At 41.6% G+C, this 51,463-nt stretch overlaps 1 protein-coding gene across 1 annotated transcript; it reads right to left on the bottom strand.

Moving 5' to 3' along the window:
- Positions 1-5,251: 5,251 nt before the first annotated feature.
- Positions 5,252-49,270, bottom strand: LOC117463344 (NACHT and WD repeat domain-containing protein 2). Its single transcript, XM_034105537.1, has 8 exons — positions 49,125-49,270; positions 47,976-48,144; positions 40,316-40,404; positions 28,905-29,021; positions 18,206-18,409; positions 17,389-17,539; positions 14,793-15,382; positions 5,252-11,636 (listed from the first exon to the last, which is right to left on the bottom strand). The coding sequence occupies exons 1-8, from the start codon at positions 49,128-49,130 to the stop codon at positions 7,752-7,754; spliced, it is 5,211 nt and encodes a 1,736-aa protein (XP_033961428.1). The 5' UTR covers positions 49,131-49,270; the 3' UTR covers positions 5,252-7,751.
- Positions 49,271-51,463: the final 2,193 nt, after the last annotated feature.

Genomic DNA, 51,463 nt, shown 5'->3' with positions numbered 1-51,463 from the left:
TACACCTTATTCCTACGTTGTTGTTTTATTCTAATTCAAATTCTTATTGCATTTTCCATTCAGAACAAAGCAACATTGGCACTACACTGCATTAACACACCCCTCTCCCCCGTGGTCCAGGCATTGACATTAAAAGACATGGCATGGAAAACGTAAACTAATAATAATCACAAAATAGAAAATTAGGTATATCAGCCTTATTCCTAAATGTTAAATAAATGCTTTAAAAAAGGTAAAGTGCACAAAGAACACAATCTCAAACACAAGTAAAATAAACAAGTTTTAAAAGATATTTCCACAATAATAACCATAACCTAAGAGGGGTTGCTTAATTTTAAGAGATGACAATGAAATCGGAACCATATTATAACTTATCAATGGCTTTGTGACAATTGTATCACACTGCATTTATTTAAAGTTATATTGTTGACAGTATGCGCAATACAAATACATACCATCTGACCCCATCATTGCCACTACACCATTATTATACCTTATGAACCTTTAATATGCTTGACTTCCTGTTTTGATGTTGTAAAGTGTCCAGCTTGACTCAGTTTAACCTGACAGCCTCTTCACAGTTTGATCATATGACTTGGATGCGATTAGTGTGGAATAACCCCTTAACACTTGCTACCTACTTAACAAAACCTGGCCTCAACCCAGAAAAGGGAAAAAAGAAAATTAAGTCTTTGAGTGTGAGCCTGAAGCATGTACTGAAAAAAATTACAACATCCTGGTCCTTGAACCATGTGTTTTTTTTGTGTGTATTTTGCTGATTTATGCCTTCAAAAACACATTTCTTTCCTGGGGATGAGACAATGGAAACACCGGTTTGACTGTTTACAGATACACAGACCATAAAGTTGTATTTGGTGCTGCCTCATGAAGATGTTTCAAATGATAACACTAACGCAGGAGTAATTGGGTTAAAGGCCTTGTCTTTCTCCGGTGTTCTGCTTTTTAGTGCAAACTTATCTAAACAACTTGTGACTGTAATGTGCTCAAAAGTAAGCCAGTGTTTTTGTGTCAACTTGTTTTTCTGTATAACACTTTTTGATTACTACCAAATCTGAGATTGAAGGTATACAGTTTCAGGCACAGGCTTATGGGAAATAAAATACTCTGAATATCATTGAAAAACATTGGAGAGGTTTTTCCTGCTCTGGCTGCAGGTGACAGGATGGCGGCTAACATTCTGGCACGTATGCAAAACATGACAACAATGTGACACATCAAATGCAAAATAGAGCCCTTCTAGACATTTTCAAAGATAGGGCCAGTGGTGGCGCATAAATGCTGTTCTCACTTCACTGCTTTCTCACTTTTTTAAATGTTCTCTCCAGTGAAAATATTGAACATCGAAAGAAGAGAGTGGCCAAAAGTTATAATAATAAACCATTTAATATTGTTTTATTTTTGAGGAAATACAACTGTTTTGGTTTGTTGTAAAGAGGGGGATAAGAAGATATCACTCTCACATCTTTCTGTTGAATATGAACAACCGGAAGACTGTTAGCTTAGCATGCTAAACACATAACCTCCAGTGAAATAACGACTGTAAAGCTTTTACACTTTACATATAAAACAAAGTGATATGAGTGAGCTTCCAAAGTAAAACCATAGTTCAGAGCAAGGCTAGTTGTTTCCCCCTACTTCCTGTTTTTATGCTAAGCTAAGCTAATTGTCTCCTACTGTAGCTGCAGCCTTGCTCATACCATGCAACCATGACAGTGGTATAAATTCAAGTTGAACTCTAAGTAAGAGAGTGAAGAACGTATTGACCATGTCCATTGAATTAAATATAGGGAATTTTGCGTATATTTTAAGAACTTTGATAAGATTTGTCGTCTATGTTAGCTTGTGATTATGACTGAATCTCCAAATGACCTCAGACTAAATCTTAATGTTCGTCACCTTTTGTTATTTAAATGATTCTTCATACCAACAACATGTCATTTTGATTCATTGTAAAACATTGTGTTAAACATCCTCATTGTGCTTTGAAAGTGAATTGTCAGTTGGGAAAACAAATTATTGGACTTTGGTATGTAGCCTACTGAGTGAGTCATTCCTGGACAGGTGCCATTGTCTAAAATCAAAAGAGAAAGACAATCACCTCACTGTAATGATTAATTCACGATCATTAACTGCAATTGTTTGTAGCCATTACCATGTTTAATTGCCTTAACTTTCCTGAACTAAAGTTAAGGCGTGTGGCTCAGAGGCCTAGTCCGTTGGTGTTCGGATCAGGGGAGCACAGCTCAGCATGTCGTTGTGTCCCTGGGCAACACACTTCACCCCAAATTGCTCCTGTAGGGATTGGCCACTGTATTGAGTATGTCAGTCGCTTTGGATAAAAGAGTCTAACAAGTGACATGTAATGTAATGAACTAAAGATAGAAAATCTGAAACGCTACAGCGCAAAGTGGAAGCAGGCAAACGACTCTTCCGAGATCTTCTTGTGCACCTGCAATTGAAATAGAGCAAGGACGCCTTTGACATAGGAGTCTCTCCTCCCAGCATACTTCAGAGGAATTAGGTCAGGGCCTGTTGTTCTTATCTTTTCCAAACTGGGGTCTAGCTTTGAGGCAATGGGGGAAATGTGGTGGAAGAAAGCAGAATAAAAGGAATTAAATGAAGGACGATTGTGTTTCATTGATCAGATTTAAAATTCACCTCACAGACAGGGAATGGTACTTTGTCTTTCGAGAGGCTTAAATTGGTGTTCCCCGTGCACACATCCGGTGGCGTTTTTATATGTACAAAAGTGGTAGGGCACGAACAACTTAAATGTGTATAAGCTTCTGGTGCTTTTCACGTAAACAAATAGCTGTAGGCTATCCATGGTTCCGATAGAGAGAGAGGGGCAGAGCAATAGCCTATAGGCAAAACACAGAAGATCAACAAAAGATATGACATAAAATGAACTTACCAAAGCTGAAGTAGATGGTCAACTTCATTCATTTTCTTTCCGTTTTACTGATTTTAATCGCTATACGCTGCTCTCTCTCTCGTCTCCTCTTCTCAAACAACTACTATTTTCGCAGCTACTTACAGCCAATCAGCTCTCTGAATTATGAGATGACGTTTGGTAGGTATGTCAGCACAGTGCCCCTATGGTGATAATTTTTTTTGCCGCACACATTGAATAGAAACATACTCTGAGCATGCGCAGTGTAGTTTTTACAGCACCAATTCACTTAGACAGTGAGAGAGAGGGGCGAGATCGGGGCTTGACCCACGTCACTCAAAACGGCTCAATAGGCACACTGTCGAGTCGACATTAATTAGAAGAACACAAACTAAAACAGCAATGTACAGACGAATCAGATGATTAAACAGGATCTTAAAATATATTTTAAGATGTATTTTATTTGCATTTATTTGGAATTAGTATTTGAATTCCTTTCTGCTGACACTAGGTGGGGCTGTGCCCCTAATGACCAGTCGCCACTGCACACATCCCGTATTAGGTGAAAGGCTTTTAGTTAGACAAACACGCACTACTCAAACAACCACAGTATTTTTTTAGTGCTTATATCATCAAGGGCTTTTCTTCTACTTAAATGTCAATCCTTGAGAAAGGTTTCGTCTTGGCCAGGGGGAGGAAGAGGGGGAGATATAGGTGAGTCATAGTGTTCGACATTGCTGAAAACACACGTTAGAGTTAAAAACATACAAGGATGACAAAAGGAGGGCCTTGGCATATAGAGTAAATGCAGCTGACAATGACCAGGCTATTTTAGGGCTGAGTAAATAAGAGGCAATGACATACTGTAATTGGCTGCACGATTTGGGGAAATAATCTAATTGCGATTTTTTGGACAGATATTGCGATTCGATTTGCGATTTTGTTTTTAAACGACCCAACGGAAGTTTATTGTAAAATGCGGCCATATCTCCGGCTAGGAAGGTCGTATCAACGTGCTCCCGTCTCTAGCACCCCCGCAACCCGAGCTACGAGTGAAAGAACTAAACTTACATGAAACTTCCGTTGGGTTGCTTTAAAGTCAAGCTTCAGTTTAAGATTCACCCTGTAATAGATGTAAAACATGTGAGCATTACTGACCTGACTCAGATGGTTTGTTTAAAACCATCTAGGAAAGCTCCATTGGAAGCCATTTGGAAAAGTATTTCAAAAACACTTGGCAGGTGATTGGATCAATCTGTCTATCACCTTCTATCATGGGCCACTTCTGATTGGTTAGCAATGGCTGGTACATGTGGAGCACAGCACTTCTGATTGGTGTGGATGACTGACACACAAGAGAAAACAAAAAAGTTAAACAAATCGCAGGCTTTGCGATTTTTAACTGCATAATTAAAAATCGCGATTTCGATTTAAAATCGATTAATCGTTCAACCCTAACTGTAATCCATACTGTAGGACGCTCACATTAACACACACCGTGACCTGTGGAGACCTCCTGTTCAACAAACAAGTGGTGTAATGATATGGCTGTGTGGCGCTGCAGGTGGAATGTGCCAGTAATAGTCAAGCCCTTGTTGTCATAAGGACTGTAGGCAGCCCCAATAGCCAACAGACATGAGCTCACCATCATTACAATGAGAGGCGTGACCAAGCCCGTCACCGCTCTGGACCTGATGTTGCCGTGGAGACACCACTGGGAAATTAAAACGGTAGCTCAAAGCAACAGGCTTTTATTGGCCAATCACAGCTTGATTCTGGATGTGTTTGTTTTGGAACTTTGTGTGTGTGTGTGTGTGCATGTGTGTTTGGCGCAGAGGGCTGTACCGGTGCACTACACACACATCGCCTAATTATGATGACAATGTCAGCCAGTGTTGGAGAAATATTCACCACGCTTGTCTGGCATTCGGCATCAAGCGCAGAGGAGCAATTACTGGCCTATCACATCATTTTATAGCTGTTTGTTTGTGTGTGTGTGTGTGTGTGTGTGTGCAGCTGTCAGCACTGTCAGGGTTTTCTGACAATGGGAAACAATATAAAAAACACATGAATGACCTGTTTTGCAGCATGCCCTGCAACTTAATTTAAAGCCTGGACTTGGCTAGCCAATTAGAAGAGAGTTTGCTCTTTGCATCAGTTATTGTCTATGAAATCAGAGGCAGTTATTAAAATGCTTTCATGTCTAAAAGTAGAAACATGATCCCAAGGTTTTTTCCACAACCTCTAATTAAAGTGAAACGCCAGAGGCAGTGCAGTGGAGGCAAAAAGTGAACCATTTTATTACATTAAAATGTTTCATACAAACGATGCATACACACTAGTTTCATATTGCTTCAGACATAAGTTTCTTTTCTGTTTGAACTCCAGTTAAACAACTCTGTAACAAAATGTAAGTACAACATTTATGAAAATATAAATCTCTAAACAGGTAAGTCAGTCCTGACAATACAAAGAATACAATAGAAACATTCATTATACCAGTATGTCAACTATGAGTTGCAAACATGTAAGTTATTAAAAGTCATTCAAGTTACTTAACATACAATAATACCGTTTACTGGCTTCCATATGGACACATTCAAATATACTCTTAAACTGGCATTCCAATATATTTCATAAGAGGACTCTGTTTAAACTTTTTTTTAGCAAAGATAGCACATCGTCTCTATCATAAACATAATCACAGTAGAACACTGAAACGATTTGGTAACAATATAACTACAGTACAAGCCTCAAAAAACAAATGTGGCAGTCAACAAAATAAAAACAAAAACTATAATCGGGACTTTGGCAATTACATAATATATATATATTTTTTTATTTAGAAACTCTTGAGTTGAAGAGAATTATAGTACTTTAAAGCTTGATGCTGCTACCCGGGTTTGAAATTATTCAAGGGCCATTATCTCAAAAGTTCAAAACTAGTAAACATATAATAAGATGGAATAGCCCTTCAAAAGTATATGTCAAGTGTAAGTGTGTTGTTTTCAATCATGCCTGGCAGATTATTCATCTCATCAGAGCTCAGAATTGCGTTTTGGGTTATTACAGACATGCTTTAAAAAGAAAGGTCACGGAACAACCTAATAGATTAACTCTTTGCAGCAGATTGTCAGCGAATCAGGTTTAAACAGCCTTTTTTCATCCTTTCATAATGTTACCCGTCACATGTTTATGGGTAAAAACATTTAGATATTTTGAAACATGTATACATACAGTATACAGTACTGCAATGTGAATTTGTAGGAAAAATATTCAGACAGTCTATATAATATCTGTTTAAAAATAACAGTAAGTTAACTCATAGACTCAGAAAAAAAAGTGTTTTTACTGTTTAACCTCACAGTTGGTTTTATCTTTTAAATTATATTATTATTACTAATATATATTTTGAAAGCCAAACATTTTTTTTGCATCAAGATTTTTCCTACACATTCACCAACATGCATCTCCAATGCAAAGTTATATCCACAGGTAAACAAAGTTTTGGGATTTTTTTTTTATTCAGAAATGCAAAATCTTAATGACCCTTATTTGATCCCATACATTTTTAAATGTCCTGTCTCTGCTGTCAAGTGGTTATTTTGTATTGATACCAAAAATATAAAAAACACTGTCGCATTTCAAGTGAGTAAGCTATATCCTCCAAGTACCTAGATTGCCTGCTGTATAGTTTTAAGGCAAATCCAATACCTATTTTAAGACAACTCTAGATCACAATTTACACATTTCATATGAATAAATCTACATTTTCTCACAAACCACTCATAAAGTGCTTCCACCTACTGTCTAAACCTGTAAATATATTCACAATTTGTTTCAGTGAAACATTGGGCTAATCTCGTCCTTTTCTACCAGAACATTTGAACACACTCCACTAAACCTAAAGCAAGTACACTGGTTAAGGCGTGAATGTGTATGGTGCTATGCTACACTATGCTCAATAGTGGTGCTTCCCGTAAAACTAACAGCACAAAGACTGATGTAACTGCAAGTAAATTCACACCAAATGTACGTAAACTGCTCCAAGAAATCTCTACACCTATCATTACAAAGAGCAATGCCATCGATCTCTCGCTCTGTTGACTGTATTTCAATACACTGATCGTTTAGATTTAACATCAATGCAAGTGTTAAGTAACTGTGTGTATGCTGTGTTTACAAATTCCCTGCATTTTCATAAATCTTGTAATCCGCACATAAAGAACATTTTAAATTCCAGGCACTCACTTTGATTGCATTAAGCACAACATAACATTTTTAAGGAGTTGCACAAATTGCAGCAGCCAGAAAGGGATATGTACATATGTTCATAGTTCTTCCTTTTTTTTGTACAGTACCGACTGATACAAACATAAATGTACTCTTAAACATTATGGCTTAATGTGCACGATGTAAATAAAGAAAGTGTACAATGAAAGTGGCTAAGATCACTGGAATGGCTTTGAAAATGTTTGACGGAGACATTTGAATAGTAACTTTGTTCTTCAAATGCAAAAGGACACATAATGGCAAACTAATACCTCACAGAATAAACTTTTTTCTTCTTTTCAAAAACATAGTATTTTTCTAACAGTCTTCGTGTGTAAAACAAACAGGAACTGTATCATATGTTGGAAGTAAGTAATACATAACTCGAGTGCAGCGTAAAACGGTCGGCCCATTAACTACCCAGAGGGCTGACATCTGCAGCTGAAACACGTGGCTGTAAACAAGAATCAACTGCAACCCCAGAGATTCTAAACTTTCTCACATATCTCCACTTCCTGTCCTAACTCCACCTGCTTCTCTAATCTCCACCTATCACTGCAGCAGTTCACTCTTTTTTTGTTGGCGTGGTCGACTCACCCTCACCGGAGTCGGACACGTTGATAGGGCTGTCCCTGGAGAACACCTCGGTTGACTCCCTCCAAATGCAATCAGCAACAGTCTTAAAGGAATGGTTGCCACATTTTGGCCGCACCTTTTGCGAGGCATTGTTGACAATCTGTCGGCTGTTTGAGGTGGCTATCTTTATCTTGAGGGCAGCATCCACACGATCCACTACTGTGTATGTGCCAATGCTGCCGTCCTCGAAGCCAATGATGATGTTAAGTGCTCGCTGGGAGAGAGACAGGAAGGTAGGTGTCTTGTACAGGGAGCATGTGCCGATGCTCTTACCATCAGCAAGGCGCATCACGATCAGATTAGATACGACACCAGCTTCATCGTCTTCATCGCAGTTCCGGAAACAGATATACACTAGATAACGTCCATCTCTTGATAATTTCTGACGCCAAATTATACCAGCAGCATGGACAAGCCTCAGCTTGCCGCTGTGAAGATCCAGGACATTGATATTCTCATCGCCTTTGGAGACAATCCCTAATTTCCCATTGGGCGAGATCTGGAAGTCCTCTAGATTTTTAAGGAAATTGATTGGCAGCTGAACTCGCCTGCAAACAGACTCATCTGCCACACTCCAGATGATGACGGTCTCTGTCGACGTGATGAACACCACACAGTCAGGGCAGTCAGGAATGAGCTTGAAGTTGACGATGGTAACGCCATCATCACAGACAAACTTCTTGGATACGCTGCCCGACCAAAGACTGACAGCAAGGAGCTTATTTTTGGTGGCTCCCACAAGGAAAGTGTTAGCTGTGGTGACCAGTGCATTCTGGAGGGTGACTAAAATGTTGCACACTTTGTGGCCAGTCCCAAGCCTCCAGACTCTGGATGCATTCTGCTCGCAGAGGGACACCACAAACTGGTCGTTGTGGGTGATTAGCAGCTGTGATATTCTCTGTCCATTGATGCGGAACATGTTTTCTCCAGTACTGGTTTGCCAGATGTACTGACTGGACTTGTCATCTGAAGTCACCATCAGATCGCCAGAAGAGCTGAGGACACAGTTCTCTACTATGCCCTCGTGCTTAAAGACTGTCTCAATAAAGCCGGTGTTGAAGTTCCACTTGTGGACAGCTTCAGAACCGTCCATTGTAAACACATAATCCTCTCTGCCGGACAGCTGTAAGGTCTGGATCTTCTTGCCTGTTTTGTCAATATTTGACATGGCGGTGATGATATCAATGTCCCAAACAGACAACACCCCACTGCTGGCAACAGAAAGGAGCAGGTTGTGATGGGCTGATTTGATTAGTTTGACGATAGCCCCTGAGACCTCAATAAGGCTTGCCATGCACTGTCCACTGTCCCTTCTCCAGACAAAGATAGAGGAGGTGTTCTCCATGGAGGCCACAATGCTTTGTCCATTCTTGGAGAGAACAGCAGCGACAAAGCGTTCAGTGCGTTTGGCTTTGAACTTCTCTACCATTTTCCATACTTTTGTGTCCAGAACCTCAATACTTCTTGCCTTGCAAATGAGAATGGAGCGTTGGTCTTCAGATAACTCAATGCCCACCACTTCACTGTCATCCCCTCTACAATCGTAATCCTCCATCAGACGTGTGTTGGTGATATCTTTGGTGTTCCATACTGACAAACTGCCTTCATTGTCAACCATCACCATTTGGTTAAGGGTGTCCAGAACGAGAATGGACTTAACGAATCCCCCAGAAAACTCAGAGGTGACAGTGGCCAACTTGTCCCCATTTCCCAGATGAAAGATGGATGTAGTGTTGAGGTACTGGCCACAGAAGGCATACATTCCATCTGGAGAGCACTGGACACAAGTCACCTCATACCAGCAATGGAACTGGTAGAGAGGCCAACCGTAAAGTAGGTCAATAACATTGACATCTTTACTAGCTTCAAGCCAAGCCAAAGCATGATGGGTTGACAAGGTAAAACCATTGATGAAGGCCACCCCACCAGCGACACCACTTTGCTTGGACCCCTTGATTTCAACCTCAGATAAAAGGCAGGACTTGTGATTATCATAGATGAGCAGCGTGTTTTTGGTTGTGGCCACGACCAGATACTTTTCATCAGTGGTTAGCCTGATTCCTAGCACAACAGATTTGGCTGTATCTATCTGTCTTTGAAGTTGTCTGCTCTCTACATCCCAGGTGCTGACAGACCCATCTTCGAGGGCTACAAGGACTATGTTTGGTGCTAGGGTTGGCAAGATCTCCACAATCTGCATGTAGCTAGAGCACAGAGGAAGCCTCTCTGGACTGTATGTGACGTCCATAGAGGAGTGTAGAGGCACGATGGAGCAGTACTTGGGGCCATCTTTGTCACACTCCAAGAGGAGGTGTCTGAGCTTTGGGAGGGAGGTGACAACTGGCAGGAGCCTTTGCTGCAGTTCTGCAGACAGTGATGCTGGGTTCTTTAGCACTTTTAATTTGACGCTACGGAGAGTTGTGGCGAGGAACTTCAGTTCTTTTTCTTGGGAATAGCTGTAAGCTAGGTCAATGTCTGTTAAAGCTTTGTCAAACTGGCCAATCTTGATCATTGTGTAGAGCCAGCTAAAGTTCATGATGACACCAAACATGAGGTCATCAGTGCGCCCACTCCTGGTTAGGTGGTACACCAGCTCTGTCATCTTCCTATGGTTGACAAAGAAAATGTCAGGCTCCAATAGATTGCACTGAAACACCCACGGCTGCTCTGGAGTCTGCCTGTCATACGAGTACTTGTCAGATGATGTTTTCTCATGAGACTGCTGATTGTGGGGGTTTTTGTGAACAGATATATTCAGGGAAGTGAAATGGTTGTTGTCGTAGGTGAAGATCTTCTTTCTGCCTCCTGACCATGCCCCCAAGAAGTACTCAGCTAGGAGGCTGTGCATTTGATGGACGTCTTCCTCGTTGCTAAGATACAGCTTCTGGGCAATGAGATGTAGGTGTCGGTTGGCCCAAACCATCAAGGTGACGTTGCGTACCTGCCGTTCCACCAGATAACCATACAGCTCCTCTCTAAGCCTTGCAACCAGGTCATACGAGATCCTCAAGGGGTTTTTGAGGTATGTTGCCACAATGACATCGCCAAGAACTATATTATCAAGGGACAGAATATCCTCCAGCTCCACCTCAGTTAGCCCAGCCTTGGCCATGGTGATGTATCCTAATGCTCGGAAGACAAAACGTTGGCCCAACTTGTTCTCCACTGAGTAGAAGAGCTGTTCTATGCTTTCATGCACTGTGGAGCATAGGGACCTGTCATCCACATCTTTGTGAGACCTCCAATGAACTACTTCTCTGTAGATGAGGTTGACAAACATTGGCAATGTACACTTGGCAAGTGCCTCATTGACATAGATCTGTTGGCCTGAGGTGACCTTTCGTTTCACCCCTAGCAACTGCTGTTTTAATGTTTGACTGCAGACCTTGCGATCCCTCTGGACTAATTCCACATAATTCCTCTCATCATGGACGAGCAGGCGAAGTTTCTGCAGGATACCATGTTTATTGGGCAATGTTGAGACTATAATGCGGACTGTCCGAGGCAGATGTATGGGAAGCCACCATAGCTTGCGGACATCATCGCCATCTGTAAGCTGCTCCAGGGCATCCAGGACAATGACCAAGGGCCTGTGAAATGTGGCTTCCCCTAGAAGGTTGTTCAGGAGCTCCTTCATCTCCTGGATTTGTGTAGGCAGAAAGTGAATCAGGCAGCGGTAGTTTATTGCAATCTGTTCACAAATGCTCTGGAGGAGGCTGCGTAGGTCTGTGGAGAGCTGGCTAGAGCCAACAAAACGGACAATAACCACTGGGTCGGTTTCAGGACCCAACTCGTTCTGCAGCCATGTGTACGCCTGAAAAACAATGAGAGATGATTGTTAGAATATGTAGAGCTCTCTCTTTAATATTCTCTATTTAATGTTCCATATTTGAATGGCACAGTTACATTGAGTCAAAAAAAGTTTGTAAACTATAAATCTTAAGATGGAAAACATATTTTTTTTTCGCATTTGCTTTGAGTTTGTACTTGTAAGGAATGTACTTGTGTTTTGTTTGATCCGTTCAGAAAAACACAGTCAAATTAAATAATAGATTTAATTCAATAACTAAGAATATTTGTCATGATGAGTAACACTCTGTGAATGAGCACTACTCCAATTTGTGAGGCTTCATTTGTATTATCATTTCATTCATGAAGTCATTAAATGGCCCAGCTGAGATTTCTGGAAACATTTAGATGTCATTTGACACATTTAGGGCAATAGTAACGCCAACTCCACATTTAGCTGTGTGCATGTGTGAGAGACGGGCAGAAAGAATAAAGACCCATTATCTGTCAGTGGATTATTTACATTTAAAAGAAAAATATCATGTTACATATGTTACATTTAATACAGCTACAATGTACCCACAGAACAGAAAGGCAAGTTCATAGAGCTATAAAATCGTAAATTCAAACATCTACAGGTAGCATTTGATCTAACAATAGCTTTGTTGAATCTGTATACCTACAACTTAAGCCAAACACCCACTATTACAATCAGACATAAATGAAAGTCTACAAAACTTTAATTAACCTGACTTTACATGCAGTAACTGCCAGACGTTACCATGGGCCCTAATGTCTGGAGTCTCATTGGCAATATTCTCTAACTGAGCCAAAGTATATCAATAAAGTATATCAAAGCAGCCATTGCACCGTTATGAACCAGTTTACTACCTACCGCTGCATATTGTGCTATAATAGTCTATTTAACAACTAGTGTCATACATCATCCTGATTGTGTTTCTCTTATTCTGCTCCTGTGTACAATTTGGCGGATGATATGAAAACAAGGCAACCTAACACACCTGTTATCTGCAATACAAGTCTCTACTGAAGCCTAAGGCTGTGTTACTGCGCTAAACTTAGAAGCTCCAAAAGAAATACCTCCCAATCCCCTTTGAAAATCTGACATTCTTGATATAAATCCCGGTAAATCTGTACTTTAAGGGAATCAGCTTCTGAGGGAAAGTTGAGCAAACGCCTACTTCTTTTCTATAAACGCATGCAGTTTTGTGTTTTGCTTGTGAATTTGCATCAAAGTTTTAGGGGTAATTGCAACTGAAGGAAAGAAATCTCACACATGTTTCATGACATTTTGATTTTCTGTGGACTGGTTTGAATTTGATATCAAACACAAGCTGTTAAATCTCCGGGGTTTATGTGATTCAAACCACAGTTATGCGTGAATGACACCATGTGGTGCTGTCCAAACAATTCAACGGCTTTAGTCAACCCATGGCTCGACATTATAAATGGCCCGCTGGCCCGGAAGCACTTGGTATTGTGGTATTGTTTTTTTTGACTAGCAATTTAGTTAAATGGTTTCGTTTATTAACGCTACAACATCGTGAGTCGCTTGTCGTTGTTGGCTGAAAAGCAAACAGCTGTTTGCTGCGGAGTACAGCGCATTTGACCCTTAATGTGTACCCCTGCAACCTTTAATCTAATAACATCCCTCTTTCCTTTAAACAACATGGCCGCATAGGTTTTAGTTTTAAATGCTAACTCGCTGTAAATGTCTTTCAGTAAGACTTATATACAGTCCAACTACAGAAAACTTAATTCCACACGCTAAAGCTTTGATTCACATCCAACGCTTGGTTCATCTTTATCCCGTGATTCTGGAACCAATTATTTTATGATCTAGTATTTTTCGTTTAATTATGAAAATATAAAAAAGACTGGACTAAATGAGAACTGGGAAGCCCACTCACATGCTGTATCTGTATTAGTGTAAACTGTTTGTGTGATAAGTCAGTAGGCTAATCTGTGTGGGCAGCTATCATTTAAATTAGTTTTATTCTTGTGATGTTAATGTGCTGGTATTTATATATCTAAAATATATGACAGTGACAGTGACAGTCATACTTTATTAATCCCCGTGGGGAAATTGTTTCTCTGCATTTGACCCATCCTAGTGTTAGGAGCAGCGGGCTGCCATTTTGAACAGCGCCCGGGGAAATATGATCATTGCTAGTGTGATAGAGACTACTGCACGTAACGTATAAGTGTCCTTTGATTGTTTTGTGTTTACCTTCCCAAGGACTGCAGATTTAATTGTGAGAATTACAAATGGCTGAAATTAATATTGGATTTTTGTGCATTTAGACGTTCTCTTTTCTGTTAACAAAAATGTGTTTCCACACGAGGACACATCCTGTTGTAGCAGAATAAGCCTGTAAACATATTTGGTTGCAGAATTTGCATGACTAATTGTATGAAGTATCACTATCTTCTCATTTCCTCTTCACCCTGCTCCATGCTCTCACACACACCTCCACTTTTATCACTTTGTCACCTTTATCACTTATCTTGAATCCACTGTATGAGCGTGTACATTGAGATATTTCACTTTCACTATGACGTCCCCGAGGTAATATAACGCTGAAGTTTAGGCTTTGATCATGTAATTGCATAACATTTTATACAACTACGCAATGAACTCGGATGATATGAATGGACTTACTATAAATGAGGGCACTAGCACAACGTTTATGAGGAAAGGTTTGGACAGGAGGGGTAGATCTGTGGGCTGGTGCTGTGTGATCTTGGCTAGGTGTGATCTTAATGTAGCCGGGCAGCCAGATGGCACGCACAAAACCAGAGAACAAGGTTGTGCATAAACATGAAGCATTCACTTTCAGAAACAAATTGTCCACGACCTTTGTGATAACTCTACAGATGTTCATGTCTGAAAAAGCAGACCCGTGCACAGATGTGTCCAGTTTGTAGGAAATTAAGAGACATGACAATGGACTGTCTTTTTGGCAGACACACAGATGGTCAAGCAATCGTTTGATGAAAAGAGATGAACAGTTGCACGCCCCCTCACACTCCGCGGCACAAAGATGGACACATGCTCAGATCAGACAGACAGAAGAGCACAAGCGTGAAAACACAAGGAAAAGAGCGATAGCACAAAAGGAGCTAAATAACACCACAATTTTTTTATATTTTATCTCACCTGTTTGGCAACTTCAGATAGCAGCAAAGTCTTTCCCGTGCAAGGTCCCCCGAACACCACTAGGGGGCTCGTTCTGCTCCCTTTAGACGGCATGAGATACTCTTGTACGTAATCCAACGATTCCGACTTGAAATCGTAGAGTTCTGCGTAGCTTTTACAGAGCGACAGGTGCTGCAGGATCTCGTCGTACAGCGGGTCGGCCTCCGTGCCGAAGTTCTGCTGCACCGTGGCCTGAATGATATCCACCATGTCCTCGTAGAACTGTTTACACAGACCTTCTACGTAGTGGCTCTCCACTTCCTGGGAGTAACCGAGCTTCATGTCGCAGTGAGTGACGGAAGAGTAAACACGGAGGTTGGAGGCGGCGACGACGGTTGGGATAAACTCGTCCCGTATCTTCAGAAGGCGTTCGTAGGCTTCCTGGTTGCGCATGACGCGATCTTCGCTCACCACGGTGTCCATGTAGCGGGTCATCTCCGGGATTTTAGCGAAGCGGTCAAAGTTGGCAATCTTGCGAATGTAGCAGACACATTTCTTGAGAAAGGCAGGGGTTTGCTTCCCAAGGGCGAAGTCTAATTCATCCTCCAAGGCTGAAATAAAAGAAAATACAACGTTATGTTAACCTCTCCAAACTTCCCAGCTTTGTGTTTGGTACATTATATGCCGATAAGGACTATAATGTACTACTTTCAAAGGTAAATGTCCAACAGATGTAGGGTTTGGATTCCTTTCAGGAGCAAAGCCCAACAGATAAGAAGCCTTTAGGCTCCGATTAGATTCTTGAGCCATTTAAGAAGAAACAAAGAAGATAACATCATTTAAGCTAGCGCCACTGAACTGTATCAAAGGCTCGCCAACAAAGAGATGGCCGACTGAAACTTTGCCAGTGTCTTTGTAGTTAAGCTCACATGGGGACTTGCTAATTAGGTGGGAGAGAGAAAAGTGTGAATGGAAAGTCTTTTTCCTATGTAGTACAATGAAGCTAGCTTAAACCCCAATTAAAGTGCACACTATCTGCTGTTTCCTGACACAAAAAGGGACTTATTTTTCACGTTGACTTACAAACTTGCAATTACTTATTTCTCTTTGTGTTATTCTTTATATCCTCCATGAGAAAAGCAACATGCTGTGCCCGCTTTATACGAACAAGAGCAATAAAACAAGGGCTTGTCATCGGATCCTGGTAGAATATTACTTTGATCATCTCGCACGATGACAGCCCGAGAACAGAACACGAGATTTGTTGAAAGATGAATTCTCTCCTGTTCAAACAGTTCAGTAATAACTGGGAGATCCCAAATGGAGTATTTTTCAAACAAGAGCTGATATGAGACATGTTACAACTTCAAAGGGTGAACATAAAGTGTGGAAGAAACTCTTCAAACGTTTTACACCAGCAGAAATGTGGAAGTATTGAGAATAACCGTTCATTCTCTGTTTCCATGTTGTATCTTAAAAGGAGACTTCAGATTTAAGTATTTTTGGAATCGTGATGAATGGCACATTGTGACTAACACAACATACAGTAGAGTGATTCAACAATAAGCCTTTTAATCACACAACATGTTGCATAATAACCTTTAAAAAGTGGACTTCTAAAGTCACAAAATCCTTTCTGTTTTTACCTGTCATTGCAAAACACTGTTTGGATTCATTACTGAGAGGTGAACCTACAGTGCGATCCATCCATCTCTGTCATCGGCTGACACATCCTGATTGCTTCTCATTTCTTGTTGCATTTTTAGTGACAAGATTGCAATCTCCACAACAGCCTCACTTATTATCTTTGTGGCCTTTGCCATGTGAGTTGTTTTCCCTGGAGGTTAATGTTATATTTAAACTGTTCTCATACATGATGATAGCAAAGGCTTTCTTTTTTCACGTTAGAAAGATCCATGTACATTTTCTTTTAACTAGAGACACCCTTGGTAGGATTTTTAAGATGACTTTGTTACTTTATCTACTGTAGCAATTAAAAGCACGACCAATTATTTTCATCAACCGGCTAAAGTAACTGGATGGCCTACCTGCCTGTCAGCCTTCCATCTGTGCACAAACTTATGTCGTGCCCTCATTGGTCGGGTGCGCGTTCGTGTGTGTTGGAGGAGGGGCTCTGTGAGGAAGTCTGAAGGAAGTGGCAGATTTCTTTCGGCTGCGTACTTTCAAATTCTAGCGTACTCGAGCTGGTTTCTCCATTCTTACCTACCCTACCTTTGAGAAAAAATATGTTTTAAGATTGCTCATCTTGTCTGAACATTAGTCTATATCAAAATGCATTAGTCTATATCAAAATGTATGTAGCATAATAAAATGTAGCAAATATTTACATTTGTGAAGCTAAAACCCGTGAATTCTTCAAGATGTATGACTAAAAAATGACTTGATAAATAACAATGATAAGTTGTAAATTTTTTGAATATTTTTGGGTCGTCTTAGAGAAATAATCAACTAATCATTAAGCTAAAAAAGGAGAGCTACATGCTATTTTATTTAACATGCAAGTACAATATTTCTAGCACCAAATGGAAAAACCAGAAAGATGAAAGTGAGCTTCCCATCAGAAAAGATGTGACATTATAAGAAAGAGTTCACTGACCAGAGCAGAGGAATTTTTTGGCCTGAGGGCACTTCATGGTCCCTTTCTCCTGGAGCTGCAGCACCGCCGTTCGGAAGATCTTCTTGATCTCCTCCGACACATTCCTCCAGGCCTTGTCATTCTTGGTCTTGGCTGCGCTGCTCGACTCCATCTGAACAGGAAGAGGACCGACACACATCGCAGTTTACACAGAGCACTCTTCATCATGGACTGAGAGAATGTGGTTAACCATGTCTTGTGCTCAAATATACTGAAACAATTGTTCTCCGTGTCAAGTGAGGAACATTGATTTAGAGTCAGTGCTTTATGTAGAACGTTCCTTCTGGCTTTTTGGGGCATTCTGCTCACAGTAGGTGATTTAAGAGCTTCTACAAGTTTCCCTTTCATATCCTAATGTGTGTAGTATCATAGAGTGTTGAAGTCTTACACTATCCTATCATCTACAGTTTTTATGGCTTTTTATGACTCAAAGCTCAACGTTATCATGCCGTTTTTTTAAACAAATCTCTTTCACATAATTTATTGTCCCTATAAAGATAAGAAGTTGAAAGTCAGAAACTAAACTCTTTGGAAAGAAATCCCTTTTACAGCATAGTTTTTCATGGGCTGTAAAGCGTGTTATCGAGAGCTCAAGGGCTGTCAGAGATTACACGTCTTTCCACACAACCTCCAAACAATCTTGCTTTTTCTTTTTCTAATATAAAATAGGTTCCTCAAGGACAGTTTAATTCATGCACCAACAATCTCTGGGACAAGAATCCTCTATTTATTAACCTCTACAGTACGTGGGTAACACAACATTTGAGGAAGCACTCACAGAGTTCTGGTAGTTCTTAAGCATTTGGGCTTTGGGTTTGAGGTAGTATGCGGGTGGCACTGAGTTTTCATCCCTGCAGTACCACTCCTCCAAGATGTGTGTGTCCATCCCCGCCTCCACAGCTGCATCCAAGATCATCTCAAACTCCGCCGACTCCACCTCCCCCGGCACTCGGATGCTGCCGTACTTTTCCCCCACAAGACCCTGAAGAGAGGAAGGATGGAAAGAAAGAAAGATGGAGGGCAGGGAAGGTGATGAAGAGAGAGAAAGGAAATGCGTATAATTACAAGCCTTCAAACTGTTTAAGGGCTCAGTGGTCAGTGGATCAGTGGTGCGGGGTGAATACTGGAGTCGCTGCACACAGTGCGATTTATTCGAGGCAATTTTAGAGCCACAGGGTGGGGTTGGGAACTCCACCAACTAATTTGGATTATAGCTGCCACCACAATCCCCACGGTGTGTGCACTCACTGCGGTGCATACTGACAGCTCTATCTTGGATGGAGAAATGCTACACCACACCACATGTACATTTTAAACATTCTTAAAGGGGACCTGTTAAGCTTTGAGGTTCATATTAGTATGTATTGCCTCTATGTGACATGTCTCCATGCTTTAATGTTCAAAAAGCTCTAGAAACCGGAGCCCAATCTGCTCTGATTGGTTAGCAGTTGAGTTTTGTCAACCACTTAGATATGTCCCGCCCCTTAGCCTATCATGCACAATGTGTTGGAGCGCTAGCCAATCAAAGTGCGAGTGTTACACTGTGATGTCGTCAAAAGTGTTTGGACAACGTACAGTGGTTGTTGGATACAAATGCAATCTTCCGCCATACGTCACACACTATCACGTACATATCGCAACATACACATATCTAAACAACAGAAAATGGCAAAAGGGGCCGTAAGGGGTTAAGAATGAATAGTTTGAATCTGTGCTACAAAACTGATTCCAAAATGATACTTTTAAAACTAAATGATTTTTTTTATGATATAAATGAGGATATATCTGATCAATTACCAAGGAAGCATATTTACAATTTAGATCAGCTATTAACGGAGTCTCTTTGCCGATCCCTGCTCATAATTCATTGTTATCATTAAGAAAGAGCTGATTTGTTTGAACGTTTTAATGACACACTGTTATGTAAAAGACACAGCCTTGGCCACATTTCCAAATGTTCATTCATTAGTAGTATTAAGGGAACGACCAGATTTGCTTTATATATAGAACAGATGGGACTGTTTTACATACAAGGACATGAACGCATTAATTAAAGGGAAGAATGTAGGCTTGTTAGAAGTCTGTGAAATTTGATTGAATTGCGCTTCATTGCTGTAAGTTAATGTTTTTATCGTCACTCCCACTGACATCATCATCTTCATTGTTATACACCAAAGCCAATACCCACAATCTCTTTTTTAGTCAGAAACTAGAACACTCAACAGTAGATGCATAATTAGGCACCATCACATTAAATCGTGGACTTTTCATCCCACTATTATCTCCCACTCCACATGGCACACTGTAAGCTCCAACGAGTCTCCATTCTTTCCCCTTCGGCATCTACGCACATGCTTTTTGAGTGACAGCCCCTTCAATGCCGTCAGAGATGATCTGGGCCATTTCCTGGCTCCATCCCTGACGTGCTCTATCAGTCACATTCGAGGACAAAGGGTGCAGGAAAAAAAAAGAAGAGAATCAGTGGAAGCCCTCCGCTCCATGACCAGCTGATCTTTACTGCATGTGTCGTTATTCAGCTGAAGCCTGGGGGTGAAGACGTGGAGCGAGTGAGGGACGTTGTTTTGCTCCCGGCAATGACGCCACAAAGCCATTTCATGTTGGACTCCTCGTTCCCTTGGCATCCGCAGTGGGAACAGATGCAGAGAACAAGGGGAATCGGACGATGGCATGTGGCACGGTTTGTAGTACTGCCTACTCTCAGAACCTAGAAACGCCCAGGGCGGATTCACTTCACATTCGTGCAGTTTCATGGCACACATTGCAGGTTCATTTTGTGGCTTCTTTTGGATTGAGAAGATAGTTTTCATGCACAGTATCAGTTGGCTTGGAGGAGGTGTGATTTTCATTGGGGATTGCATTTTGGATCCATTCATTTTCATTATATAAACAACCACTTATCAAGTGAAATAAGACATTACATGTATATTCACTGCGCCAAAGGAAGAACAGCTATGATTAAAAAAAGATAAATAACCCCATGCATATGAAAGCATCTGCAGTGTAAATTCAGGGTTGAAAGAAAAATGATGCGAGATAATAAACAAACCCCTTGTGACAAGATTACTCATGTACATCCGATTAAACAAGAAGCCTCATAAGGAAAGAGGGCTAATTTAAGACAGATACTACACGAGGAAGAAAGGAAAGGGATTCCCTTCGGTGTGTAACTCTCTGTTCTCTCTTCTTGTCAAAACAAATAGTTGAATAGATAACTAGGGCAGACCGCTCACTATCTGCAGTTGTGATTGACAGGAAAGGTCATGAGCTACATTCAAGCCAACATGTTTAAAGGAGCAGGTGCACGCTTTGACTCAGGAAGGGATGAGACACTGCATATATGTGATGCTAACGTATTATTCAGTATTGCTTATGTTCCCTAATATGAATCGAACACAAGCTGTGCTTATGAATCGGATAAATGTGCTCCAAAGCATTTGTTATTTTGAATGGAAAGTGTTCAAATGAGTAAGCTCTGCTCCCCTTAGTTACTGATGCTACATGTCAACGTTTCCATTCTGGCACGAAAGCATTTTACAATGATAAAGTGAACAAGTGTACTTTCCATGTTTGAAACAATGGGCCTTGATTTCAGCAAATGAACCCAGAACACTTCAATGACACCCAGATGTTATTAGCTCTAACTAGCTTACTTGCTGAAGTCAAATAAATCATGTATCGAGGTTACCTATTCTTTTTTTTTTTTTAATGTGCTTTGTTAAGAATGATACGGATTATTGTTTGCATCAAATAGTTTGATTCTCTTCAAGTGTTATAAGAAATAAGAAATGTGATAGGATAAGGGCTAACCAACGTCTGTGAAAGAACAATTTCTCTGGGTAATATCGGCTTGTGTTAAACTTCCCGAAGGCGAATCAAGAGCATACACATTTTAGACTACACTTGTAAATAACTTAAGTAACCTGTAACCCCACATATTAATGCAGCTAAAACGCTTCTTTTGGCTTTTGTAGTGATGCTGGGTGGATATAGCTACTATTTTTTGGTATTAAGCTAGTTAGCCAGACATGCTAATGTCCCCACTTACGTATTAATTGCTGTTTCAGGGAGCCGTCATGCAAACAGTAAGTTACCGAGTGTGTTGTATAGTGCCATCAGTTCATCAGTTTTCTTCATGGGCCAACGAGTGATGTCCTACAATTTTAAGGTCATATTTAATTTATATATGTTGTGAAATAACAAAATATAAGACATGCTTTTGTACATGCTCATAGCTCGCCAGCCATCTGTGGAGAACCACGGCAGGGTGCCTCGCGCGGGTCCAAACAAATCTTTATCTTCTTGATCTTCTAAGGACCTGTGACTTGACAGATTTTCAAACCACCTGCTGCCTCGCAGGTGACCTCCCCCCACCCACTTTTAGATGGCTTTCTATGACTCATGGTGCTGCAGTGAGGTGTCAGTAGAGGACAGAGGCACTGGGCTAAACTACAGTAATGCTGAGAGAGAGACAAACCACTGTTTGGGCTGTTTGTGTGTGTGTGTGTGTGTGTGTGTGTGTGTGTGTGTGTGTGTGTGTGTGTGTGTGTGTGTGTGTGTGTGTGTGTGTGTGTGTGTGTGTGTGTGTGTGAGAGTGAGAGAGAGAGAGAAGTTGCTGACAAAGTCCCTGTCAGGGGAATTAAGTGGCTGAGTGTGGAGATGTAGATTATAATAAAAACAAATGGTGTTCCCTAGAAAAATGACAAAATGAGGTGTTCAAATGCTAACACACACATCAGCAGCCTGCAGAGTAATCCAGTCAGCTTACCAAAGCTGAACTGTAAAATATGTCCAAATATTTGTCGGGTGTTTTTAACATCTTGAAATTAGGACATCTTAAGTGGATATCAGTGTTACAAGTGACAAGCTGCATGTTTACACATGCATTTCCTAACATTCGGTCTATATGCTGTAAAATGTATTATCTCTTCGATTTACACACGGCATCTATTGCACGTCTGTCCGTCCTGGGAGAGGGATCCCTCCTCTGTTGCTCTCCCTGAGGTTTCTCCCATGTTCCCTTTAAACTGTGGGTTTTCTCTGGAAGTTTTTCCTTGTACGATGTGAGGGTCTAAGGACAGAGGGTGTCGTTTTTCTAATACTGATATTCTGAACAATCTGTGCTGTTGTATTTGCTGTAAAGTGTCTCTACTGTAGGCTATTTTTATTATATGTACAGCACTTTGGCTCGACCAAAAATCATTTATAAATGTGCTATATAAATAAAACTTGATTTGATTGATTTGATTTGATTTATATGTCTTTTTTAAGAGGAGTCCTTATTACATTTTAGGTGCAAAAACTGCAATTCCAGTTCCCTCCCCCTTCTGGTTTTTCATTCTTGGAAGGGGTTTTATACTCCCGCTAAGTGCACTTTATCTGATGAGCCAGTTGGGTGAGGCGACTAAGATATTGTACACAGCTACAGTACGAATCCACAAATCAATCACTCACGCAGTCAATCAATCAATGAAACACACAGTCAACTGTTCGGATATTTGCTGCATAAGCTTTGGCACCGCAGAGGGAGAAATGGCTCTACAAAGAAACAGATGATCTGATCAGAGAAATGTTTAATTTCCAGTGACACCCAGTCACAGAGCAGTAGGCCCACCCCATACTACATAATGATATACGGTATGCCATCAATGCAGTAACAGTCTGCACTTGCATAACATGATGCCATATTCCAATAAAAGGAAAAGGCTAGCAATAATGTTTTTCTTCTTACTGTCATCAAATTGCAGAAAGAAAAAATCAAAAATCTATCGTGGTTACCAAAGCCCCATATAGCTTGTTTATTTGTACTTTTGACCTATAATCTATTACAAACGCATCACTGAGCCTCGTCAGTGTTGCACTGGGTGACATGTTATGATTACATGTCACTTGTTAAACGCTTATATCCAAAGCGACTTACGGTACATACTGTACTCAATACTGTGGGCAATCCCCACAGGAGCAATTTGGGGTGAAGTGTCTCAGGGAAACAACGACATGCTGACTGCAGTGGGGTTTGAACCTGTGACCCCCTGATCCGAACGCCAACGCACAACCCACTGCGCCACACGTTTCCCATCATAGAATCAATTGTTTTAGTGAATCCCACATAAACCATTGTGTTGCTTTAAATACTCACAAGATTCCCATCTGTGTATTAATCCACTGCAGAAACTACTCCTTGTTTGAGTAATGTTTTCCTTAAATCGTCAGTGCCTGGCTGATTTAGCAAATGAATGGACCTTTTATATAAATGAAACCCCAAGTCTCGAAGATTTACATCTTCAGTCGGAGCAAAGTGGATTGGGGCTGAAAGAGCTGTAGGGAAGTCGAAAGATGGGCTGAACACCATGCAGATTTCAGTCGTTTTTACGGAATGTAGTGACGTACAATAACTTCGTTTAAATATCAAAAAGATCAAGAACAATTGGTGTTCGAGAAGCTGTCTTTAAATTTGTTTTTAAAAAGGATATGTTTTCATTTCATTGTGTCTATCAACAGCACACAACAAAGCTTCAATCTGGCGAACATACCAGGCTTGAATTCTAACAATCTTTGCCCAAGGCGAGGAACATTTTCAACATCTCCCTTTCGTTCAATTATTGCAGGTGTTTGCTGCATTCAAGAATCCGATTATCAATATTTTTATTTTGAACGTCTACTTTCACTGAAGACTTCCAGGCGTTAGCAGTTACATCATGTGCTCACTGGAGGAGGACGTAAGAGCTACTGTAACCTTGACTCTCCTCTAACATGCAGTAAACCTTCTAGATGGCCAGTAGAAAAAAAAGAAAGCAGAAGAACTGGATGAGCATGCTGTTCGCCGATACGCGTCCTTGAGGCATTTATCAAGTTTGACTGTTTTCTACATGAGGGAATTTGAGACTGTTGGAAAGCAGAACAGCGTAAAAAAAGAAAGGAAGAAAAAAAACAGTCATGGCTCATTGTCATGCTTAATCTCCGGGTCAATGACACCATCACCATGCCAACCCCTGCGATCGCCATGGAAACGGGCTTTATTGCATCGACAGGTTAGAGAAAAGCCCCCCTCACCCACCAGGTGTGGTGTGTGTGTCTTTAACAACCCTGCACTGCCACCTGTTTTGTGTTTAGCTGTGACCTTTAAAAAAAAAAAAAAAAAAACCTTGCTGCAATTGATTCCTACTCATAAAGAAAGAGTGGCATGTCCAATAAAGGCTGCATATATAACAGCTCACTGTCTTAAGACGAATCCTGACACATGCCTACCGACTGAAAATAACTGTGGTTGTTTCGATTTCACCCAAGGACATTTTTCCGATGTCAAGTAATGAGAAAAACCATACAATTAAAGAAAAAACCATACAATTAAAGAAAAAACTGACATTTAATTCCCTTTTTTCCACTGCCTTTTTTCTCTTAGAAGTCACAAAACATGAAGGAGATAAGGAGGTAAGACTAGATTCTGGTGAACAGCACAGCACTGTATGATTTGTAGAAGCGAATGAGGAGAGATGTGGGTGCCAAAGGAAGTAGGCCTACAGTATAAGGAGGTTTCTAGTTGTTACACAGATCCTCAATGGCTGGTAATCTGCCAGCTACCATCCTCCCCTACTCTTTTCTCTCACAACGATAATCAATGTCATTTAGCTTTTTAGGAGATTTCCATCTGTCTTTGTCCCTTTCCCCCCCCTCTTATCCGTGCACCGGGCTCTGTTGTTGTGGGTTCCTCTTTGAAGTCTCCCCTTACTGCCATGTGGCTGTTTGTATACGGCTGTAGGCAGGTGGGCACCTTAGTGAGTGAAGGTGATGACAATGGTGGGTGTGTAGAAACTGCGAGGGGCTGCGTGTCAACAATTCAGACAAAGTACAACAAAGAAAATAGCACAGAAGAGAATGGGACTTTCCTAAACACACACACACACGCCGGTGCAGAACCTGCGACACTATTTCTGCTGACGTTTTCCCTGTCCCCACATAGATATCTCGGTCTACAACCCTGTTAAAATAAACAACGGCTCTCCGGAGATGTCCCAGACAACCCAGAACTGTCGTAAACGAGGATCCAAGTCCCAGATCAAAGCCGCTCGGAGCTCCCCAGTAAAGGAACCGGGGCAGCAGCTGCCTCTGACAGCTCTGGGTGGGACTTCTATTGTGGTCTCCTCTGCATGAAACCCTTCATTTACCCCCGAGACGGACGAGTAGAATATGCCATTAAAGATTTAACCCATCCAGATGGGGAGGAAATGCAGTATAGATGTGTGTGTGTGTGCGTGTGTGTAGAGGTGTCCATATCACCCCAGATTCAGACTACAATGGATTTCCAATCACATGACAGAGAAAATACCATGTGTCAAAATTGTGTGTGGGTGTGAAAGCAAGAGAGACAAAACAACAAAGGGCTACCTGAGTTTGTGTGCCTACTTTCTCTCGGTGTGTTTTGTGGTATTGCTTGGGGTCATTGGGGGTTAAGACGGGGAAATTGCAGCAGGGACAGAGGGCAGGGAGGCTGATGGGAATGAATGAAATTCACGCGGCATGTACAAACACCAAGCCAGCAGCACAAAAGAGAGAGCGCAACACTTCTTTTCAACTCAGATCTGGTCATTTTAGGCTCATTGAGCTCACATTGCAGCACATTGAGCTCACATTGCAGCACATTGAGCTCACATTGCAGCACATTGAGCTCACATTGAGCTCACATTGCAGCACATTGAGCTCACATTGTAGCACACACTGTCTCAATGGGTTTTAGAGGCCATGAAATCTAATTTAATTTAACACAAATAAAACTCAAGAAAAGTCTTCCAGCCTTCCAGCATGTTCAGCTACCAACTTCTATAAGTGCAGGGGTCAATGCAAAGTATTCAGGCAATATCTGTAAGAACTACACCAAGGGAAGAAAAGCGTGTACAAACAGTAGATTAGGTGAAGAGATGACAATATTCAACAATACCTGAATAAAGAATATACTTTTACATGTTAGAATAGTTTGTATACAATACTTTATAATAGTTTTATATTTTCAATCTAATTCCTTTTCCTTGTGTTTAAGTGATCCTGTTATATGTTTTAAGTGTCTATAGTTTTAGCCAAACAAATCACCTTCTTTTCGAATCAAACGCAGCCTTATAGAGGGCGGTCTTTTCAAGCTGCCTATGCCCCGCCCACTTTTATGCCCACAGTGCTGCAAACACTTGTTGCTGCTGCTAATATAGCATTTCCAAAAGAAGCTAGCTAGCTGCTAACACTTAGATGTTGTACCTTCAAAGAAGCTTAAAGGCTAACCTGTGTGTGCCACACCACCCATGCAGCTACAGGTGTTCCCTGACTCTTGAACTGTTGGAGCATTTCATGCCAAATGTGGGATTTCCCTCTCTGTGATGCCACTGTTTGGAACCACAACTCATCATGACCTTATCTCACTAAGGCACATATGTCAAACTCAAGGCCTGTCAAATCCGGCCCGTCGTGTATTTAAGTTCAGGATAATTTTTAATTACTGTTAGATCTGGCCCGCCGGTATATTGCACGCACACCTTCACTCCATCCTGAGGATCTCCTCCGCTCAGAGCCTGAGCCCAAACATTGATGACCTTGCACCCGAGATGAGATGCCAAGTATCTGCTTGAACTAGCATCACAGAGCAGCAAGCTGAGTTTAATGGATGTTTCCTTCTGCACTTTCTTTCTCACGACAACAGGGCATGTTTGGTTTTTTCTTTGAGGGGAATTGTTTTTTTAAAGCAGGTGTTGGCCTGTGGAGAAATGTAATCATAAGAAATGAGTCCGGAAAATCTGCAGATGGAGCCATGAGAAATGAATGCAACTGATTATTTTATGTTGTTTTGATAGGCAATAATTTAAGCTTTGTTAGTTCCAGGTTTAATATGTGCAATAAGTTCATTTCAATACATTTTGCAATAAACATTGAACCAGTCCGGCCCTCGACTGGTACCCATTTTTAAATGTTGGCCCACTGTGTATTTGAGTTTGACGCCCCTGCTCTAAGGTAAGTCCCTACATTTTCTGAATACGTTAACATATAGGAAGAGATGTCTTGGCTCTGTTCTAATGTGTGTTTGGTGATATCAAGTTAGCTGTTTATACAGTTTCTGCAGTTTCTGTGTTGTAATGGCTTCTAATTTCTGATACAATCATGTGGCTTTATGAATGGTGGTTTTTGTGATTTGATTTCCTGTGGTGAATTGTCTTTGTTTGTTGTTACAGTACCTGGCATGGGCAATTCAAAATGTCTTGTTGTGGGTTGATAGTGATACAGTTGGAACATATACACTGAGGTGTATGTGTGCTTGTGATGAGTTATGAGCATTGATGCCCAATTTGAACTATGCACACACTTTGTTTTACGTTCATTTAAAAAACAAAACAGTTTAAAACTAAAATCTTTGCAACAGCCAAACAAAAACCCTTTTTAAACCTGTGGCATCGTGTGCAGGGACATACTGTAGTTTCTGAAGCAGTTTTCCATCGTAGAAAAAAAATTCTGGAGCCAGTAATACTGTCCTGATATACGGAGCATCACTCCACTGGAAACAAGCCAGGCTGAATCATTAAGCTGTGAATGTTTTGCAGTGAAAGATGTGTGTGTGTGAGAGAGGAAGCAGTGCATACGCCAAGCTCAGCCTGGGGAAGGAGATTATGGTCCCTTGAGACCAGCGTTTCTGTCCTACCCATAATGCATTACGTGTCCTTGTGATCTCTCACCTCAATTTCAACCCCTAGAACCAAATCTGTTCTATTTAAATAATTCACCATCAATCTTTCTCCCTTTCGTCCTTCCTTGTGCCTGGCTTTTTTTTTTTTATGTGGCCTAAAATTATCTTAAAAGATCACCGATATGTCAGCCGTAATTACATGTCATGCCACTCTCTCTCTTTTCTTGCATAGAACTTCACATAATTCATTCATACAAGTGTAATTTTAGCAGTGCATGGATTTAGACGATAAGAAAACGACTCTAACGAATCTAATGTCATGTTTTGAAGCTGTTTCACTCTTGTTTCAGTTTGTTATAGTGAAAGTATCACCAATTTGTCAGGCAGTTTGTTGTAGTTATTTGCATCTGAGCACCCTAACGAACCCATAGAGCTGTTACCAAAACACGGCATATGTGAGAGAAAATATGAAAAAAGGGATTGTACATCATCTCAAATGTCATAATATTGAACACAATAGAAAGCTACTCTCCTTTCAGTGTCATATTCATAAAAAGACTGCAAGAAAAATGTTGATTTCCCTCTTATAGGGTAATTCACACAGGTATAAAACCTTTAAAATTATGGGGAAATCCGGCTTTAATTCTATATATCAAAGCCATGTGATGAGATAGACAGGGACGACGGGGGAAAACTGATTTAGATTTAACAGATTTTCTGGACATAGCAATTTGAGCGGTGATAATATTCAGACTTTTAAAATCCACTTTATTTCTAACTATTACCTGTGTGTAATACTTACAACAAAACACGGTCCCGCTGACGTCTTTAGACATTCCTCCAGGAGCTTCATCCGGAGTCTCTGCAGATCTGGACTCTCCCACTCCTCTGGGTCCGTGCCCCAGTACAGGTCCACCACCTAGAAACACACACACACACACACACACACACACACACACACACACACACACACACACACACACACACACACACACACACACACACACACACACACACACACACACACACACACACACACACACACACACACACACACACACACACACACACACACACACACACACACACACACACACACACACACACACACACACACACACACACACAAAGAGTTATGTTTCTGTGTACTAATACGAGCAGGAAGATAAATTGGATGTATTCACTGTGGCCCATTTTCTCTTGCTCTATCTCCTACACCTCTAAATAGTAAATGTTTTGTCATTATATGTTAATTATTTCCACTGTACACACAAACAAATAGCACAACCACCTCCCTAAACTCCCCAAAGAGCAAGTTATTGATAGATTCTCCTTCTAGGAAACAAGGTTATACCCTTGCTGTTTTATAGAGAGGCTTTGCTCTTTTATCAGCAACATGAATTTAAAGAGGACTTATTATGCTAATGTTCAGGTTCATATTTGTATTCTGTGCCTCCACTGTGACGTCTTTCCTTGCTTTAATGTCCAAAAAGGGGCTGGTCGACTCTGTTGTGATTGGTCAACCACTTGGAGACGTCCTGCCCTCAGGGTGAGGACACACACCACAGAGAGAGGGTGAGGACACACACCACAGAGAGAGGGTGAGGACACACACCACAGAGAGAGGTTGAGGACACACACCACAGAGAGAGGTTGAGGACACACACCACAGAGAGAGGGTGAGGACACACACCACAGAGAGAGGGTGAGGACACACACCACAGAGAGAGGGTGAGGACACACACCACAGAGAGAGGGTGAGGACACACACCACAGAGAGAGGGTGAGGACACACACCACAGAGAGAGGGTGAGGACACACACCACAGAGAGAGGGTGAGGACACACACCACGCTGCTGCAGGTTTGGGCTCGTCAAAGAGGACAACACGCCGTCCTACGGGCAGTTTTCTCAGGTTTCAGTCCCCAAAATAAATGTTGCCGCATAATTCTTCTTCTTCTTCTTCTGTCTTGTTTGATTTGATTTATTGATTGTGCTGGTTTGTTCCCCTGGTGGCGAGGAGCAGAGGGTGTCGCGGGGAGATGAGGTGAAGTAACTCAGCAGCTCTCTTCCTTCATGCTCTGCTGTTCAGCTCAAATGAGTTTAGCCTGGCAGTGACTGACACATCCGCAGTGTGGCGGAGGACAGCAGTGACTGGCAGCCCTAAATAACCCGATGGCAGTGGAATTGAGTGGGACTTTTGAGACAGTCTGGGAGACTAGACAGGAGGGCTGGAGCGACACCTCAGCTCATCTGCTCCATTGTTTGTGTGCACCCGTGAGCAGCTGTGTTACTCTTGGAAGGAGACATTATCTCACAGCCTCAAGGTGCAACTAACACATATCCTCATTATCAATTATTCCAGTATAGCAATCAAACTTTTAGCCTTGCAGCGCCAGCAAACAAACATTTTCAAAGCTGCTTACTGTGAATGCCAAACATGTCAGAAATAAGCAAATAATAGAACAATTGACTTTTGTGAATTTCCTATCCTTTAACCCATATCACAACCATTCAGATTGTGCTGCAACCCATTAAGGCGCCATGTTGGGACCACTTGAATTCTCTCTAGTATTATTTATCTTCAATGTTAAACCTTTTCTATGATTAACTATTCATTCTAATGTCCCTAAATTACGTTTATAGCCCATTTTAGGTTAATAGTTCAATCAATTAAAAGTATTTGAAAAAAACCTTTCAGCTGCTTGGATTTTCCAAGCAACAATTAAAAACCAAAAGATAAGTGCGCTTTCATATTAGACAAATAGGGGAGAAGAAACTAAATGATTGCTGAGTTAACTTGTGTTGATTAAGTAAACAATTAAGAGATGTATTGTTTCAGCTCTAAATTATATGAAACAAAAATGTTAGGCATTTGTTCTTCATAAATCACTAAAACAAGTTGTGGAGATTTATTTTCATTAAATTGTTTTGTCAGTGCTACAATGAAAAGATAAATGTTGGCAGATTAGACGTAGCCTCTTTCCATTATTCTGAAGGCTTTTACTTTGAGAAGAACCCCCCCCCCCCCCACTCACACCCCAATACCCTCACTGTTGTGGAAAACCCATTGCTTAGCACATCAGTCACTCTGCATCAGTGTTACTAATGTACTTCCAACTTCCAACGCAAATGTGTGGGAGACGGCTATCGGCCCTGTGTTGACAAGGAGCGGAGGGAGGGGGAATGAAGTTAGACGAGAGACCCCCGATCTACGGGGTTTCAGTAGGTGATTGGGAGGATGCACGGTAATTAAAAGCTAAATGAAGACATTAGTCATATCCACTCACTGTGCGCAAGTGTGAGGGGAGGATACACTGATTACATGTGCCCCATCACCCACTGTGCTTCACTGGAGTATGGAGGGATGGATGGAGAGAAGGAGGGGAAACAGTCGAGGCACATTTATTTAAAATCGGCAGGAAGGAAGTCAAACGGCGAGTATTTTGGATGGATTAATGAAAGATATTTTTTAACGAGGAGCCCTGGTTGGATGAAGACTCGTGGGGCTTTGGCTGGAATGGTTTCACAGTTTCCTTTTCACCCTCCTCCTCTCTTTTTCTTTCATGCCAACTTCTCCTTCGTCTTTGCTGCTCATCTTTTGATTCCCTCTCCCCCACCCTTTTTCTCCCTCCCACTAAACTAACGGGGGCGCCTTTTCTTACGTAACAGCTTCTACTAAGCAGCTTTCTAATGCCCTTGGAAGGCATTTGCTTGTGGCAGGTCAAACGCAGGAGAACCCTTTTTTTAAATGTATTGAATGATAGACTATTAGACTTTGGGATTATGCCCAAGATGCCTGAGAAGAAAGGAAATGAAATCAGGCGGGGAAAAAGTCAACCAACAGATAGGCAAAAACACAACAGTAAAAATAGATACAACAATATCTTGAGCTCTTTGCTGCAGAAGGTTTGATCAAGAAACGTGAAGTAAATCTCTAAGAATGTTTGATGAATACCGCTTTCTAAATGCTCGGGTAAAAAGCAGGTTTTAGCAGCAAATCCATAGCCAAACATATTTCTGAAATAGACACACAAACAGAAAGGTAGGGATTTCAACTTGATCTCTTGATGCTATGTTTTACTTAACTGATTTTAATAGTCTGCCTGCCTGGATAAGAGGTTGAACTTCACTTCATGAGTTGATTTTGGTTGTCAATGATGAGTGCTGAGAGGAAATTTGGCATCCATGCTTTCCAGAAAATCTGTCATGCTCTGACTCACTGGAGTAATTAATTACGGCACGGTGTTTCAGTCGTCGCAGCTCAACCGTAGCAAGTTGAGGTTAAGAGCCGGTTAAAGACGTGAGGTAATGAGATCACATGACTCGTGGTGGCTATAATGAAGCAGCGGCGGAGGAGGGAGCAGGACTTTAGTGAAACTGATGCTCAGGGAGATACATGTTTCCTGGCAGATGATGCTTGAGAGTAACTCTACAGCCGACAGTTCCCCTAAATGAAATACAATTGGGTGTTCATTCGAGAAAAACAGCTGTGGGACCGCCATTCTTAATGCGAATCGAGGTCTCTACGCCAGATGGAAGTGCTTGACAGATGGGAGGAGACACAACTTGGAATCCACTCAAATCAATAAGTAAACTCGAAGAGGAAAAACTAATCACATCACTGTTGACCAATGCAGGTGTTTTGCAGCATGGCAAACAAAGCATCAGTCGGTGAACACTGCAATTATCGAGAAAGAATCCGATTCTTCTCTGCAAATTGCAAAGAAATGACCCTTAAACTGCTTTTAAGAGTGATTTCTTCTCTTCAAGAAGACTTTCGATATCCCAACACTCATTAAATGGTAACTAACAAGAGGCACTGTCCTTGTTGTCCTATCAACTCAATGGCTTATAGGACACATTTGGATGCGCTATCCATTACGACGTGCTAGAATGGTAATGTGTTGTGTTGTAAATGTGTTGCTTTTGCAGTTTGAAGTGTATAGCTGCATTTGATCAGGTCATGTGGGTGCTCCAAACGATTGGCCACCGTGTTATGAAGCTCAGCGCAAGTTCAACCAGGAAGACCTTCTTTACTCATTCATTCACTATTTCCACGTTACTCTCTCTCCCCTCAATAAGTGATCGGGGGCGTCACTCCCCAGCTTAAACCAATCACTTCGCTCTATTCTCATAAGCCTATCATAGCGCTCCGCTAAACCTTTTAAATCTGCTCTCCCCTCTGACAGCTCTCATTCCAGGTGAATATCTGCAGCGCCTGCAAAGATTTTCACCCGAGGTCCGTATGTCCCAGGCGCAGCAGCCGGCCTAAGACCCCGCCCCGTTTCAGAAACCACATGGCGGGAAATTCTTCTGATCATTCACCCCTCCACTCTCTAACATCACTCGCTTAGCAGCGTCTCATCTACTCACCCGGATCCCGTGCTCGTAGAACTATCTCCCCTTAGGGCTTCAAACACTTTTTTTTTTATTAATCAATAAATAAATATAAAAATAAATAGATAAAATAAAATATATATAGATAAAAAATAAATAAAAAACATTAACTAATGCACTTTCTCGTTTTGGGGGGGGAATCTCCGCAGGGCCCACTCACCTGCAGTAGTGACTCTCCCTGCTCGAGATCATCCGCATAGCGGCACGCTCAAACGTTCACTATCGTTTACACATTCAAAACAGTCATTATCTCTAAGCAAATAATTATAAATCAGATTCTCCCCAAACTCTGGGGCAATCCTCTAGACTAGGCTAGACTTAGCGACAGCTCAACTCGGGCGCCGGCCCTCTCCCCTACACTTCAAGCCCTACTTCCATCACATCATCGTCCATCCGTCACCCATCCCTGCTAATTACATATCATGGTGCGACCCAAGAAGAGTCTGCATCTCAGGCTGTATAAGCCAGGATATGATATTCAGGCATCAGCGTCTCAAGCAACAGCCAGGTGCATTACGCTGCCTAGACCTCCTTCGTCCGTCCAGACTTCAGCTCGTACCGGCATCCCAAAGATCTCTCAAACCTTAAACTCTGGTAATCATGCATATAACTGGTGGTGGTGTCATTAGCATATCAGCTCACATATCATCGCCATGTTCCTATCTGGATTCTATTGCATCATCAATCTAAAGATCACGGGCACGTCTACACTTGCAGGTCCTGTCGTGTCACATGTTTTATTTCAAGTCACGTTCCACGTTTAACCATGTTCTGACCGGAGGGTCTCCGGCTCGTGTGAGCCAGGATGTGACATCCACGCATTTTATTTTCATGTCTGACCAGAAGGGTCTGAGTCTCGTGTGAGCCAGGACATGTCCATCCATGCATTATCCCACTCTTAGTCCTACGCTAGTCAATAACATGTCTTCTCTGTCCCCGTATAAATTCTCTCATTATATCCATAGATCACCGCAGCGAGCTCGTAAGGTAAGAAACCAGTACATCTCATTTCATTATATATCATTTCTTTTGGGGATTTCATCGGATCGGTTCTCCCCTCCCGAATGATATTCCTGCACAACGGGGCCTAATCGCCAAAACTCCTTTACATTCATGTGTATCCTGGCAATAAATATGTACTCTTACATCAAAACCGTCTCTCCTGATTGAAATTAAGCTCAGCGCAAGTTCAACCAGGAAGACCTTCTTTACTCATTCGTTCACTATTTCCACGTTACTACTCTCTCTCCCCTCAATAAGTGATTGGGGGCGTCACTCTTAAACCAATCACTTCGCTCTATTCTCACAAGCCGTCTCTCCTGATTGAAATAATGTCGAGTTAAAATTAAGCCAAACACTGGACAGGAAATCGACTTAACTCTGTCTCCTTGACGGCTGATCAGATGAAGCATAGATTCTCAATTGAAGAGTTTTAAATTCTGGTTTTACTACATTCTCGTCTGTCCTTTTAATTTGTTGTAGTTTGAGTCAATATTCAATCGTACCCTGAATCTTGATTAAAGCTGTTGCCTCTAATTCCATTGCAACCAGTGCTTATTATGCGTAGAGTCAAAAGGTCAACATATCTTATTCTAATATTCTCATCTCCCAGCTGCCCTTTGGCTCAAATGTGGCAACTTCACCTAAAACCGTTGTTCCGTAATTAAGTGTGCATTTTTAAATAGATAACGAGACTGAATATCCTGAGGCATTCAGGCTTTATTTTTGCCAAGCAGAAACCTGACAGCGTACACTGGTTATACACAGATTATACAAGATGCCGCTTGAAATGAATGCCATTCAACTTCACATAAAAATAATTGATTTTAAACATTGGTAAGATATCCTTGAACATCTTTAAATATTAAGCATTGGTATGCATATTTATAGTTAATTTATGATGATAGCGAGCAGCATCTGTATCATGTTTACCCATGCCTTTCTATCCATCTAATGTACTGCTGACAACAGATAAACTGACAAGGGTGAAAATACAATCACGATGGTGACAGTAATGAGAATGAATAGTTTTCCCAGGGGTCTTACAAACAGAGTGTCACTGAAACCTTGGAGGCATTTCGTATTAGATTTTTGATCATCTTTGCTGATCGTCAGCAGTGGAGGTTTCTGTAGAGACTCAATAGAACAGAACAACTCAGAGCAGGAGAGTGAATGGAGATGATGGCAGACTGCCAAGCAGCGGAAGAAACAGACTGAGAGAAGAATGAAAGACAACAAATGAGAAAAATGGCAGCCAGGTAAACAGATGGAAGAGCGATGAATCCGTCAAGCATACTCGCCAACCCTCCCGATTTTCGCGGGAGACTCCCGATTTTATAGCTCTCTCCCGGTTTCCTCCCGGGGTCATATTTCTCCCGCATTTCTGACAAAATCAGATTTGCTCAGGACTGTTTCCACTCGGACTTTAATACAGCTACACCATTGTTTGGTTTCCATGGTAGCATGTTTCAGTAGTAGCGCGCGCAATTGAAAGTCTGAGAGGGTGAGGAAAATATATCACAGAAAACAGAACAAGAATCGACAACTCTACCCTCTGCTCACTCCTGTCCTGTAAAATACAGGTCCAGCCCACACACATGCTCCATCAAGGATGGGGCTACAGGCCGCAAGGCAGTGCACTAAGTTACAACTACAATAAGCATGTTAATGTTAATCTAATACAGCTCCGGCATCCCGTCCCCCCCGCGGTTTTGAAATGCTCCCGATTTCTGAGGTCTCAAGGTTAGCAAGTATGACGTCATGCTTTGAAGGGTTTCTTCTTTGGAGGTTTTTTATCTTAGAAATATCATTCTGGGCACACAACAAAACCTAAAGTTATCTCCTCCTTTATACCAAAAAGACAAGTGGCAAACTGTCTGGAAATGTTATGATTAGCTGTATGCAGTTGTTCCACCAGGTGGAGACTCTTACTTTGGTAAGATTGGCGTACAGGGTGTGTTTAGTGACCACTATTAGGGTCGTACAAACTATAAAACAAACGCACCTCCCTGCCCCATGTGGCAAAGGAAATATAAAATCAGAATTGCTAGTGAAAACTCAGAGTTGTCGTTTGATGACTGTATGGTATAGCTATCGGCTCATGCTAAACTACCATGTTGAACCAAAGCAGTTGCTATTTAAACACATGAAGATATTTTTTTAGAAAACCAACCAGACTAAACACCGTTGTGGGGGGACCCTGTTACGGGTTATTCACTATTGAAAGCAAGCTGGAAATGATTAATTGATTATTGTCCATTAGAAATGCTGATTATTGTTTAACAAAATGCTTAAAATGTGCTTCCTGGATGCACATGAAAAGGCTTTTTTGTTTAAATCATCGTGAAATGTCATCTCGTGTTGTGGGTTGTAAAAGACGTCGGAGTGACAGCCGTTAAACAGAATCGAACAGCTGTGGCCAGGGGACTCTTATTATAATTGCGCTGTGTGTGTGTGTGTGTGTGTGTGTGTGTGTGTGTGTGTGTGACAGCCAGAGAGTTTGGCGACCATAGAGAGGTCCAGCCACATGATTAACAGAGCTTCTTCCAGTAAACCTTTAGATGCAGTTAGGCCTCCTGCATGGGGGAGGAGGTGATCGCATTGTAAGAGGATGATTTATGAGAGTAAGAATTGCCGGATGGGTTAAGATAATAGGAACTGAGATTCAAAGCTAGATGAGGAACTGACCTCTAGCATGTGCGCCATGATAAAAACTGGGCTGTGAGGTGGAGTGAATCTATAGACTAATCCAGGTTGTAGGTGGAAGTAAAGCAGCTGCCGTAACTACGGCCATAGACATTGACATGAGGTGTTTGAATGTGTAATATTACCAATGTATATGTTTTTACTAACTGCTCGTCTGTAGACAATAAAACATTTTCCTACAAAAATGTGCTTATTTCTTTTTCAGCTGCACATCAACAATACCAGCTTAATGAGCTTGACTCAATTTTAAACCAAACTCTCTGGAAAGTCATTGCCACAAATAGGAGCTCATGGACACTTAAGACATCTACCATTACCCGATAGCAAATACATCATTGACTATTCATTGAAAACAAGCTAACCAAATCCAAATAAAGCTGAGCATAATTCGACCCAATGCAGAATTTGGTGATTAAAAAAATGAAAAAGCGAGAGAACACTATCTCTGGCAGATTCAACACCAGCAGCCATGGTGGAAAAGAGCAGTCATGTGTGTCCTTTTCCCCAGCAAAGCACAGTTCACACTCTGTCCCGCGTGAAAAACCCACTTTCGTCTTGAGATGATTATAATGCTCCTTCAGGCGTTGGGGGGCTGATTCAATTAAAAATGCTTTTATACACCTGGGCCGAGTTTGGTTTCAGACTAGTGTTCTGAGACAGAATAAAGGGGTGAAATCCACTGCTCAATGTCTTGGGAAAAACACGAAAAAGTTACGTAAAATGAAACCAAACAACACACATTGTAATCTAGTATGCTTACAGACAGGCGGAAACCTTGTGTGACCCTGATCCTCTCTGTGTCTGTTTGTGTAATAATTTACAAAGCTTATAAAAGAAAATCGAGAAAGAGCAAGGACAGATACGGTGACAAGGGATCACAGAAGAAGCTGCTGACTGAATGAGGACTTTGCCCTCGGGCTGGATTACCACGACCTCTTCTTCCCTCGCCATCTCCTGCGAGTCCCTCCATCCTCTTTAGGGAACGTTCTGCATGGAAACTGAGTCAAGCGACGAGGGAACGGGAAGAATAGGGTTTCATCAGCTTGGCATATGTGTGTCAGTGTGTGCCAGCGGACGTGTGTGAGAGACGGAGCACGCGTGTGTGAACGGGACGGCCGGAGCACACATGACAAGTAAAAGGGACAATATAGGAAACCGTATATTACACGTAAAATGCTTTATAAGCTACATTTTGACTAGCACTATTCATCATCCAGTAAATGGTGGTTTTAGCCAAGGTGCCAATTCTCACTTTGCGTGGGTGGGGATAAGGAGTATGGGGGTTCGGATAGAGGGGGAGGAGGGAGAGTAAGTGAGTCATAGTTTAAACTCCCAGGCCTTCCGCATAATCATTTTGCTCACGCTTCGTCACAGCGCGCTGCATCACCAGACAGACACGTGGCCACAGAAACCAGAGCCAAAACGTCTCTGCCTCGCCCGTCTCACTTTACCTCGCACTTCTCTATCACACACACAGATTAGAGGGGTTCTGTAAGGTTACCACGTCTTTGACCCCGTTGACTTTATATAATTGACGCTTTTAATAGTAGTTATCTATGTTAATTCATGCAACTGGCTCTGGGTGCCAGACATACTGTTTATAACATGCTTGGCGCTAAACACTGCGGTGCTGTGTGTGGCGTCATGTGTGTGTAGAATCTGCTTATGGAGCTTTGGAGCCATAGATTCAAGGGTCTTTGCATTCAGTAACGGGGGCTTATCGCCTCACAAAGCCATTTCAACCCAGATTTGCCAAACGACAGGATAGAAATGATGAAGAAGATTTGGTATTGTAATCGCTTTTAAATTCAAATCAACAAAAAGTCTGACAAGCAGGAGTAAGTCATGTGGTCGGATTGAGGGTTCCCCTACAGAAGACAGTGAACAAAATAAATGCCTTCCACAAATCGTAAAAGAATATTCAATCTTCGTACTCAAATTGAGCCGACATTGTCTATGGCGTCCACATCGGCGTGATACATTCTACTAGAATTGTATGTTTTTTTATTTAATCTTTAGACATAAAACAAGCCTCATCACACAGGACCTTCACCCCTCCTTCACAACTCACTCCAAGTCCTCCAATCAGGCCAGCATTATAAGAACCCTCAGCCTTCAGACACGTGTTTTAAAAACTGATTCAGTCAGACTGACGTTAAATATACCACTCAAACAAATGTTCATATTTTCGCATTGGCATTTTATTCTAAAGCCATACTATTGTACTGTGTTTTTTTGTGGGAGCCATAGAAAATACACAGCATCATCTTTAATGAAGTTCTTTATGAAGAAAACATTTTATGACGTGATTGAATCGGCCGCTTAAGCCTGCTTTGAAAACAGTGTTTTCCCTTTCTGTTTTCTTCCTCCAATAATTCAGAAATAGGATTCTGCACTAGAATCTAGAATCAGAATCACAAATTCAAAGTCTGAACTCACACTCTGTAAAAGGCTGGACAAGCCCTGCGTACATGGGAGGTATTATCACCCCCATTGTAATAAGTCTTGTGAAAACAACTTTAGATGGAATGCGCTCGGAGCTGTTAATGATGCAAACATACTTAGCGTGAAATGAGAATTAGCTGCGGACCCCCTGCTGACTACAGCTTTACGTAAACAATTCCGGGGTCTCATCGGAAACAAATCTCCTGAAAACCCTTCCAGGAACAATCTACGGGAGAAATCTCCCCCTGACTCGAGGGCTCTTCTTGATTTGTTAAACAAACAATAAAAAACCTCTGATAGCGATCTTTCCGTGTACTCCGATGCTGATTTGCAATGCAAATGATCCCCATCACCACGGGGAGGATTTTGCAATCCTCCGACAACAACAAAGGGATGGCCCTTGAATTATACTGCCTTATCCACAGCTAGATGTGTCCCTTCCCCCGATGCAAGCCTTATCTCTGCTGGCCTTCTGTCCGCTTAAAGGGACAAGGACCTCTGCACGGCGCACTGGGGCCCATCCAGGCTCTCTCATGCCACGGTGTAGATTTGGAGGCACTTAACAATCATTGCTGGAAAAATACAGTTCCCTTTAAGCTGGAGGGAGGTGAGATGGAAAGGACAACAAATAAAAAGGTAGAAAAACGAGAATGCAGCCAGTTACCTGGAATTCAATCCCATAGTTCTCCCGGCAGAAGTCTCGTAGTTTCGGGTAGACGTGCTCTTTCAATGCGTTCCTCTCTGCCTCTGTGTCTGCAGTCGAAAGAAAAGAAGTGTTAAAATAACAAATACCAAAAAGCAAACTTTAAGGACTCATGTATAGTAGTACAAGAAAAAAACACCTCGTATATATGTACAGTTTAATTAAAAGTAGAGCAAATGACAGGTAATATGACGGTATGTAGCGAGTAACAGTGAAAATGCATCAATTGTGGCTTTTCTTGTCTGAACTTTTTGTTGTTGTTGTGACAAATTGGATAATGGAACAACAGGTGAATATTATGAGTCATTTGCCACATTTCTGCTTGATCACCTATGGATTCATCTTATATAAGTCATGCCGATATAAACCTAAACCCTATATTATTGTTTGGCATTTTTAAGACCCTCACAAAGTATGATATCCAAGAAAAGAGAGTCCTGACCCCCTGTGGGATTCTGCAGGATGCACAGAGGCAGTGATCATATTGGACAGTCTGAGCGAGCGCCCACGGCTTCTTGTTGTGTCCCACTTTCCTTCCTCCTGTCCTCTCGTTTTCACTGTCTTCCAAATGGTCACTGTAATGTATTCGGACAGGCCCAGTCTCTTCCTCCCTCTCTTTTTCTGAAGGGTGTGGACGGATGGTTAAAAACAGAACATGCCCGACAGAGAGGCCCCATTGTGACCAAGAAGCCCCGCGTGCACCGCATTATGCGCGCGAAGAACACACACATGGCGGACGCAAAACATCCCCTCAGCCGCTAACCGTGTCATACGCAGCGTGAGCAGAAGAGCCCGCACATTTGGTCTGACGAATCTTGCTCCCGTCTATCTTTAGTAAGGCTTCGGGCCGTGACCGTACACATATCCGCCCACAGCTACCCGGGCGAAATGTCAAATCAAAACTGTATGCACTGAAACAAATGGAGCTCTCGTCTAATTCCATCAGATACATTACAGGAAATGTATAATATCATACAGTACAGTGACGTAGATGCATTTAGAGTGTGTAGGGATTTAGAGTGTGTGTGGAAGTGTTGAAAGTAGTGGAATCCAAATGTGCATGTTGCTCGATGTGACCTGACAGAACTGTGTTGTTGTTTGTATTGTGCTGATAACGGCAAGACTTTCTCTCCCTCTATTTTGTGGGATGATGATGAGTTATGGCAGCCTGACGTATGCATGTGTCTGTTGTGTACACACCCACACGCAAAGAAACAAAGACTGGATGGTGCTACATTCCCCCTCTTTCTCGCTGTGTGTCCCTCCCTCACATTTCCATTACAATAGTGTGGACCAATTTATCTTTTCCTTCAGAATTGTCCTGTGAGCTTTTATTTTCTCTCTTCATCTATGAGAGAACTTATGGCACTCAATTAAGCATTGAAATATAGTCGAAATATGTTGGAGAAAATCAAATACCACAGTATTTATGACTGAATACCCCGTTATCTTTATGAAAAAACATCAGTAATCTAGATTCAATGAATACACAACTAGAATGTAAGACGTGTTTTAATCATATCCAGATATCATGATGCACAATGCATTTGTCTAAATTGATAACAACACTCACTAACTCCTATATTTTAGAAAACATTCCCTACTACTTTTGATTTGCCAGGTTTATAATTCCCACAGGAGTATACAAAAATAGGCTGGACCATGTTAGGCATGACGAATACATCAATCAATTGGGATGGAAGATTTTGGATTTGATTAGCCAGGCCCTCGTGTAAAGATACAGCTTCTGTTTTGAAATGTTGGATGTTTGACACGTCCTAGCCTCTTAAAATGATTCAAGTTGTTAAAGCTAATTCCATCTTTGCTGGAACTGCTCATATGAAAAGAATGACCGCAACTACAACTATTTTGATACTGGGTTAGTTGTTGAAGTCAATTATTTTCTTGAAGGCATTACTTTGGGTGCTTTTTTCTGGCAACTGTCTCATCAGATGAAACACCATGAGACTAAAAGATGTAAGCAACACATCTCTTTCTCAGTGTAGACATGGCTTAAGCTCAAACAAACTCTCTGAAGTGCAGATCTGAACAGGAACCGCAATGATGCGAATGCACAGACGGTGAGCAAATCGATACTATATGACCTGGAAGACGCTAAGGGCAAATTGTGGCGGTGCAATGCAGCCATCCGTAAAGGCCAGATGTTCCTGAGCACATGGAGAGCCTACAGGTTATCTGAATACCACTGAGTCAGGATGAAGGGAATCCACTGGAGGTTATCGTTCACCCATCCATGTTAATCATCGTAGAAAGAAGTGGGAATTTACAGTGAAAGATGGAAATAGGGGACTTAAAGTGAAGGGGAATTCCTTGTTTATCGGCCAACAACATTAATTACGTATGATTAAAAACCATCAAAGTGGTTACTTGAAGAAGTGTTAGTCTACTTAACATAAAAAATAAACTACAAGTTCTTTGGGAAATATCTGCGCTGCAAGCTGTTGCCTTTCAGCCATTGGTGAGGCTTCGTCATATAATCACATTTATGCAGGGGACACACTACACATTTTACAGCTCAATTATGGTAAGCCGGTGGCTGATTCTCAAGATCGTGGAGACTCTGTAACCATGGACACCACATGTTATCTTGTGGGTTTAAGATTCAAATATCTTGCCTCCTCAGACCAGTTGGTTGGTCCATTCAAACATGATTATATCAAACGTGAGATGTCATGTTGAATATGTTACTGTAGACATGATGCAATGGTACAACGCCCCGCTTTTCAAAATATCTAGGGACATAAATATGGGAATGGTTGCTAGGTAGTTGTGCCTATGAATATTCTCAATGTTCTCAAACAAATCGTTAACTGCCAACCGGTGCAGGAAATATTTGCCAGGCCTTTTTTATGTTCTGTATAAAAGTGGGAGTGGTTTATTGGAGAATTTCGGACTTGGTCTTATATCAGGCTCAGGTTTGCTGTATGTTAAGATTATTTAAAAGTTGTATAGTTGTATTTAGTTATTCAATTTGACTCCAGCCCAGTGTTCGCAGAATAATGCTCTCTCGTCGTTTGACAAACAATGTCCTTACCACTGTTAACACATACCCCATGGTCAGGCTCCATACACAGTAGATGGTAAGCTTGTCAAGGTTTTTGCTTTGTTTTAACATAAGGAACTCCTTTTGATAAAGTTGTGTGATCAAATGCAAAATTAGCAGTTGTGTCTGTTTATCACATTTATGTTGTACTGCCTTACATAGGATCTGTGTTATGTTGGGATCTAGCGACGCGAATTAGCAGTGTACCAAAGTGTGGGAGACGTGTTGAATATTCATGTGGTTTTCAAGTGAAGTTGCTGTTCTTCAGTTTGTGGGATTTCATCAACATATCTTGACAATGGAGTCTGGAAATTAGAGCTCTGAAGCCCATGAATAAACATGCCTGCCTTGAAGCAAAAGAAGATGCACAGATTTGATATAGTGACATTTTGATGCGCAACACGAAAGAAAAAGGGAAAAGACAGTGTTTGACTAGACTTGAATCCTTTCCGCAAAATATGATAGTGATGTTAAAAGTAGACCAAAGGTGAGAGGTTCCAAAATATTAACATATATTCCATAAAGACTTCAAATGCAACATTCATTTGAAGTTAGTGGTAATAATTTGTTCACTTTCAATCACAATTATCGCTATTCAACCCCCAAACTCTCCCCAACAGAGCCCTTGATGTGCACATAATATAAATGTCCCATTAGTTATAAACCACACTGGTTGCCTGGGGTTAATTCAACTGCTTATAAGTGGATAATTTCATTTTACTCAGGTATAATCCAGCGGGCCGCTTGTTATCTTCGCCATCATTCCCTGATGGGATATTTTTACAGTGTGTTCCGTGAAATAGCTCAAACACCAAGGGAGTTGGACACGTGTGAGGCCAAACGCTGAATTTGTCAGAACGATGGCCTGGGGGTATAGCAATGCTCCAAAGCACTCTGGGAAACTCACAGAGAGGTCGCTAAAATAGCTGTTGCCAAACAAGATCTCCCGCCCTGCAAGGAGGCAGAGGACGGCACAAGGGGGAGAAATAAGCCCGCCGGCACGCGCCATAAAATCTGCAGAACGGGGGGCCGGGCTCAGCCAAAGAAACTGGCACACACCTGCCCCTGAAAAGCAATTTATTAAACAAAAACCACCCCTGACACAGTCTGTCAACCTGACAGCTCTCCCTATTTTCTCCTTGCCATACCTCTCATTCTCTCCTTTGTTCTCTGCCACCAGAGTCAATTGAAAAAAGTGGACGATTAGTGAGATACACAAGTGAAAAGACAGGAATTTGAGCAAAAGAAAAAGACAAATAGAGCAGATTGACACAGTTGGAATAGATCTGGGGTAGTAATATGTAATGTAATTAGTGGTCTCCGTGGTGACGCACTATCGTCTTGACGATGGTGCGTTGAAGGGGTAGATGATTTCACGCATGGCGTCCTAAGGCTTCTTGCTTTTATCAACTTTAAACCGCTTAAGTGATAGCTTGCATACAAAGCATATTATATCACTCAACCCCTGCCAGAGCCCCTGGGGTGACGACAGCAAGGTAATGGAGTTGTCTTGATATGCTTATATGGATCAAGGTGAACACACTTATTGACAGAGGAGACGGGCTGCATAATGCACTGAGCGCTACACACAAACACAACAATAAATCATGTTAGGCTTTTCTCTGGTTTGTTGCTGACGTCTGGCTACTGGCAAGAACAGATAGCGGGGGTTTAATTGATCGACTGTGGCCACACAAACACACACACACACACACACACACACACACACACACGCACGCACGCACGCACGCACGCACGCACGCACACACACACACACACACACACACACACACACACACACACACACACACACACACACACACACACACACACACACACACACACACACACACACACACACACACACACACACACACACACACACACACACACAGATTCATCCACCTGAGCCAAGTACTTGAGTGATTCATTAACATCATGGAAGGAGGATGTAAATCCACTCAAATTAGTTGTTTGGCTAACATTGTGGCAAACACTTTGGGATACTTATAAAGTTTATAATACGGTATTGTAGAGGATATGCAGAATAGTCGACTATCAAAACCACTAGCGGCACATGTTGCATCGTTGTAGATTGTGTGTTTCTGGTTTAGCAACATGTAGTCATAAGGCAGTGGAAATGGAGATACTGTGGTGCCATGTTACATAAGGGGAATTGAATGTATTTAGAGAATACATGACACCTGCTAAACTTGCAAGAAAGTAGCTGAATTGTAGCCCAGTAACTTTCGTCACTTATGCTGTGGAACCAAGGATTTCTAATGTTGGCTACTCTTTGTTTGTGAGGAGCTAGAAGAGATGCAAGGGAGAAAACCAAGGAGACACATTAGCCAAATGAGAAGCACCCAGTATCTTCAGCTGGGGATTTTGTCCAATCAGATCGCGGCTAATTTGTAAACAGCCTTTCAGATCCAATCAAGTATTTCACCTAGGTCACTCCTCCATTTTTAACCCTTTACTAGTTGTATTGTTGAGTATTTTTGATGGAAATTGGTCTTTGTAATTGTGTTAAGAAAATATGGACAATATCACGCAATAAATCCACTACTTTTCTGGTAGTTCAGTTATTAATGTATGGTATTATCGAGTGGTTCTTCTATTTTAGAATCTGCATGCTGTGCTGTTGCTCAAACCACACTCTTCCATCAACGAGAAAAGACAATGTGCTTTTGAAACATATTAATATAATTGGGTGTCATGCCACTTTACAGGTGGTGCGAACACAACAGAGGTCCCTGAGGGTGGATACAAACAGTGGGAGTGCACTGCAGACTGTCTGTGGCTTTTGATTAAGGGCATAGGGCCAGTATATTCAGCAGAGCCAACACTATAACCAGCGAGCGCATAAAACTCTTGGCACTGTGGATGAAAGCACAGAGGTCCCCCACTCACACAGATACAATAAAAAAATCGCAGCTGTTCGGTTGTGATGCCGATATTATCACTGCGGATAGCAGCGTTCACCTTTGCAGTTTCTCAAACAGTGAAATGAAACTGGTATGTGCAAAGGTTATCAAAAAAGGAGGGATCTGCCCAACTTTTAGAGTTGATTTTACACTCGTACTGCTTCATTTATCATACACCTCATTTGTTATGAATCTGTCCCTCTTCAGAGTTACTAAATGATGGGATTAAAACGAAATGTCGGAGGGAAATGTCAAAAGGGAGATGCTGAAGCAGAAAGGGGCTGTGTTAACCCTTGGTTTGTTTGGCATTGTTACGGATTTCTGTCTAAATGAAAACATTATTGTGGCACAGTAAGGTGAATGCTACTGTATGAGGCAGTACGTGTATGGACAGCCCCCTCTAGTGAACATGGAGAAACAGGTTCTGCAGCAGTGCTGAGGGCACACCTGGGTCACAGATATGAGTAATGGTTTGGTACATGAGACTACAGGAGGTTAGACAAGTTTTAGGTGCAGGAAAGTTTGTCAAATACTGTGTTGGAGTGATAGACTCAGAAGAGTTTGAAGTAAGACAGAGTCTGTGCCTCAATGGCTTCATTACCAGTAATATGGTAGTGGACACCAGCACCTCGCTTCACTGGGAACAGCAGCAGATAATTAGCTCTTTTCACAGCTCAGGCTGAGATGTGTGTGTTTCCATTTGTGCCGACGGTGTGAAAAGAAGCGCTTGGAATAGCCCCCTCATCGCTTTTCCATCCATGTGTAGATTGGAGCGTTTAAATTCCTGCTGTGTCGGGATGGTCTGAATGACTGAGTCAGCTACAGGTGGCTAAACAGTGGCAGACTTTTCACATTCTACTACAATAACCGTGCAATAATCTGAGGACAATTCATGTCTTTTGCCGTGTGTGTGATGTGCAGCGATGAATCGACTAAAGCAACATCCCTTTCCTCCCTCTCATAGCCTATACTCTACTTCCATCGCCTTGTTTACTCCAGTTTTACCCAGCCTATTTTTACCCCTTGCCCAGAGGGCATATTCAAATACAGAGCTCTATCTGGGTGTCTCCCTCACCACCCGACTGTCTTGCACTCTGCTCACACCATGACTCTATTTTGAGAGCAATCTGTTGTTTCCATGTGTTATTGGATAAATCATGTGCCAAATTGTTTTTTTTGTCAAGTTGTCACATGGCTAATTAAAGACTTCATGCAGTTTTTCTATTAGGTTAAGTGGCATTTTTTTTTTGTACATGTCATGGCTCAACGCCTTGCAATTAGATTACCTTAATCTGCATCCTGACTTTTTTCAAAATAGGCCTAAATCAATACTGGATCAAAATCCATCCTGACACATTACCTTTTACTTTACTGTGCATGTGCAGGTGTTTTATGACCATTTCTTAAGAACGTTCAAGTATCCTTTTCATCATATGCTATTTTACAATCTCAATTTCCACTGCAGCAAATTGTATTTATACTAAAAAGCCAAATACAGACTACGTCAGTATATGGGTAACCTATTTCCATAATTGTAAAATTAGTTAGAAAACTATCTTGTGTAATTTGAGGGTGTGCAGGCTTCAAGAGAGGGAACTGGGGGGGTGGGGGGTGTCACACTGACTCTTACCGTCCGGGTTGGCACAGATGAAGACCCGCACGCTGCGGCCGGTGGGGACGTGTTGCGGCAGGGCGTTGATGTTGCCGCTGATGGCCGCCTTGCGCAGCGCCGACTCCCTCGGGCAGGGCTGCCTGCTCCCCACTCCCGACGGCCACATGGGGGGCGACTTCCAGCGTTGCTGCACACACACACACACACACACACACACACACACACACACACACACACACACACACACACACACACACACACACACACACACACACACACACACACACACACACACACACACACACACACACACACACACACGCGCACAGAAGGGGCTTGTTAGCCCGGCCAGAGGCGCACACGCAGGGACAGACTTGCATGCTTGCGCGCAGATTCCCCTGAACCATCCACACACATGGGGCGTTAATTATGGCAAAGGAATGGAGATGCATGTTGTTTTTAATTTGCTTATAACTTTGGACTCGTTGACTCGATATAATGATTTCCAGGCTTTACAAATGAAATTGCACTATTTTGTCCACTTGTCATTTGTTTAACATATTACTTTGAAAGATGTTTTTCACATAATTCGTTTTTCTGGGACAAAAGCAAAACCTTGCCATTCATTTTAACGCCCATTTCACACACACACATCAAATATTCTCCAAACACAGGAATGAGATTGTATGTCTTTCTTTTTTCATTCATGTGATATTACGCACAGACTACTACCGCCATGGTGCATGCGTAATTTGTATACATGTCCTTGTACGCATTCATGAATTTCCATGCCACTGTGGGACAAACAGAACGAGACGATACAAAACTCGGACAGACGAGCATGGCAAGCATCAGTCGTATTCCCACCACAGAGAAGATGCTTGTAAAGGCAAATAACCGCTAAGAATGGTTATTCCGCCAGGAGTAGATGTCAAGATGCTGGGTTTCCGGAGTTGGTCTATCCTGAAATCTTTGTTTCAAAGACGGAAAACCTCGGAAAAAGACAACAAAAAGCTGTGGGAAAGTTGGGTAGTCCACTACAGAACACTACATCAAATCCTGTGAAAGCAGACAACTAAAAATCACCGCATCCACCGGGAAGGACTTGGCTACTAGTGATGCTGGACTGGAGACAGGCACAATAACAGGACACTTCTTGTTGCTCACATTCATTCGCTTCGTTTCGTGGCTTCCGAAAATATCCAAGCGTCGAGGACGGTAAAAGGAAGATAAAAACGCCCATCAGAGTGTCTGTGGTCGAGAGACGACGCCGGGACTCGGTAAAACAGACGTGTGTCGGAGTGCTCCCCTTGGCATCCTCCTGTCTCTGCGAGCCGACCGAGCTCTGAGAGATGGAGAGTGTGAAGCCTGGTGAAATAAAAGCGCTACTACCGGCTGGGACTTTCAAAATAAAATAGTAGTTCCAGCATATACATTACTACATAGGCCTACCACTGAAGGCAACACACGCTTTAAAGTAAAAACAGATAATGTCTTTAAGCATATCCTTATTTAGAGCTTATAACTATGACGCAGTTTTAATTAAAAGTGTGTTTGCTCAGTGTCCGTGAACTCACCTGTCTTGTCCCAGGAGTTAGCCCTTTTACGTTGAAGGCTTAGTGTTTAATTCCGGTCGTTGTCTTCACTTTGACTTGATGAAGAGGACAGAGGAGATCCGGAGGCTCTTCATGTCTCTCTCCCTGTGTCTGCCTCCTCTCCGATGGACAGACTTGTGCTTATAGACCCCGATAATAAAATTGCTCTGGACCGCGGAGTCAGCAGGGTGGTGTCGTAAAATGACATTACGACTGTTAACTGTTACCAGTCATGTACAAAGTATAGAGTAACGGCATTTGTAGTTACAAATACGTCATAACGTCCTATTTACTTCTCACCAAGTACTCAAACGTCAATTACAGTTTAATTAGCCACATACATGTGAATTTAAAATACTTTTTTCCACTTTAATGTGTTATTTTTCACCATAATAAATGCTACCCTAACTCTCCATTTTCATGGATATGGTTAGCAAGCTTTAATAACAACTAGCATAGGCTACATGTTACTTTAGTTTAGCATTAGTTTCTGCTTCAGTCTAGTTGTCAAACTTGTAAACCCGGAAATGTTTAGTAACCCAAAGTTCGAAATGTTAGAAATGTGTATTACAGCTTACGGGACCCGAGCACATAGAAACTGCCGGATGCTAACTTGCATACGTATTTGCACTAGCATAAATTGCATTGATGATCATTAATTAGCATTATGGCCTATATGGAAAATAGTTTTTAAATGGCTTGGCCGATTTTGACCATTTTGGAATGGTTTTGGGGAATATTGAGGATGCTGAATCCATTTAGGTTAAAAATAAATGTACTTTTAACCAGAAAGTGGCAATATTTGTATATCCGGTGGGCTGATTTTGATGGACATCGGATAATTTCTATTGGGCAGCTTATATTTGTTGATTAGGTTTACATCAACTCAGTAAAAAGTTGTAGGACATCTGACCAAAATTATTCTAACAATTCAGAACTGTGCATTTTAATTCACAGTCTAATACACCGAGTTGAAATTGGATATTGCAGATAACCAGGGTTGCCAACTTTGGGTATCTGGCTGGAGTGAGATTTTGATATCATGGGTTTAATTACACATATGCGCACGAAATGACTGCTATCGTGTCAGCAGCGGGACCTTAGCATATAGGATATAATATACAATATATACAAATACACAATATTGGACACAGACTATAAAGGGCACAACGTTTCATTCACTAATGAAAGTCAAACACATGTTTGTTTCCACTATTTTATTGTGTGCCTGATAAGCAATTAATTGACTTTTTTTTTTTAATTGAAAAATGTACTCTATAAATTGCCATTTACATGAGGATGTGACTAGCAGTTTGAAATGATGTACTTGAATTATTATTATATATTATCATTATGTCAAGGGTCTAAAATGGTCATACAACGGTGCCGACAATATTATCGTTTATCGCAATAATTTCCGGGAAAATGTATCCAACAAAATTAATTATCGTGAGAGGCCTATACATGAAACACACACACACAAACAAATCTACAGACTTACTCCAAACTGCCAAACATATTAATTAACACACTCTATTTTGGCCTAGTAGAACAATAAGCAGCAGACTTTTACTTTTGTATCATTTCTACTGGATCTTAGATCTACGCTTGCGCAATACGGGTCGGCAGTTGCGAGAGAGTATTTTCGTTGGGTAATCTATGGTAGGGCTAACCCTTGACAGTGAAACGCCACGCGTGAAGTTTAGATTATTTCCCTGTCTCAATCCAAATTGAACTGTATGAAATAAAAAGGCACATTTGTCTTGTAGTAAATAAAAAGGGCGACCTGGAGCCAATCCTGCAATTTCCCCACAGGTGAAAGAGTTGACATGCTGAAAGCCCAACCCCTGCAGGGAGGTCTGGGAGGATTCTCATAAAATACATATTCTGGTACTCTCTTGAGAAGAAAAA

This window comes from Pseudochaenichthys georgianus, chromosome 18 (assembly GCF_902827115.2).
Source record: "Pseudochaenichthys georgianus chromosome 18, fPseGeo1.2, whole genome shotgun sequence".
Lineage (NCBI taxonomy): Eukaryota > Metazoa > Chordata > Actinopteri > Perciformes > Channichthyidae > Pseudochaenichthys > Pseudochaenichthys georgianus.
This window is presented reverse-complemented; position numbering and strand designations above follow the sequence as displayed.

Coding starts and splice junctions, on each gene's coding strand:
- LOC117463344 (XM_034105537.1), bottom strand. Junction 40,405..47,975: donor CATCTGTGCCAACCCGGACG/GTAAGAGTCAGT, acceptor TTTCGACTGCAG/ACACAGAGGCAGAGAGGAAC. Junction 11,637..14,792: donor TATCTGAAGTTGCCAAACAG/GTGAGATAAAAT, acceptor ATTGTTTTTCAG/GCGTACACATGGCTGCAGAA.